The 69,696-nt window shown below is 45.1% G+C and overlaps 8 protein-coding genes across 9 annotated transcripts in view; 4 read left to right on the forward strand and 4 right to left on the reverse strand.

Moving 5' to 3' along the window:
• Positions 1-1,801: 1,801 nt before the first annotated feature.
• Positions 1,802-7,499, reverse strand: LOC111074368. The gene is given in 5 exon segments (XM_022367117.2): positions 1,802-2,924; positions 2,992-3,300; positions 4,180-4,389; positions 6,988-7,006; positions 7,008-7,499. Coding segments are annotated over 5 exon segments (1,569 nt in total). The 5' UTR covers positions 7,121-7,499; the 3' UTR covers positions 1,802-2,006.
• Positions 7,500-12,135: 4,636 nt separating this feature from the next.
• On the forward strand, positions 12,136-13,317 carry LOC111074387 (antigen 5 like allergen Cul n 1). Its single transcript, XM_022367140.2, has 3 exons — positions 12,136-12,264; positions 12,342-12,736; positions 12,806-13,317. Exons 1-3 carry the CDS (start codon positions 12,139-12,141, stop codon positions 13,041-13,043), a joined length of 759 nt encoding a protein of 252 aa, XP_022222832.2. The 5' UTR covers positions 12,136-12,138; the 3' UTR covers positions 13,044-13,317.
• Positions 13,318-14,552: 1,235 nt separating this feature from the next.
• On the reverse strand, positions 14,553-18,242 carry LOC111074381 (rho GTPase-activating protein gacZ). The gene is given in 4 exon segments (XM_022367135.2): positions 14,553-14,987; positions 14,989-16,404; positions 16,595-16,921; positions 17,805-18,242. Coding segments are annotated over 4 exon segments (1,968 nt in total). The 5' UTR covers positions 17,889-18,242; the 3' UTR covers positions 14,553-14,846.
• Positions 18,243-18,483: 241 nt separating this feature from the next.
• Positions 18,484-30,021, forward strand: LOC111074379 (autophagy protein 5). The gene is made up of 6 exons (XM_022367134.2): positions 18,484-18,731; positions 18,797-18,896; positions 18,978-19,083; positions 19,168-19,393; positions 19,526-19,631; positions 29,026-30,021. Exons 1-6 carry the CDS (start codon positions 18,579-18,581, stop codon positions 29,145-29,147), a joined length of 813 nt encoding a protein of 270 aa, XP_022222826.1. The 5' UTR covers positions 18,484-18,578; the 3' UTR covers positions 29,148-30,021.
• A 5,134-nt stretch (positions 30,022-35,155) lies between these two features.
• LOC111074365 (ataxin-2 homolog) lies at positions 35,156-38,933 on the reverse strand. The gene has a single exon (XM_022367113.2). It carries the CDS (start codon positions 38,037-38,039, stop codon positions 35,550-35,552), a length of 2,490 nt encoding a protein of 829 aa, XP_022222805.2. The 5' UTR covers positions 38,040-38,933; the 3' UTR covers positions 35,156-35,549.
• A 22,332-nt stretch (positions 38,934-61,265) lies between these two features.
• LOC111074386 (protein unc-119 homolog) lies at positions 61,266-63,441 on the forward strand. The gene is made up of 4 exons (XM_022367139.2): positions 61,266-61,417; positions 61,537-62,199; positions 62,286-62,458; positions 62,658-63,441. The coding sequence occupies exons 2-4, from the start codon at positions 61,682-61,684 to the stop codon at positions 62,774-62,776; spliced, it is 810 nt and encodes a 269-aa protein (XP_022222831.2). The 5' UTR covers positions 61,266-61,417; positions 61,537-61,681; the 3' UTR covers positions 62,777-63,441.
• Positions 63,442-64,276: 835 nt separating this feature from the next.
• On the reverse strand, positions 64,277-65,704 carry LOC111074384 (protein ABHD11). The gene is made up of 5 exons (XM_022367138.2): positions 65,295-65,704; positions 65,056-65,229; positions 64,755-64,987; positions 64,549-64,686; positions 64,277-64,483 (listed from the first exon to the last, which is right to left on the reverse strand). The coding sequence occupies exons 1-5, from the start codon at positions 65,559-65,561 to the stop codon at positions 64,336-64,338; spliced, it is 960 nt and encodes a 319-aa protein (XP_022222830.1). The 5' UTR covers positions 65,562-65,704; the 3' UTR covers positions 64,277-64,335.
• A 561-nt stretch (positions 65,705-66,265) lies between these two features.
• Positions 66,266-69,696, forward strand: part of LOC111074370 (zinc finger CCCH domain-containing protein 18) — a 5,546-nt gene continuing 2,115 nt past the window's right edge. For both annotated transcript variants that reach the window (XM_022367121.2, XM_022367122.2), the window contains exons 1-3: positions 66,266-66,494; positions 67,833-68,707; positions 68,780-69,696. The exon at positions 68,780-69,696 is cut by the window's right edge. In XM_022367121.2, the coding sequence (XP_022222813.2) occupies positions 67,883-68,707; positions 68,780-69,696 (1,742 nt within the window). In that variant the 5' untranslated portion in view covers positions 66,266-66,494; positions 67,833-67,882. The remainder of the gene's footprint in view (positions 66,495-67,832; positions 68,708-68,779) is intronic.

Raw genomic sequence — 69,696 nt, forward strand, 5'->3', positions numbered from 1 at the left:
GAGATGGAGTGGAATGGCTGGGCTCGCCTCCTTCTTGGTTAGCATCTGTTGACCAAATGTGGACTTAGGACGTGCTTTTAATTTTTTAAAACTGCTTTTAAAACGCGATAAAATACGTTGAAATGGCGAACCCAAAAAAAAATAAATAAATTTAAGCGAAGAGTGGAAAGAAGAGTTAGTAAGAGCGGATAGTGGGAGGAGGAGGAGAAGGCAGCATGTTACATATGTACTTGGCCATTTACATGTGTATGCGTGTGTGATATATATTTTATTCATAAAAAACATACGAACAAATCCCAGAGTGGTAAGAAAAAAAAGCAGCCACCGAGAAAGATGGGTGGAACACACACGGCCCCCAAAGCGGACAACCGAAGGCGAAGTGCAGCCACACTGCCAGAAAAAAAAAAAAACTCTGTGTGTGTAAAGCGTGCATTTACATAATGAAAGATGTAGCAATGTGTGTGTGTGTGTGGTAGGGTGGTCGAGGTGGATGGCAGGGCAAAAGGGATTAGCAGTGGGCGAAAAAGCTGAGAAAAAAAATTAAATTATAAAATATTGAAGCAAGTAAGAAATGCGCAAAAGTGGGGAAACGGGCACACAGAGACAGCTGGACAGTCAAGCAGTGCAGCCAGAGAGTGGACGGACAGCACCCAGCACCCAGCCCCAGCCCCAGGGCACGGACACTGCCACTGTTTGAGTGCGGTATGGCCCACACTAACACACACGCACACAGAATTAATGTCCTTTTAGATACAAATGCAATTTATAAGCAGAACTCGTGTGTGGGTGGTCGGTGGATGCGGGGATGTGGCCATCAGGATGGAGTCGCCCCAAAAAATGCTTTCACATGGCTTCACATCACCCGCTCCTTTACTCTCTATCCCCTCCCACTACTTCCAACTTTTTTCGCAACATAATTTTGAATAGCATTAAAATTATTAGCTACAAATAAATATTAAAAAAAAAAGACGAACGTAGAGTAGAGACCAGAGAAAACGAGAGAGCGGGAGTGCGAGTCGGGGGCAGAGAGACTGGGAAGCCAGATTGAAAAAAACGCGTGAGAGAAGGACTAGAAGTAGAGGAAAGAAATGGTCATCCCATTTCGAAACGAACTGGGGACGAACCACCCTCACATCTTGCATCCTCTCCCCATCTTGCAACAAATGCGCATAATGAGCTCTGGTCAGCCGGCCTAGACGTGGAACGTAGTAGGAGGTTGCCATCGTCGAGATTTACGCGCGACAACTTTTTCTTGCCCATTTTTTTGTTGGGGTTTTTTTTTTTTATGGAACTTGGGGTATTTCTGTTCCCATTCCCTGCTCATTGGGTATAGAGACTTTGACGAGAGGTTCGCCAAACGCCGCAAAAATATATACAAACAGTATGCAGACATTTAGATATGTACATACTTTATTATATATAAAGCACTGCAAATGGTCCGCATCTGTCTTATTATGCAACAGCCTATTGGACTGAACGTGCCTTTATTATGAGTATATTTAAGTCAACCATCTCTTTATCGTCGTGTCTCAAATGAACAATTGACTAGAGTATCCTTTGCTTCGGCGGCTGTTTCCCTCGATTCCTGACGCTCGCGTTTTCCACTTTTTTTCGCCCTAAACACTTTTCAGTTGATATCGCCAGAAAATCCTCTTTGCAGGCGCGTTTACATAATGATATATGTCCGCAGCGTCGTCGGCTTTGCTCTGCTTGGCGCTGCCTTTTTGTACATTTTGTGCATCTCGCAGTGACCGCAAAAGGGCGGCACAGATGAAGCGGAAGTGCAAAATTCTTTGTGTGATTACGATTACAAATTAAAATCAGTTTTATTCTTGTTACATATCATGTTTGCTGTTGGTTTTGTATATCAGTTATTAAACGTAACTCTTAACTAGCCAAAAAAAATAATAGATATCATATACGAATAGATATAGTTGGGGGGGTGGGGTGTGAGGGGAGATAGCGATAATCAGAGGGCGGACTGCAGTGGCGTTTCTTCTCACGACTCACGATGGCAGTTGCTGCTCGGCTGCCAGCATTTGCTTGGGCCGTCGCTTGCGGCGTTTGCGCGCCTTGCGGCGCACACGATCAAATTTACGTATGCGTTCGACAATAAAGTGTTTTAGGTCATCGCCTTCGTACTTGCGGCACGATACCGTGAATAGTATTAGCGAATTAAGGTAGAAAAAAAATCTTATATCATAGTCCTCCACTGAATTCTTATTTCCTGTCCCGCCATTCCGCTCCCTTTCGCGCTCCTGCTCCCTCCGCTGATGATAGTTGCTGTAGTTGTGTTTTCGCAATTTGGGACTGGGCATTGGATCCTCATCGCTCTCCGATTCCCGGCGATAGCGCTTGGCTGTGTGGTTCCACTCTTGCCGTAAATAGTCGTAAATGCTCATGTTCCTTATAATGATTGTATTGTTGTTGCTGTTGTTGTTTCGATTGTTGCTGTTTGTACGAGGCGCCACATGCTGTAGATAGGGCCAACTGCCGCATGCCACCTGCATGCGTGTTGGCAACGACTGATGGCTAATTGTCATTGTCGTTGTCTTTGTTGTTGTTGTTGATGTTGTTTGTGGCAGCATTGGCTCATTGTTGCATCGTGCATCTTGAACATGATGATGTCTCACATTTTGTTGTTGTTGTTGTTGTTTTTGTGAGTATTCTACAGCAGTGGCTGCAACACGTCAATGATTAGCAACCAGCGGTCCCCAGAACATCTTCGATATCTTTGTATCGTCCTCGGTTAGGAAGAACTGACGGCCCAAATGCACAAACTCCTTGAGCGACAATTGGCCATCGCCGTTCTTGTCTATCACAGCAAAGGAAACGGCAGCATCGTCATCGGTCAGTCCCAGACAGCGGAAGAAAAGCTTGTATTGTTCGAGATCCAGATGGCCAGTGTGATCAAAGTCCACAGCCTGTGCAAACAAATCCAAAATAAAATGTCATAAAGATAATTAAATATATGGATCAATGGGGACTTACCTTAAACAAGTAGGGCAAAAAGCGTCCAATGCGCTTTGCCATCTTTTTGTCGTTGAGACGATGATGCAAATCGGCCAAAAACTGTTCGGCAGTCACCAGATTGTATGGGGTTATCTCCCCGAACTGCTCCTCCCAGGTCTGCTTGATCACGTCATTGAATTCTGCCGCCACCTCGGGCGTCAGGTGTCCCAGATCGTTGAATCGTTTGGCCAGCAAACTGAAATCATCGTACGAGATGACGCCGTCATGGTTTACGTCCATGATACGGTGTAGGGTGCGCATTTTGCGACGCCAGAAGGCCGAATCGCCCTGCAAGATACAAAAAGAGATACACAAATTATTGAATGTGTATAAGAAACAGATTGAAAGAGTGTGCCTGTCCCCCCAACATACTGTAACTTTTATCTGGTTGGAGGCGCTATATTAAACTTTTATGCTTTCATCAGGTGCTTACAATTCCAACAGAATGATGCACTTTCATTTATCTACACTCAAAAACAGGGACTCTATCCAACATCCGAACCAAATTCAACAATTCATTGTAAGTCTGATAGATACTGCTTGAAAGCTGACAATAACTACTTAAATTCTGAAAGCGCTGCACAGCTTAAAAAAAGTAACAGTTTTCGTGAGAGAAACTGCTTGATGTTCGTTATTGAAGTTTGAAAACTGCTTGAGCTCTTCAAATGTAGCTAACGGTAAAAGGCTTGCTAGGACCAACAGCTTTGAAAGCTTGCTTGAGGGTTGTTATGGTGCCAACAGCTTTTTTTGCACTGCTTCATCACCACCTTGTAGCTCTTGCTTGCTGATTCGGAACTTTTCAAAAACCCCTGGAGCTTAAAGCATAATTTTGGTTTGTCATCAAGCTTTCAGCTTACTCAAAGCAAAGCTTTGATCGTACGAAATCCTAACCGTTGGCTGGAATGTACACCCAGCAAGCCCTGTTACAAACAGAACGCACAATGTAAGCCCAGTTACACTGTTGGCCAGCAGGTTCAAAAATCGACATTGAGCCGCTCCCCCATCCACGTGGACTGGAAAGTATCTCAAACACCAGCTTAAGAAACACGTTTCTTGCATACCCAGCGCACATCGTGGAATTTCACAGCCACGTGGACGGTGTTGCAGAGGCCTATTTGGTTTGCTTTTGTGTATTTTTGTGTGTATTTGTGTCTGCAGTTCACTCACCCTTTCGCTTCGCTTGGAGCTTGTCTTCTGGCGGCGCTGCTCGAACTCATCATCTGAGTCTGCATCGCTGTCGCTCTCCTCCTCGCGGCGCAGGCGGGCCGCTCCGGCGGATTTCTTTGAATATTTGCGTACGGCCTGGACCACGGTTGTGGGCATTTGGTGCCACAGCAGCGGGTGGGCTCCATTTCCACCAGTTACGAGCAGAAGGCGCTAAAAAAATATAGACGGGGGAAAAGAGAAATTAGTTTACAGTTCTAAAGCAATTGTTTTCAGTTGCAGTTTTAAGAGATTGTATGACAATCATGGTTTTCAGGTCAATTTCTATGCAAACCTTATCCTACAAACCCTAAACCTATCCGTTGCTTGTAATCACCCAAATACCACTGAACAGACTGTACGGATTACATAGGAAAAATCTTTATTCTTTCTTTATTCTACTTCTTTAGATCATTCATTAATTTTTGTTATTCCCAAATATCTCTGTTGACTGTTTACTGTTTCATTAGCAGTTGGCTGTTGCACAATATTTTGCTTCAGTTGTTGTTGTTTGGTTGGCCCTTCTCCCCCCCCCCCCCCCCCCCCCCCCCCCCCCCCCCCCCCCCCCCCCCCCCCCCCCCCCCTCGTGTATTGTTTCAACCTCTTGCTGAGGTTGATATTGTTTTTCGTTGTTGCTATGGTTTTTGTGGTGCCCTTCAGCGTATAAACAAACATTATTCTCTTAATTACACTGCTTGCTCTCTCTCTCTCTTCGCCTTTTCTGGTTTTTTTTTCGAGTGGAGCGTGTTGGGCTATTGTTAAGGTCAGTTCTGTTTGCATGAAAAATTATTCTGAACCAGTTTTGTTTTGATTTTTTGCTAGTGAATCGCGCCAGAGAGAGAGAGACATAGAAAATGAGGGGATCCTGTCAGTTACAGAGCGAAGGTCTTAGAGGTACTGATGGTAAAACTGTAGCCAGGTAAACCTGTACAGTTTAGGCGCCGCCAGGCCACGGAAGCCAGAAGACACTCTCTCTAGTTGTGGAAAATTTCCACGTTATTATAATGAGATATCCCAGACCGCTTTCAGAGGAAATGTTTATCCTCTATCGCTGACAGCTTCTGTCAATGCCATTAGATAAAGAGAACTCTCTTTTTTAATTACAAGCAAAAGTCTTGTAAACGTTTTGAATGTCTCTCGATAAGAATGGGCCCCCAAGACCCGCACACGACACACATACAATCCAAATACAGATGTTGGCGGCCCCCAGATGATATCATTATCACGAATGTACCAACGTCTGTGTGTGTTTGTATGTGTCCATCGGTGGAACCTCTTTTTGTGGCCCCACTGGTGGTGTGGTTCCAGTGGTTTCGCTCGGTTAAACGAACTTTGGCCAGCGAAAACAATACGTTTTTTGGTTGTAAACAAGTTTTTTTCTCATTTGAAGTCTGGCCAAAAGGCAAAAGCGATTTGTGTTTTAATAAATGCAAAAACGGGCCTCTTTTTATTTGAATATCAGTCTGATATTTAAGTCTGGGGGCTCGGACTGAAAACTGGAAAAGCACGTTTCAAAAATAACACAACATAAAAAAAGATCCAATTGATTTATGCCAAAATAACAGTGGAATAAGATATATAAAAAGCAGTAGAAGCATCAGGCAAAGTCGAGCAACAGGTCAATCTGAATCAATAGGAAAGAAGAATCGCCTCAGGACTGTATTAACCTACTTCCTTGTGGCTCTTTCTTCGCTCAAAGGAAACAGAAATAATAAATGTTATTAGATTGATTTTCCTATAAGAGCTACATTATATGATGGTCTGGCTTGGATGGATGCTGATTTGAAATATGTAAAGGGAGAATTAAGCTAGAAGCGAAAGTCAGGGGATCTATGCGGCTTTAAAACTGTTCTTAAGGAAAATCTTCTGTTTCTGTTACACAACATTTATGTTAAGCCAAAGTTCTGTTAAGAATTAGTCTGTGCCACTGTTACTTAACACTGCTCAATGAAACGAATAGAAACAATAAGCCGCGAAGAGTTCTGTGCTTAAACTACATTCCCAGCTAAAGTAGTTTGCTGTTACGTTTTAAATAATCCCAATCCCAAAATTAATGTACGAGCAGGAAGAACATTTCTCCAAATAACGAAATTTCTGTTAACACATCTGTTAACTAACACTTCTGGCACGACTATAATTATGGCTGTCAAACCGTGCTCTCCATCTCTATTTCTCCCGCTCAGCTGTTTGGTTGGGCAAAGGGGTGTGTGTATTTACGAGAGGTGGGAGAGGAAGCAAGGTAAAAGGGCAGCAAGGAAGAAAGAAGATGTATTTTTTTTTTGTTGTTGTTTTGCTATTGCGCTCTGCGCAAGTTTCTACTGCAAAATTCTGCGCAGTTTTCCATTTCCTGTTTTCGGGGAGAGGGTAACGGGGGTTCTTGGGATGATGGAAGCTTCTGGCTTTTTTTCTGGCACAACAGTTTGTTGTTGTTTTTGGAGTGAAAGAATTGCTTCTTTCAGCACCTTCTCCACGCCAGAAAGGGGTTGAAGAAGGGGCAGGGCCTACGAATGATCATCAGTCATGTCATTCATACATTAAACTGTGCTACAGCTTACGAAATTCATGTGGGAGAGGATAAACTGTCTTTTGAGTTGCAGTTTGAGAAGTGCTTCTGTTTTGTGTACGTGCGTGTAATAATCCACAGTTGCAGATTCACTGGCCTCGTTTTTTGAGAGCTGCTTCTCCTCCTCCCACTCTACCACCATTGTTGGATCTCTTTTATAATTAAATTAACATGGAAACAGAAACACACACACACACATGTGCACTTACATGGCAATCGCTGTGTGTGGGTGAGAGGCGGCAGGGAGGCGGCGGTCAGTGCACCGACCGTTGCGGCCATATTTCGTTCCAGAATTTCCCTCGAAGTGCGCAAAATGTTGCGGCTAACAATGGAAAAGGCCATTTTTTCGTATTCTCTTCTGTTGCTTCTTCTCTGTTACTGCTTCTTTTTGTTGCTGTTTTTGTACGCTGTCTCTTTGCCTGCAGTTTTACATGCACTGAATCAAGAAAATGTGCAACGTTGCTTGGTATTGTTTGTTTGTATTGTTTTACTGTGCATTTAACAACCGGTTTCGGAAGGGACAAATAACTTCACTTAAAAACTTGTAAAAAATGTTTATTGCAAGTTCGTTTTTTGCGTATTACACTTTTCTCTCTTCCACTTCAAATTTTCCCCTTGGACTTCTTTTTCTGCTTCTTCTTTCACTTCTTCTTCGACTTCAACTTCTTTTACGGAGCGAAGACAACCGTTTTGTGAGGCGTTCGAAAATGTTTTGACGCAGCCCGAAACGGTCTGAAACGAAGTCAACGTCGACGCACAGTGGCTAGTTTTCTGAAAACATGTTGCTAAAATCATAACTTTGTATATGGGCCAGATGAAACTTTCTTAACAGTTCAAACATCTTTAAAAAAATAAATTGAAATTGGCCGAGCCCTGGTACAACTTTTAACAGCGATTAAATGTACACAAATTTGTTTGTCCATATATAATTATATGTACCGTGTTTTATAGCTTGATCAATTCCTAATTGAAGAGTATCAAAAGTTGTTCATAGCTTGATCAACACCTAATTGAACAGTAACAACACATTTGATATATTCAACAACTCGAGATTGGATTTTTGCATGAGTTTTCGGAAAACAAACCACTGTGCGACGCTTGTAACGACAGAGCGAGCGAGCGCTGTTGCCTTGTGTTTGTGTAAGTGTATGTGTGTGAGCGAGAAGAAGACAAGGAGTATGTATGCCAACATAGAAGGGTGTGCGGGGAGCACAGCTGCTGCTAGTCGAAAACAGCGGCACGATGTTGCGAGAAGCATACAATACATACATTCATGAAAACACACACATAGACATCAATGGACATTGGCAGTGACATGTTGGGTCAAGGGGGAGGGGGGCCATGTAAGCCGGTTAAGGAAGCGCTACCAACAGACGTTAGCGGACTTGCCTTTTCAGTGGCTGTCAAACGGTACAGTGACAGTAGGAGAAAATGCATTATGTAAACACAAACAAACACACTCACGCACGCACAATGGGCCGAGCCGACTAATTTACCATTGATAAAGTAAACGAAAAACAAAAAATATAATAAAATTCGTATTTAGGTCGCGGCGTGTGACAAAATGTCAGCACCAGAGCTACCCTCTGTAGACGTTTCTCCCCCTCCAAGCCCAACACACGCATAGCAGCAACGCCGGCAGAGGCGACGCACTGTTTCTGTTCTACTTCATTGCCTCACGCATGTGTTTACCCACTCACACACCCACATTTTACATGCGTTACATATAGGTATGTGTCTGTCTCTGTTGTACATATAGTGGTCTTGATCAAACAAAGCCCCTTTCTGTCACCCCTCCCTCCACCCAGCACATATGCTAAGTGGACTTGGTTCCAAAAAATGTAAAAATGGGAAAATGAGAAAGAATATCAAGATCAATGCAGAGAAAATGGAGCGGCACTGCTCTAACAAAAGTGCAACGGGTTGGCCCCCACCAACAGAGCAGCGTCGACGTCGCGCCACTTTACAGTTTTGTTTTTGAATAGAGACGAGTGCACTGCACTCTGTGGAGGCTTAGGGCGCTTCAGCACGAAACATGTGTTCGGTGGAAAGTTTCCAGAAGGGTTTATGCGTCGACGTAACATGATGTTGGCTCAAATCTTCAACGGAGTGTAGAATAATTTTCTATCCTCAAAACAAATCCTGTCCGGCGAAATCGTGCACAATGGTACTTGAAAACAGCTAGTTCATGAAATTCTAACTTTTCTCAAACACTACGCTCTTAAAAACTACGTAGCACTCTCCTGGCAAATTGCACGTTCATGATGCATGTACACGCATGAACGAAAACCAGTTGTTGGGTGGACGACGTGTACAAGAACAACGGTGCACCTCGAGACTCGGGGCGACTGATAAAACGTCACGTAACAAACCAGGCGCCAGGCCTAGCAACAAACATGGTTGACTGCAACTGCAACAGTCTCCGTCTCTTTCCGTTTTAGCATGTGCATGCTATCAATACATAAATTACACTTTTTTTGAGGCTGCAACTGCTCCTGCGCCCGCAAACAGCACATTGAAACCCTCCACCCCTCGTGGACAGGAGCCACAGCAGTCAGCTGACGTTACAGCAGACATGATACACATGAAAATCAAAGGCTTGCCAAAAACGTGTAAAAAAACGACAATTAAATGCGTAATAAACGTAAAACCGTGAATGTAAAGCCATGCCTGGCTTGGGGCTGGGTTCTGGGTTTCGGAATTAATTGGGGGCTGATGTCTAGGCCTGAGAAATAGTTCGGTAGTGGGGTCTGGGGCGTGTGCCGCCGGGCTAATCAGTATGTGGATCTTGTTGTCTGCCCATACGTAAATACACATGTACATGTAATGCGTGAGTGGAGCGAATCCAAAAAGGGAGACCTTGTCCGGCTCCAGCGGCTGCTGTAGAATTCGCGTTTTCGTTTCTAGTTTCTAGTCGGCTTCTTGCTCTTCGTCGCTCTTTTCAAGGTCCAGTCCACGCACACTCGCGCAATTTTAGTGCCAGTTGAGATTTCCGCAACGCCATTTAAATTGTTTTTGTTCTGTTTTTGTTTTTGTTATTTTGTTTTGTTTCTCTTTATTTTTATTTTGGTGTACGTGGTTGCCCCCCATCTCGGCTCAGAGGCAACAGATGTACATATGTATGAACATGTGGATGCTATTTAAACGAACGATCCATTCCATCCCATCCATGATCCACTGCAGCGCCAGCAGAAGCGCAGCGTGCGCCGGCCGTATTTTTGTATGCGGATTTTGGCACGTCGTCACACCGGCGACAGAGGCTGCAGCATAGGGCGGCAGAGAACTCTTTGCTTGTCACCGTAAAAAGGCGTAGCGTGGCGTGGTTTCTATTGTGCCCTCCCCACCACCACTTACCGCTCTTTACATAAAGTGACAGAAAATTTAATTGCGTCGTTCGTGTGAGTGAGAGTGTGTGAGAGGGAGACAGAGACAGGGTGTCCGTGTGCGCTTTCCAGTTGCCTGCACCGGCAGTATAACAGCTAAGAAGAGCCTACGTGCCTGTTTGCAACGCATCCTTTTGAAACCCTGCACTAGGTGGGGCTTGTGGCTATGTTGGGTCAAATTAAGATTTTACTTTGATATTCAACTGGAGCGAGTTCGACCGTGAGAGACTGCTTGGGTCTGTCTGGTTTGGGATCCTTTCGTAGCGTATCGATTCAGTGTTTAAGCAATAGAAACATATGTACACACGTATATATTTATGCATATGTAAGTATTGGAAAATTAGGCAGTGAAATTTTCCTAATAAACTGTTCCATTGCTAGAATAACAGGGTATTCTATCGTCGTTATGTGGACTAGAGCTCTTCCACTTGTTGAGTTCTTCTTTTCGGGCAGTACCTAGAAAATACTTTCAATTTGAAATTCTAGAACCGCATAAAGGTTAACGGGGTCCCAATGTTGTAAATTGAATTACAGCTGACGGTCGCCTTATCAGCGACCTGTTTATGCCGCTCCCTGTCTGGGTCTTGATAAAACCCCTCAACCAAAACAACAACCACACACACACACACATGACTTTCTGACCATCGGAGGATTTTGTAACCGAGATAAAAGCGAATGAAAATGAGTTTCAGTTTTAAGATTAGGACCCCCACCCCCACGCACCAACAACAAAAAAGGTAAATAAGAAGTAAATGAAAAACGTAAACAGATTTGGAAACTGCTTTTCAACATTTTTCGGGTAAATAAAATGGGTAAATAACATTATTATTGATTTGCTTACGTTTGTGGCCACAGTTTGAGAGGCTCTGTGCCGGTCTGTTAGTTAACAGAGGTACATTTTTCCGTATGTAAGATCTGTTAATGGTAGGTAATGTTATAGGATTCAATTAATGTTGCAATCGACGACCTTCGACAACAAAATATCATTCTAAGGAGAAGGAGAGAAAAACCGAAAATAATCTAAACAAATCTTCTAAAACTCTTTGGGGCAAACACACACGCACACACACATGTATATATTTTGTGTGTAATCCACACCATTGTAAATGTTTCCCATACTTTAACCCTGATGCTGTCGTGCTTCTCAAGTGCTAAGTGGAAAGGCGGCACCAAACAACATATCCAGCGTAATTATACCCTAAGAAAGGGTATAGATCAATAGATATATTTTTCTATATTTGCAATGTGACAATGCTTGCTTTTGTTGTAAAGACCAAGATCAGGACCACTATATCATATTTGTACATACCACAACCTGCCATAGTAACGATCGATGTGCTAAGAGTATCAATAGCTTCGACCCCCAAAACTCTATTTATTCTTAATGTAAATTTGTGCTGTCGTGCTATTTTTAGCCGGCAAATAGATTTTGGCTTTATCTGTGGCCCATCGAAAAGGAAAAGGGTACCGAGTACTGTAACGACGACGTTGCCATCGGCACGTTACCCAAATTTTTGTGCGTAAACAAAATTGTAAAAAATATAGCCCCACAGTAGGCAACAACAACAACAACAACAACGACGACGAGCGCCATTCACATGAACAAAGTTATCATAAATCGATTTGATGGATGGCTAGGGCGCTGCGGGGCTACGTGGGAGGGCGATCCGTTTGCTATAGACATTTTATATAATCAAAATGGCAGGAAATAAAGTTGGTTCGTATGCTCAAAATTTGATTTAAATTGGCGCCAATTGCTCTGCAAATTTATCGATAATTGCTATCGTTACAGTCACTTGGCCGCTTGCCCACACTGTTTTAAGCGGGGTTTCTCAAATAGTTTGCCGTTGAATCATTAAGCTATGTATGGGGCACCAGCGCCGGGCATTCCGCCATGCTCCACTGATAACCCACCCACAAAATGGGCCCTATAAAGCGGCCACTCGGCGACAGGGCTAAGGCCAAAAACCGAAAACAATGCAACTCCGATGCATTGCCGTGGTGTGCATCGCGTTGGGTGCCTACCGCGTGGAATCCCAGGACTATTGCCGCACAGAACTCTGCCCCGTGGACACCGTGCACATTGGGTGCCGCAATCGTGGGGTACATCGTCGCACCAACAACCATATCCATATCCATGCTCCGTTAACGGTCGTTTTTGTCTTTCTCTCCCTTTGAAGAGCTTTTCCCGTTCGTGTCCCGCGGACGCCGCTCGACTGGACATCGATGAGGCGGCCCAAAATCAGTTGCTGCATGCCCACAACACACTGCGCCAGAAGTGGGCCAGCAGCGGGGGCACTGTACCGCGGTCCGCCTGCCGCATGGCCACCATTTCTTGGGACCCGGAGCTGGCCCGCCTCGCCGAACTCAATGCCAGGCAGTGCCTCTTGGAGCACGACAAGTGCCACAACACCCAGAAGTACAGGAAATCCGGTCAGAATCTCTATATGGCGGGATTCGCTGGGATCATTCCCAGCGCCGTGGATAGGATCCTCAAACGTGCCATCGACGATTGGGCAGCCGAGGGCAATGACATCACCGCAGAGCAGCTGCAAGCCTTCCACCTAGGCGGACCGTATGTCTACGATTAGTTTACCCTTTGATGAGTATTGTTTGATCCTGTGGCACATTACTTTTCCATCAGGGATATAACGCACTTTGCGGTGATGGCCAATGAGGCGAACGTGGCCGTGGGCTGTGCCGTGACGCGGTTCAAGCGACAAGGCTTCCATCATTTTCTGGTGGCCTGCAACTATGCCACGGGCAACACACTGCACAAGCCCGTGTACTCCTCCTGCTCGGTGGCCGGCAGTGGGTGCCAAACGAAGGCCAATCCCCAGTACCCCGCCCTATGCTCAAAGGAGGAGCAGATACAGCTCTAATGCTAGGCAGTATATGGGTAGGAATAGGCGCTCAAGAAGAGCGCTGAAGAGCAACAGGACAGAGCGACAAAGGGGAGCTATAGATCAAACTTTGAGGATATTTCTTACCGCGTGTGTTTATCATTCGTTTTCACAGTTTCTTTATTTGTTTGTTTGTTCGCTTCGTTTTCTAGATTTTATTTGTTCTTTATTTACACAATAATAGTTTGCAGACACAAAAAAAATAATAATTACAATAATCATAATCGTAAACGTAAAGTAAGTAAAAAAAAAATATGGTGTTTTTTTTGTTTCCAAGTAAAATGCTTTTTTGCCCCAAACTTTCATTCGGTTTTGTCTTGTGACATCTGCATAATACGATAAGAAGAAAAATAAATGTCGTTTACAACGATCCAGCTACGATGGCGCCTGGTTTGAGAACTCGAATTTTGCGAGGAGTTGCTTGGCGGGAATGAGTGTGCTGGGTGCTGGGTGGTGGGGACAGGAGTGGTGTGAAGTGCATGTGTAGGGGCAGTGTGGCAAGGATGAGAAGAGACTTCCCCTGCCTCAAGCTACGACTTTCGTCACTAGTTAGGAGGTGATATCCTGGGGGTGGTGCTGTGTGAAAATTATTTACAGTGCTTTTTTGATAAAAACAAAAAAAAGAGAAGAAAACCCTGAAGATCTCTTTGATCTTAGATCTTTCTATCTTTCTATGGCAGTTGAATAATTAAAATACGAGCCCACATATACCTGCAGACACCGAAACCTATCTGATGATGGCAGCTTTGTGTTATGTTTTAGGAATTTTTTAATACTTAAATATCCAAAGTTTTGTTTTAAATCATCTTCAAAACAAACTTGATATATGTATGACGGATTATATTTCTATGGCAGCTATATGCAGTCAGCCGATTTAAAACTAAATACCAAAATGGATTAAGGACAAATTTCGCAAAAATACCCAAAGACACGACTGATGGCTTGAATGTTCCACTTCCACTGTATTCCAGCACATTCATCGAATGACGTTTGCCGACGTTTGCTGTACAAATTTAGCATAAGCGAAAGGATACGAACAGAGACAGATTTTGTAAGGAATAAGGAATATAATGTACTGCTGCTAATGGTATAAACTTGGTATAAACATTAACTGGAATGTTTTAGGTTTTTCTTTTTGTTTTGCAGTTCACTTCAGTTCAATTGGTGTCTCTTTCCCTGTCGATCATTCACTGTAATAACGCTTCTCATGCTGCGAGTCGAGTTTGAGTTTAATTTAAAAAATGCTACGAAAAATCAGAGTCAGAGTGGCGGGCAGTGCGTTCAGAGCTGGGAGCTAATTAACAAACAAATAAATCACAGATTATAAATTAAACAAAACGGAAAACAATAAACAGATTTTGATTTTGATTCGATTTGGAGGAGATGTATTGGGTTAAGATCCAAAGAGCTTGATGTTTCCAACAGTTCAATCAGTTCAGAGGCGAAAAATGAGCCAATAATCGGAATGGCTGTACCGTTGCATTGTGTGTGTGTGTGCAAAAAATATCGGGGAAATGGATGGAAAATATCCCAGCCACACATACTTGCGCCTGTTGCAGCCCTTCCTGTCGCTTGGATTAAACCCTGGAGATAAATATGTTGAGGAAACGCGTATCTATTACGCAGAGATTCGGGGTTGTCTATCGCTCTCGGTTCGGTTCCCTGCTCTGAACACACACATTTGATGGGAGGGCAGAGTTAGGGTTAGGTTAGGGAGCTACAACAATTATTTTGTCTTGCCACACTGCAGCAGAAGCAGCCACCTAATAGCTCCACACACTTTCACACTCTTTTCGGTTTGCTGACAATCGTATAGTTCAGACCATTATAGCTGCGATGATCTAATGCAGATTCGTTGTTGCTTTTGTTCGTTGTTGCATTGTTGCTGCTAATGTTGATGTTGTTGTTGCTGGAGATTCCAATTGTTGTTGTTGTTGTTGCTATTGTTATTATTGGCATTCGTTGATTTACGTAAAACCCCATAGCCCAAATGGCTATCATCGGCCTTGCGAAAGCTCTCAGTATCGGGACTAGCAATCAATTCATATTCATTTGGCGGCGGCGGACTGCAGCGCAATCGATTAACGGGCAGCGTTACATTCACGATTGTCTTGTAGCCGCTGGATGTTTTATTGTTGGGCGACAGGAAGTCCAATCGATCGTAATTGGAGTCCGATGAGGACATCAGCACACCGACGGTGTTGTTTGGTGTCGCTGCCAGGGACGGTGACGTTACGCCCTCCCCAATATCGATGTCGATGATCTTGGGGGTGTTGCTGCCACTGGACTGGGTCGCTAGTTCCTTGCGCTTCGATACGGAACGCTGGCGGACAAAATCCGATGTGTCGCAGAGTATGGAGGGTATGCGCTCGCAGTGTCGGACATCGCCGACGCCCCGTGTGCGCCATGCCTCCGTTATGTTCTCGATGCACTCGTAATCGCGCTCCAGCAGCGGCTTGGTGCTCTCGTTGCGCAGCGGCAAGTCCGGCGGTGTGCTGGATATGCTCGAGGTGCTGCCCGAGCGCGAGGTGATGGTCTCCGGTGAGGGCGGCTTGAGGATGACCATTGAGGAGCCACTGCCGCCGCCATTCTTACCGTTGGCATCCGAGGGCGAGGATGTCGTTATGGCAACAGGTTCATATTTCACAATATTCTTGTATTTATCACAATGGTTTTGGCTGCCAGGACCGCTGACTGACACCAGGCCACCCAGCTTGCGCGGCGGCTTGTTCGGAATGTGCTTGCTGCTGTTGGGCGGCACTGAGAGGGTGACCGAGGCGACGACACCGCCAGCACCAGCCGCTGCCGCCGCCCCACCACTGCCATTGCTCGCCGCAAAGTTATTCAGCGAATCATTGGAGCTAATGAATCCCCGCAACGATATGCAGCTCTGTGTGGAGTTTATTTCGAATTCGCCAGCATGCAGATTGCTCGATGGCGATGGCGGCAACGGGCTCCGGGAGCCCGGCTCCATGCCAGCGGCGGCACTAAACTGATTCTCGCCGCACTCGATCGTGCTGAGGCTGTCGCCGCTGATCAGCTTCTTCATCGACTTCATCTTGGCGGACATGCAGCGAAATACCTCCTGTGGATTGGTATGATCCAGCGTGAAGACCCCCTCGCCGGTGGTGCATTTACGGCCCGCCTCGAAGGTGAACTTTCCATCGCGGTAGCCATACTTTCGTATGAATCGATACGGCCACATGGCAATCGTTACGTTCAGATCCTCCGATTTCAGTTGCAGCTCCGTGGGCGTCATCTGCAGCATGTACGTCTTCGGTTCAATGCAGCAGCGTATGGAGGCCTCCGAGGGTATCAGTGTAATCATGAACAGTCCATCCTGCACGAGAAACGGAAGCAAAAAAACGAATTAGAATCAGCATCAAGTTGGCGGCTTTCTGTTTGAGGAGGAGGAGGAGGAGGTGCAAGTGCCATGTGGATCAGTGGATCTAGTGTCAGTGTCGTCTGACTATGGCATGGGACGAACCATACAGACAGATAAAGCCAATTCCTATATAATAAATACGTACAAATGAGCTGCAATACAGGTCGTTATCCTCCTCGATGGCCCCGCCATGAACGGCATGACCCCCGGCTGCCGTGTCACAAAAGGCGACGGTCTGGAGGGCTGTGATCCAATCCTTAAGCTCCTCATCGCTGTTGGTGTTGACGGTGAGCGTGCCATTGTGCTTGACAATGTGGATGAGCTTGTCCGGCGGTGGGTCCTGTGTGATCTTCACACAATTCTCGAGCGTGAATATCTTGGGATTCTTATCGTCCTTGTTCTCGCACATCTCCAGGCGGGCAATCCCATGGCGACTGGCCTTGAACAGAAGGCAATATCGACTGCATGGTTTCTGCAAAAAGGATGTCAATAAGATTCTTTTCGAAATGTGTGATGGTAAGAAGAATCCAAAGTGCTACAGGCTATTGATCACTTTTATGGCTATTCAACACCTAAAGGATTCTACTTAAACCCCCCTGTAATGGGCGGCTTCTTGGCTCCGCCGCATCAAGGTCGCAGGTGCAACAGAACAGCTGTTGAAGCCAAGCTTAAAAAGCTTTATTCCGAGTTCTGTTCTAGGAGCATCTGGGATGCTCTTACATAACTCCTCAGGCGGCAACACACATAGGAAACGTCAAAATAAATATGCATATATGTGCTCCAGAGCTCTGCTCTACCAATTTATTGCGTGCTCAAGAATTTCCTGTCCACAAACATCATAAGAAACACACACACATGCAAACGAATACCACGAAACCTGGATGAATCGACGACCAGCTGTGGGGGGGCCCTGTGTGCGTGCGTGTGCGCAAATCAGCGACACTTATGTTGGCGGCAGAGAGCCATGGCATGGCATGTGTGTACGTCCCGCTCCCTCTGCCGCTGACAGGCTTCATTTGTATGCAACAAGTACGCGGTGGTATGTCCATCCCCTCCATGCACATGCACATGGATGATATACACACGGTGAAAACTCCAACACACACACACACATTCGATCGTGTGTGTGCGTGTGTGTGTGTGTGCAGTTGTGTGTCCTGTCTCTTCCTCTCTTATCGAAATGCGCATTTGGCAAAAATATTCAAATTTAAATTTGAATATTCAAAATGCAAATGCAAAAACACAAAATATATATTCAATTGGTGTGTGCATAATATATGTGATGATGGGACGGGGAATGGGAGAAAGAATTGCAGAATAGAGGAAGGAAGGAGTGCTACACACAGGTTTCATACCTTTTTTGAGATGCGATTTAGCGAAAATCCAGTTTGTGTTGGAACATTAAGATATCCAGCCAAAACAGGTATTTCAACATCCATTCTGTGTTGCGTCCGTTCCACCGCGCCGCGCCGCCTCAGCACCACACCACCGTCGTCGTCGTCGTCGCCGTCGCCGTCGCCGTTGTCGTTGTCGTCCCTCCCGTCTCTGTTGTCGTCGACCGATCTATCCACACAATGCGCCTCGGATATTCCTCAACTGGATCGGTGGGGGCCTTTGCGTTGCGTTTGTTCTCATCCAATTCGGGGAATTCGCAGTAGATTCGATATTGTGCTGGCATATGCAACGAGATTCCACTTCATATTTACATTTCACGGTAATTAAATTGAAAAAAAAAAACACAACCGCAGCTAAAATGTAAAACGAGCAGGCGATAACTTTATTTATTTATGCGCTTCACGGTTGCATGCGGCCACTGATCGACATCGATAGGTATGCGCGATCGATACGAAACATTATTCACTTAATGTCTTGCATGTGTGGCATAATAATATTAATTAACTAATTCAAATTGTTTCTAATGAGATAAAACCATTTAATTCGAATTTTAATTTTACGAATGTTACTCATAATTGCGTAGCACTAACGCGTTTGTGCGCGATATATCGGTACCGCCAGCAGTGCTATATCGATGTTCTGGTGCCATCTCTATTATCAGGTTACACTGTTCGAGGGCCAAAAAAAAAAACAATAATAACAATAATAATTAAAAGTTTAAGCAAAAGATAGCCATGGCTCACGACCGCGAGGTGTTGCGCATGATATGGGAGGGGCAGATTGGCATCTGCTTTCAGGCGGACCGCGACGAGATAGTGGGCATCAAGCCAGAGCCCTTCTACCTGATGGTCTCCCGCCTCAGCTACTTGCCGCTGGTCACCGATAAGGTAACACGCCCTGGATGCGCCCAATTGCCAATTCCAATTGCCATTAAAAACCCTTGCCCTAACAGGTGCGAAAGTACTTCACCCGCTACATTGCCGCCGAGCATCAGGATGGTGCCGTCTGGTTCGACTACAATGGCACACCGCTGCGACTGCACTATCCAACTGGTGGGCAGCAGATAAGGGCTCCTGGGCCCCAATTCCTATTGCAAAACTAATGCTCTCTTCTGTTCTGTTCTGTTCTGTAAGGTGTGCTGTACGATCTGCTGCATCCGGAGGAGGACTGCACACCCTGGGGCCTGACAATACACTTTTCCAAGTTTCCGGAGGACACGCTCGTCAAAATGAATTCAAAGTATTAAGCGAAACTGAAACTTTTTGCCACCGCCACACGTTCCACTTACCACTTATCATTTCTCTCTGTGTGTCTGTGTTGCAGGGAGCTACTGGAATCGCATTACATGTCCTGCCTGAAGGAGGCCGATGTGCTGAAACATCGCGGTCTGGTCATTTCGGCCATGCAAAAGAAGGATCACAATCAGCTCTGGCTGGGCCTGATCAATGACAAATTCGATCAGTTTTGGGCCGTCAATAGACGCCTCATGGAGCCCTACGGCGACCAGGAGTCCTTCAAAAACATTCCCGTTCGCCTCTACAACGATGATGTGAGTGAGAAGTGCAAGGGGATGGGGAGCTTCAGTTCAGTTCAATTCAATTCAATACAATTGTGTGTGTGTGTGTGTTTTCCCATCCATTTCGATTTCATGGACTGATGGATTCCGCTTGGTCATTAATAGGATTTCACGTACACGCAAAAACTGATCTCGCCCATAAGCGAAAGTGGACAAAAGAAGAGCCTCGCCGACCTGATGGCCGAATTATCAACACCTGAGCGCAAAGCGGGTGAGTTTTGCCAGTGAAGAGTCCCGAATCCAGAATCGAGTCTGCCCTACACTAGGATTTTCCGGCTATCAATTACCACAGGCACTCTAAATGCAAGAGGCGATGGAGCATCATCTCTTTCGGTCTCTCTATATCTCCTGTATGCTGTCTGCTCTGTGTATCAGTGTATCTGTGTATCATCTATTGTCAGAGCCAGACCTAGCGTCTCTTAGAAATTAAGGAAAAGGTGCCAGTCAGTCTGGCCCAGCCAAGTGCATGTCTGTCTGACTTATTTATTTTTCTATTGAATAACACAAACGAGCCATGCCGCACCGCACCGTACCGAGCCGTGCCTCTCAGTTGCCGACTGCGATCCGCCCTGCAGCACACTGGCAATCATTCTTCAATTCATCAATGTCTCAGCGAAACAAAAACGAAAAAAAAAAAAAAAGAATTGTATTCTACTCCTCTTCCTCCTCCTACTCACCTTTTTGTATATGGAACAATGCCCCCGGGGGTATATAGAATAGACACGGCAGGCTATAGCCTGCAGCAGTCCAGGCAGGTTTCCTCAAATTCCCCTTTGGGCAAAACTATTCGGCCAAGTGTTTCGTCGGTTCGGGCTGGTTTTCGGGGCGACCATTCAGCCTTTAGACAAAACGAATGAAAAATCTATTCACTACAATGAAAAGTGCGTGTGGATTTTCTAGCGTCAGCGGCAGCAGCAGCGGCAGCATAGAGCACGTTGCATTGCTGTTGGGTTCCAGCCAGCCTGCCTGCCAGCCAGCGAGGCAGCAGCCCTGGCCTGGCCTGGGCTGACCTGCGGCGCCGCGGCGACAAAAGCATGATCAAGAGCGAGATGGCATACACACATAGCGAGGGAGAGAGATGGAATGGTGCATATTCCTCCTACTCCTACTCCCACTTCTCTTCCTCCTCGTCCTCCTCCTCCTGCCAATGCTCTCTCTCTCTCTGTCACTCTTTCTGTATGGATGGCCAGTGGCTTAGGTGCAATAATAGCATTGGGAATTCCGAAAGACAGACAAAAGGCGGAACTAAATACCTGCGGCTGGGATTTAAGAATTATATATGAATTTTTGTGAAGATTTTTCAGGAACTACTTGGTCATGAAGATCTCTCTTGCTCTCGCTCTTGCCCTCTCTCTCTCTTCCTCGTCCTCGCCCTCTCCCCTCCCTCTTTCTCTCTCTATTCATTGACAATCGGCTGGATAAGATCCTTGGTTCGTTTCTAAGTCCATATGTTACGGGCAGGTTGGGTATTTCCCCAGATGTCTTCGACGACGATCCAGCAGTGTGCAGCCGAGCAGAGTGCACCTCTCAGTGCAGTGCAGTGCAGCACAGCACAGCACAGCACAGCACCCTCCTGTGTTCGTTCGGCCAAGGTGTGAAATTTTTATTTGCATGCTTATGGCCTTCTCCTCGATCCAAGGAATTTCCACATTTGAAAGGTGAGAGGGTCTGCGTCGAGAACTCTAAACAAATGGCACAGAAGGCGAGGGATAGAGCGAGAGAAGTGCATAGAGAGAAGTGCACATCGATCAACACGTATTTTCCCAAAGGTCATCCATCCATCCATCCACATGTTGCACACACTATCTATATCGCTCTCTCTCTCTCGCTCTATCTGTCTTTGCCTGTGTTCATCAAGGACACACAGGCAGCTCCTCAACACGCCTGGCTTAAGTGTGGGCCAATGCAACACCAATACGTATACCTATACGTATACCTATTCCTATGCCAATCTCAGACCCCATCAGGGGATCGGGAATCAGCATCATTTATTGCGTACATCGACAGGGATTTGGGCTAAAAAGTTAACGCCCAGGGATCAATGTTAAAGAAACTCTTTATAGAAGCATTTTGGGGGCTTACTTAGTGGCGGAAACAATCCGCCATCAAGTACTCTACAAAAAGGGACACCACACCACCTTTCTGCACAATATTTGTGCTCCAATTGTTTTTTTTTGTGTGTGTGTTTTTTTCTTTCAAATATAATAATCCTTTTATTATACAAACAAGCTCCTTAAAACGGTATTTAAGAGTTTAAATTCTGACAACAGCTGTTTTATTAAAGGAGTGTGTTGAAAAATTTCATAGGGGGACACCTGTCTTACACATCTATGAGGTATTACTGAGAGAACTCTAATGGTATCCGCTCTATTGGAACTTTTTTTGTAAATCAAAATTTAAGTTTTCACAATTGTTTCTATGCACGAAAAAGCACCCGCAAAATACATATGGAAAATGTTAAGTACTATTTGGATTATTTAGTTTTTTTTTATATAGATATTAATTATGACTTTTGAATGTTTTGTTTTAATGGGTTTCCATTATTTATTAGCAGGCGCTTGCAAGTGGATTACTCATTCTTTTGTTGATATTTATTCGGTAGTAAAAGATTTTGCAGTGGTCTTTTTTTGGGTTTTGGTTTTTTCCCCGTTCATTTGGAAACCTATAAAGAAAAATTATTCTTAAACTACAAGATATTGGAATTTTTGAGCATATTTCTAGAGCTTAATTACATATAGAAGATATGTAACCATGTTACGTATCCAATTTTAAATGCGTATGCATACACCTACATTTTTTAACCTCTAAGTCTTTTGAATGTTTCATCCATCAATTATTGTTTCAACTAAGTGAATAACTCACTCTCTATAAAGATATTTTTCACCATGGAGCACAAATTGGTACATGGCTATAAAAGATTGTATTTGTTAGATATTTTTACGTCCCAGATTTCGACTCATTCAAAATCTTTTGTTTCTTTAAAAGATTAATTCATTTGCTGTTTAAAAATATAAATATATTTCCCTAAATAGGAACTCAGCCAGCTATAGGATCAATAGCATTTCTCATTTCATCTAAGAATATTAATTAAGGTTCAAATTGTTGATATTTTTATGGTTTTATTCGTTGGGCATTTTTGATGTGCTGCTTATAAGAATATCTGGCCTGAAACATTCTGATTTACTATCCATTTACTAGATCTTTTTTATCTGTGTGATCTTATAGATATCTAACTCTTTGCGAAAATCTCCCCAATTTCTCGATTTCTAGATCTTGAAACAAATATATTAAATATTTGCAGTTAAAATTTGAGTAAATAATGAATGGAATATACCAGTATACTTGATATAGAGATGGGTCCCTACCACATCCCACCCCATCCCACCAAATCCCACCCCACCCCACACAATCACCGCTCTATCTCTATCTCCCTTCTATCAAAAATCTTTTGCATTCACGGATACACAAATCCGAACTCAAATCAAACAGAAATGCATTCAAAACATGATCAATTTGTTGCTGCCTGGGGTGCCCCGAGACCCATGGATTGTGTGTTGTGTGATGAGGAAGGAGTGGGGGGGGGTTGGGTCGGGGATTGGAGATGGTAACGATTGCACGTATTTGTAGTGCGTGCATTTTCATAGAAAATTGTATTTAAATTGAAATGAAATTCAAATATACAATGCACCCCCGGCACTGCGACTGGGACTGGGACCGGGATCGTTCGTCGTTCGTTTGTTGGTTGTTGTTCGGCGGCGTCGGCGGCGGCGGTGTTTCGGGAACGTGGAAGGTTCAAAGTAGATGCGATTCCAAGAAATCAAAAAATGAAAAAAAAGAATCAAAAAACAAAATCTACAAAAGCAACAACAACATGTTGATGATGATGATGATGACGATGATGACGATGACGCTGACGTCGAGCCCTGGCAGTGGCAGGAGGAGGTAACAGCGACTGCGGCAGAGAATCTAAGACGCGTCAAAAATAAAAGAAACGCATTTCTTTTGGCTTTTGCCTTTGCCTTCTCTCTCCTTCACTGTTCTCCATTCTACATTCTCTTCGCCCTTCCTTCCCCCCATTCCTCTTACTTCACTACATCGCTGGCTTCTACTCCTGCTGCTGCTGCTGTTGCTGCTGCTGCTGGTTCGTGCGGCTGAGGAGGCGCTTTCATGATTTGCCGCCGGCTGCGCACTGCGCTCTGCAGCGGATCTCTCCCGCTCTCTCTCTCTCTCTCACTCTCTCTCTGTGTGCGTCTCTCACTCGCTGCTATTCACCGGAAAGCAGCAACAACAGCAACACATTTTTGTTTTTTTATTGTTGCGTTTTTTTTTTTTTTTTTGGTGGCGTTGGCGTTCCGACAGCGACGCCAACTGCACGCCAAATGTGCATGCATGAGCCTGCCTGTGCATATGTGTGCAAAAGTGTATTACAAGACGAGGTGAGGCGCTCCCCAAAGAGTTCGCTCACGGGATTTTTTTGCATATGTTTTCGCATGGCAAATGCCGACGCACACAGCCTGAGAGAGGGAGAGAGAGAGAGAGAGAGAGTTGCCAAGATGAGCGGGAATACCCCACCTGCTATTTATGCTTTATGTGTGTGTGTTTGTGCGTGTGTGTGTGTGTTTGTATTTGTGTAGGGTGGCTGCTCTTTCGAATGTGTGAAAAGGAAGTTCTGAGATATCACCTCCGCTTATTTGTATTTACACCTTCGCCATCACCTCGCCTAGTCTCACCTTGTCTCACCTCCTCCCCCCAAACTCCACACCACACCTCATCTCCTACTCCTACCCCCACCTCCTGCTGCTGCTGCTGCTGCTGCTGCTGCTACCCTCCTTATCCTCATCATCCTACTTGTGTGTGCGGTGCGCGAGAACTCCAGTGAAACGGCGGCGCACGGAAATCGCACCTCAATGTTTATCACTCTCTGGCTCTGCCCCCTGCCCCTGGCCCCTGGCCCTGTCCCTGTCCCTGCCTGGGTCTCTTGCATCTCTTTATGGCAACCTCTTGGGTCTCTCCCCCCTACCCATCTACCATTCTCTTTCTCTCTCTCTCGCTCGTTTGCACTCCTCACTTATTGCATTTGCTTAGTCCCATTTCGACACATTTTCGTTTGCATTTCGTCAATCAGACAAACACAATGGCAACCTGCCTGCAAACGGAAAGGAGACAACGCACAGCGCCTTCTACGCTCTGCCCTGCCTGGGATATGCCATCTCTTTTTTGTGCATATCCATGTGTCCATGTGTCCGTGTCCGTGTGCATGTGCCTGTGTGTTGTGTGACAATTGGCCGCCATGCCACGCCTTAGTTTTTGGGTGGGCTAATATGCAGCAGCAGCAACATCAGCAGCTGTGTGTACACAGCCCCTGTAGGTGGGCATCAGGTGGGTGAGGGTGCGTCAGTGATTGAAACAATTTCAATCATACGTAGAGCGAGTCCCGAGAGAAACCCTCGATCGTGGCCAGGAAGTCACATACTTATGTATGTATGTATATTTCCAGTAGCCATATTGCACTTTGATTGATATTTACAGCGGACATAGAACTAATCAGTACAAGTCTTTTATTATATTACAATTTAGTTGTGCCATATAGTTGAATATTTATCATTTATTACCTTTGATTGAGGATAGGAAGATAAAAGGCGGGAGGGACATGGCTTTATCTACGCGAATCGGAAATGCCTTTTTCTCATCAAAAATTTCAACTCCCCTTCCCCTAGGGGTATAAAAACGATTAAGAAAACTACATTTCCAGATGCAAAGGTAATTGTTCCATATTCCCGGGTGGAATAATGATTTTCAAGATTTAAAGTTGTTGTTGGATTTCCGAGATTTTACTCGTATTTAAACGTTAAATTTGAGAATGATTCAAAGTATTTTTAGCCTTGTAGTTGACTTGACCAGAAATCGGAGATCATTATGTCTCTTACTGTCTGGAGAGCTTCCTTATGTTGCATACAACTCTGTTTTGATGCACATTCCAGCGTTTCTCTCGCTTCTCTCACTCTTCTCGGATTGCAACAATGTTTTGTTTTGTCTGGTGGATCCGGATCGTCAAGTGCTATCTATATGTACAGAGAGAGAGGGTAAAGAGGGAAGCATACATATATGTATATATATGTATGCTTCCCTCTTTACCCTCTCTCCTCTCCCCCCAGCCAACTACTGCACCGTCAGCGAGTTTTCATACTCATTACTCTCGCTGCACGGAGACCGCCGGTTGACATTGTTGCTGTATGAAAATAAACCGAAATTATAATTGAAATTAATACCAGCTAAACCCCGCACCTACTACCACTACCCGTCCCCCCAGCGAATATGGCTTGCATAAGAAATTAAAGAAGAACAAAAAAAAACAGTGTCAACACTGTAGTAAAGAGCCTCGACAATTGGATACCCACTACTCGACTATTTAATTCCATGATGTTTATTTCACAAATGTACCTTTTTACAGGGTTTTCTTCATTCCTGCTGTAGCCATCATTTGATCACAAAGATACAAAATTATTTTTGAAATTTAGAGTCTCAATTTAGAGTCTCATAAATATCTGTATGTAATAGTGCAAGTGCTTTCCTGCTGTTCGATAGCTATTTCTTTGCAATCGACGCTTACTCTCTTTTATGTGTCACATATCTTTGCCGGAGAGCAACATGCCCTATACCCTCTACCGAATACCGTGTATAAAAATTGATTAGCGGTTTTGCTCCTCTGTTGGCTCACTCGCTCACGCCCTCATTCTCTCTGTCTCCCTCTATCCATCACGCTAGCACTTTTTAATGGCGTCACTGAACCGCAAATTTCTTTTCTCAGAGAGGGGCGGCAGTGGCTGCGGGTGCCGTGGGGACCGGGAGTGGGAGTAGCGAGATTAGATGACACGCGAAACGTTTGGAATTGAAACGATCCGTGGATCGTTGGGTCGGTTGGGTCGGTAGTTTCGGTAGGGTGTTTTGCGGGGAACTTTTTACGGCTTTATGGAACACAATCTATTAAATGATTATAATGATTGGGCGTTCTCCTTATCGGAGTCATTCAGCATTCAACAGTTTTGGCTGCGTTTTTGGTTTATTTTTAGGCATGAGCTATGCGCCGCTCCGCCTCTCCCCCCAAGGCACCTCGCGCTGCCGCTCCCCACCACCCCACAGTGTTCTTCTGTTGACGATAATAAAAATGGGATCAATAAATTTTCAGACGGTTTGGCGCCACTGCGACTCTCCCTCTGTCACTCTTTTGGGGTCCGGCCCTCTCGAATTTTTTTTGGTTTTGTTGGCTGTAGCCAAGATCCAAGAAGAAAAAAATATATAGATGTACGTACATATGTATATGTGTGTCTCTATAAGTGCTCATGTCAATGGGGGTTTTGTCTCCCGTCGGTGATCTTCGGTTGAATAGTTTATATCGTTCAGGTTGGTTTCATTCGAATGATTTATGATCTCTTCTTTGATTTGATACAATACGAACGATTTGTGGTGGCTTAGGAACATATTCGTTCATTCAATGATTCAAAATTCAAATCTGTACAAAGGCACCTTCCCAAGGATTTGTCTGCTGTCTGAGGTTCTGGTTCAACTATTTCTGGGGAAAGATTTATGACTGCTTAAAGATGAGATTGGCTCGAATTGGTTTAAGATCATATACATAGATTAGGTGTCAATGAAAACCACTTACTTGTGTCTCAAACTTGTATATTGTTAAAACTAATCGATGCACTATATCATATATGTATCTACCATAGCAGTAATAGCAATGATTAAGCTTAAGATTTTCCATAAATTCCATTGAAATCTTTCGCTGTCATTCAAACTGTAAAACATTTCTGAATATCAACCATAAGTTTCGTTCATCATAATAGATAATGAATGTATATGTATACTCTGGTAATAAAATAATATAAATATATTTTCATTGCGCATAAAAATTAAATGAAGATATTTACGCATATTTTTGTAGAATACAATTTTATTTGTATATCCTGGGATCTACAACCCACCCATTCGAAATTCTTCCATTTAGTATTCAAACTACCTATACATAAATCCAACCTTGTATGGGTACATACATATGTACATATATCATATTGGATTCCCTTGATCATAACCAATACTTCACCCATCTACTGATTTCATTTGTTTCCCATATTTCCACTTGAACGCGATTTGATTCCGTTTATTTATACTCGTAATTTTTGGGGTAGCGCCATCATTCGCTTGGTCATTAAACTCGTGACTTGGACACAGCCACAGCCCCTGTCCCTGTCCCTGTCCCGGTCCCGCTACTGAATCTGAATCCGAATCAGAATCGGAATAACATAACATACATACATACAATATACATATATATATATAGTATTGTATCATATGGTATGCGTATGCGTATGCGCCCTACTTGAACTCGCCCCGTTGCACAAATCTTATCTCCGGCCAACACTCATTCGCCTCCCACTGTATGTAATCAGCCATTATCATTATCAGAGTAGGAATACTCACCACAAAACCTGCTCTCTATATAGTCGCACATACATACATATATTATATGGCCTACGACTTGGACTTACGAACAAGCATAGCTACTAACAACTACTAGAAGAAAAATAAAACTTACGTTGGATGGAGTGGGGGTGGTGGGGGAAGGGGGAAAGGAAGGAAGGGAGACGACGCACTCTGCGCAACCGGCAGGCAATTGGCAATCGGCTATCGCTTCAAATCGAGAATCGACAATCGCCGATCGGCAATCTATAATTACAGTTCATATGCTATAATTAAAAATGACGAAATTTGTCTTGAATTGTTGAACCAAACACTTGGCGACTGCTGTTAACACTTGTCGATAACGCAGCAAACTTTGATTTCCATGCGAAACCCAATTTGAAGAACTCTCCCGCAACACAGAATATAGTGTATATAGCCTCTCTGTGCGCTAATCTTTATGGATTACCGTTTACCGTTCATCGATCGGATGTACTGCTTAAGGGAGTGGAGTCGAGAGACAAGAGTGGGCTGTGGCTGAGGCTAAGGGTGAGGATGGGGATGGGGGATAACCCAGCCCATCAGTCTGATCTCATTCATTATAATATATGTGCATGTAATAGGCGCTGCATTTATTAAGACTACGATCGGCGCTGTCTCTCTCATTAATGAAAACACTGATTGCGAATCATTTATATAATTAAATGCCCATGCCTAGGGGGTACTACGCTTTTGTCTAGAGTCATGATACAGCCCTGTCCGTCTGTGGGGGGGAACTGCCATACAACTCCCTTAATGGGAACACTATTTTGTTTTTATAGATCAAATATAAATCGGGTTTAGATCAGTTCACTGGTCTGATTAGTGCTGGATCCAATTCTAGTGCGAGGAAAGCTTTTTTGTGTGTTCTAGAAATTTCTAGAGGAGAAGTACAGGTGCCTCGACATGCCCCGAATTCCGATTCCGAAAGAGACAGCTAGCAGTGTAAAGACTGATCAGAATATATCCACCATAATATTGTTATTTTCATTTTAAAGAGTATCCAAAGTGAGCCCTTGCTTACTCATATTTTCCCATAAAATATTTCCTGTTCTTGATACATAGTACATATATTCATCTATATTATTGTTTGTGTGTGTTTTCAGTTGGATTTCGCACCCATGGAATCGATCTGCACGAGGAGACGCAGGTTCAATGGATGTCCGAGCACCTAAGCTATCCAGACAATTTTCTGCATTTATCTGTGGACTACAAGGACTCTGTCTAGCCATAACTTTACTCCCTTTTGTGTGTGTGTGTGTGTGTGTATATATATGCTCGTGCTCGTATTGTCCCAGTCCATATTTGCATATGTACATATGTGTATGTGCATGGTATTTTCCCCCATATTTGATTCCAGCGTTCCCAGGGCGATCCAATGCGATCGATTTATATTAGTAATTTGTACACATATATACGAGACCTTTATATATGTATAGTTTTCTAAGCAAACAAAAAAAAAAAAGAACGTGTGTAATATTTATGACCCTAGCATTTAATGAAAGCCACAAACAATAAGCAACCAAAAAAACCAAACCACGATTACTGCAACTACATATAGTCACGGATGGATAGATGGATGGATCGATGGATCGGGCCAGTGGAGAAGATCTACCTACCATTCATCGTTCATCGATCATTTTCAATTAGATATCTATAAGCCGCCGGAAACTGGTCAAGCCATTGCACTAACAAGCCAACAAACAGAACGTTTTCGGCTATCAATTTCGATTTATCCGTTTGTCAAGATAGTGACTGACGGAACGGGACGGAATTGTGTCTGGAACGGCTCCTACTCGAACTCGGCATCGGTCTGTGCTTTCGGGCAGACCTTCCACAATATATTTTAGCCAAGTCCCAAAATCGATGATCTTGTTTTGTCGCCACTTCACGAACCAACCGAGAACTTATTTGAAGAGCATCGATTTGACACTGTCAGAAGAGTGGTGGAAACGTACGCCCGATCTATAATTAGTTAACGCTTTTGCCCCACTCGAGAATGATTTATTTGATTGTTATTTGTATCGTTTTGTCTGGGCCCCAAAAGTGGCCCAAAAACTGAATCCAAAAATAAACTGCAAATCTGATAAAAAGCAAAGCCAAATTTAAAGTCAATTTTCATATGAATTATTAGTTGAAATCGGTTGGCGGAGGAGGAATGGTTGGGGTAGGGACACTGTTGCTGGGGAGTTACCCTTTGCCGATGGAACTGATGGATCAGCTAGACCGTAACCAGAACATTGATGGATCCGATCCCTTGGGCGATAGCTCTGTCAGAGAACGTTTGGAGTATCGTTGGGAATCTGATTGATCTTTACACTGATCTTGGTGGTGTTTTAGTTGATAAAGATATGAGGATCACTTGGAGCATTTCTACTTACAATGTAGGCAGATATGGGCAGATTGTTTGCCCTATAGTAGCACACCTTTAGCAACACTCGTATTTCACAATCTCTTTTAGAAGAATCTGCGCGAAATGTAGGAATTCATATAACAGATTATGTCACGATCGTCTGTGAAATCGCTCGACAATGGTTCGCCTGGTTACAACATCACATCACATCGCATCACATCAAAGAACCAGAACCTGCTTGATCAATAACAAACAATATTCAACAAATAGGTATCAAACGTATACATATACATAGATATGTACATATGTATGTATATAGAAATAGACGATCGCCATCTGCAATGCACTCGAGACTGGGGGGACTCAGGTGTCACGTCCCACGTACCATTATCCCACGTCCCCTCTCTGCGTTACTTTGTAAACTTTGGCTGCATGCCCCTGTTGTGGATGCTGATGCTGTGATGCTGATGCGGCGGTTGACGTTGATGTAAGTCAAAATATATATTTCTGTGGGGTACCATACGAGCAATCGAAAATTGTCACGTGGCTTGGATCTACAGCAACAACAACAACAACAACAGGTACAGTAGCCGTACAGCAAAACGAAAAAGGCGAGAAAAAGTTGACACGGCAACGCGGAACGAAGCGCGCAGCACCAAAACGAAAATAAATCGAAATTTTGCAATTTTCTATGGTTGTTGTTGGTTGTTCTATCACCCCCACCCCCACACTCACCCGCAAACCGTTCACCGTTTACCATTCCTTTAATTTGTTCCACTCCCCCCATTCCCCTGAAACGGTTTCACTCTCTCTATTCCTCGGTTTTCACGTGTGGGCTTTTTATACCCGTACTCAAAAAGGGTTAAGGGGTATATTAGATTAGTGGTAAAAGTGGATGTGTGCAACGCAGAGAAGGAATCGTTACAATTTTCAGTTGTTTCCCCAACGTCCTCCAGCACGAGATCACGCTACTCATTCTCTTTCTCGCTCGCACACACTCAGCCCTTTGCGGAGAAGATGTATACATTGTAAATCTACATTGTAGATGTATATGTATATAACCGATGTAGCAAAAAAAAATTTTAAATTTAATAAAAATCTACATAAATCATAAGCTCAAAAATGTATATACTGACTAAGTACGGGTATAAATGTAGAGTCGCGTCCACAGAAGCGACTCACACGTTCCTTCTCGTTTTATCTGTCTCTGTTACATTTCACAGTGGTTCTTTAATTTGTTTCGTTCTTTTACATTCCAAGTCTTCCAACCCTTGTACCTTCTCTCTGTTTCTGTAAGTCCCTTGCCTTTCCTTCTCCCCTTTGTTTCCATGTCTCCGCTGTTTTGATTTCAATTGAAAATTCCAATTGTTCGTCATTGATCATATTTTTTAATTCTTTACATAATCTGGCATCCTTTTCCATGTGTGTTCCACTTCCATATATTTCACCTCTTTCAGTTCATCTTCTCCCTGTTGCACATCATTTAGGGGAGCATCTTCACGCTTCTCTACTCCTCAATTATTTTCTTTACAGTTAATCTACTTACTTACCATTTTGTACCTTTCCCATTCAACCTTGCGTTCCACCTTTCTATATTCCCCTTCACCATTTTGTTTCTCCGCCAAAGGTGTTCCTCCTCATCTCAATGTTTCTCTTTCCCACCCGTTCTAAGATCATTGACTACGTGGGAACGATCACCTGAACGAGGAAATCACATGCAGATCCGATACGATACAATCCGAATCTCGATATCCCCCTCCCCTTTGCTATACCCTTTCTCTAGGCAGGGGTATCCCTCCCGTACGTTTGTCCCTCCGCCCGTCCGGTCGCAAAATGTCGCAAAAATTCTTTGGCAACGATCGCTGTGACTGTGGATACTCTATGCTCGGGGATCTAGTTGGGTTTTGGGGTTTTTTTTTTTTTTTGCCTTCCCTACCAAGAAATTGTACAATGCAAAAAGGGAAAAACATCGCGTAAAAAACAATGAGTATGCCTCTCGTTCGCTTGCGGCGGTGTCGGCAGCGACGGTACGCTGTGTGATGGTGGTTCGTTCTCGTGGTGCCGATCGTGGTGCTGATGCTGATGCTGATTCTGTTGATGCTGCTTGTGGTGGTGTGGTGGTGTGGTGGCTCGGGGCTCGTGATTGGCGCACACATTGGCAAACGAGAGCACTTTATTTTTAAACGTTTTAAAAATACGATCATTATAGAATTTGCGGCTTAGTCATACCCCGCTGCGGCAGCATAGCCAAAATGTGCCAAGCGATTTGACCAGAACCAAGTCGTGGCGGGACGGAACCGAACGGAACGCAACGGTGGGTGGGATGGGAGGGGGGGCGGGTGACCGGGTGACCGGGACCTGTGGGTGGATAGGGGTGTATGGTGAAAGTCTCCCAAAAGCCTTAAAGCTCTGGCCTATGGGCATGAGTTGTCACAATGTGATAGTAAGTATGTACATTTATTTGAAATTGAAAACATTGTGTGCCGTGAAAGATCAAACAGCGTTTGGGTTCTACATTTAAATGCGCGCCTAACCTCACTTAATCATCATACAAATGATGATCCAAATAATCCAGACACTTGACATTAAGACATCCATCACGTACGTGTCCTGTCCATTGGATTTGATTAGTAATTTTCTTTAGAGTTTTCTATGTTCGAGTACAACCAGAAATGTTCACGGCCTGAAGATGGTTTTGTGGCAGATACAGATAGTTTCCCAATCACTTACACCACGCGTGCTCAGATACGAGTAGAGCCGCACACCTTTCTACAAAATGCAATTTTAAAACTATTTATTTGCTTAGAGCTAGAAGGGTTAATATAGAAGAAATGGAAATCGAATCTTTTGCTTAATTGTGATGATCCCCAAGAAGTTGTTCTGGTTTGCCGAAGATCTATAGTGCCCCTATAGGACTGCCCGTCCTGCGCCTATTTCCAATGGTAAGTGAGTCTTTTATTAAGCTTTTCAACTATAACTTTTCATTTTCCGTTACCTTTTTTCATCATTTGGGGGACAATTTCAGATTTCATTCTACATAGAAATTGGCCCTGCGAACATGCCCGTTTCGTGGTCATGTTTTACGACTACTTTTAGGGAACCCTTGGACCTATCCCTAACATTAGAGTAAAATTAAAAAGGAAAAACTTGTACCTTTCAGCATCAGCTGGAAGAGGGCTTAAAATTAACAATCGAGGATCATGCTTTTAAGCATTGCTTTTATCCTTTCCTTGATTCAGTAATGAGAGAACTCTTCTCAGACATCTGCCTGAACTTCTCCTCCTTCCATTAGTATAATAAGGAATAATCTTTGTGGTACACATAAACCCGAAAAACTTATTATTTAAACTGTGGTTTCAATTGCGATTACAGGGACTCTTTGGACCCAACATATTGACTTTTTTTATAGACCCTGTGTACTGATTTAAATAAATTTAGGATCTGTCAGTGCAGTGAACGGCTGTAATATTTTAGTTTCCCAAAACTAATCATGAAAACAGAGTTTTATATCGATCCTTTGCATTGTTTGAACTAAAAAGAAAATATTTTTCATACAAAAATCCGCATTTAATCATAAGAAAAGTCCATACGATTTCTATGAAACAGGAATTCACTTTTAAAATGTATTAATACTGATCGTTGGGAGCTTGGGCATCTGAAAATTCGACCAATTGAAGATCTCTTTGGAACTCGAATTCCTCTTTAGTGACTTTTAGGCCAACAACTGCAACGTCAGTTGTGATTTCTGCATTTTAGTAAGGACTTTGGTTGAATATTTCCACTAAGCCACTCCCATAGATACCCCCCGTAGATATCGCCCAGCCGCGACTATCCAATGAGAAAACAAGTTTAATTTTTTTGTAAGTTTTTTTTTTCATTTTTCCTTGTTAATTTTTAATCAATTCATTTTTCATTGTTTTGTTGGTAGTTTTTCTGGTTCATTGCTCTGTTTGTTGTTGCTGCTGCTTATGGTCACAAATTGTTACAATTATTATTATTGTTATTGTTGTTGTTGCTCTCTTGTCAAATTTTATATATAAAAATACTGATTTTTATATATATATATAGATTGTATGTTAATATATGTATATCTAGGCATTTAAATAGGTTTCCTTAAAAAGATATCCCATTGTTGCACTCACAAAAAAAAAAAACATTTCCTTATTAATTTTTTTCCTCTGTCGTTGTATATAAATATATTGTATATAAGTATGCATGTATATTGTATATAATTATTATGAATTTTAATTGTAATTCCGTAACTATTTATATATATATAATATAATATATATATATATATATATCTAATGTTCTGGCTCTCATTTGTTGTTGTGGTTGGGTGTAAATATATATATTTGTATATCTATATGTAATTCATTAAGCTTCAGTTTTCAACAGTTTCGTTTTATTTATGTTTTTATTAAATTTTGTATTTTTGTTTTGTATATCACAAGAATTTTCAATTTCTTATTTTCCAAAAGAAAAAAAAAAAACAAAACCCTTACACATAAGAGCTCTGTACGCGTGCGTTGTGTGTGTGTGTGTGTGTTTGTTTGGTGTGTAAAAGTGTGTGTGTGTGTTGTTTTTAAAGCTTTACTATTAACAATTTTATTCTTTCAGTTTTTCCAGTTGCAGTTTCACAATTTTCGCTCTCGTTTCCTTCCGCCTACCCTCTTATTTTTGTTTTTGAAATTCTTGGGGCGACAAAATTAATATGTTCCGGCGCGCCTTCTTCGCCGTCTGCTACCCGATTTTGTACACAATATAATTAATTATTTACACTTTCCGACGCTTACATAAAAAGGGTTTTAAATTTAACATTAAATTAAATTTCTAAAATTATTAAAAAAAAAAAAAAATATATATATATATATATATTTTATAGACCATTGTTCAAGGTTTAATGACAAAAAAAAAAAAAATATCCATTTTTGCTTAAACTAAATTTGTTCTTAAACTTAGAGCAAAAAAAAATTATCTATATGCTATATCCTTAGAGATTAGGTGGGGGGTTCTGATATGCTTGGAAGATATATGATATATATTTTATGGGTTGGGTTGGGGCAATAGGATGTCTATGTGGATGTCCCCTGGGTCCTCTTTCTTGAAAACCTTATCAAATAACTGAAGAACGAAGTTCGCTTAAACTCATAAAGAAAATGTGTATTATGTGGTAATTGTTTAACGCTAGGAAGGCCAGGCCCAGTGACTGCCATAACTTCTTGGTGGGATCTCAGCTCCGCACACCCGCTGCTCCTCAACTCCGTCTGTTGCTGCTTATGCCACCAATGTCAGATTTGTCGCCGTTGAGGCTGCCGTGTTGGATGTTGGCCTTGTCCCGGGCATTGCCTGCAGCACCTGCACCGCCGGATGATGGCTGCTGGCGGCCATGGCAGCGGCCAAAGCATCCTGATCCAGCCAGCGTTGAAGGTGCGCCTGCTGCTGCTGATGCTGCTGCGGCTGGATGTACATCAGGTTGTCGTTGTAGACGGCGGCATGGAGCTGCAGATTGAGGCTGAAATTGCTGGCACTGCCTGTGGTGGCGCCGCAAGTCCTGCTGCTGCTGCTGGCACTGTCGCTGTAGGTGGAGGAGCTGCTCTCGTAGCCGGACACGGGGGAGCCCTTGGGACAGCAGAAGCCGGTGGGGGAGAGGGCCGGTGCCGAGAACGGGCTGAGGACGCTCTGGATGGGCGTGGATGTCTTGCTGCCGCTGCCACTGCCGCTTCTGCTCTGAAACTGGTGCTGAGGACTCCCGACGAGGGAGCTGCCGGGAAATGTCTGCAGCTGGCAGGACACTGGAGAGCCGCTACCGCTGCCATTCGACGCTGCCTGCAGGTGCATGACCAGCGGCGACTGAAAGCTGCTGCCGGAGAGCGAGCTCCGGGCGTGGGGGGAGGGCGAGAGGCAGGCCGGATACGGATGATTGCTCCAGATAATGGGATCCCGCTGTTCGCCCACCTTCTTGTTTTTCTTGAGGCGACGCTGCTGCTTCTTGCCATTCAGATCCTCGTGCTGATCCTCATCGGCATCGCCCTCGACCGCCTCGTCATCGTCGTCCCCGACAATGCGATCATCCTCCTCCTCGTGGGCATCCACCTCATCAGCCTCCTCCGAATCCCCAGCGCCGGCGGCGGCATCATCGTCATCGTCCAGCAGATACGGCTTAAAGAGTTTCACCTGCTTGGAGGGGAGCTTGCGCTCGTGCTCCGCCTCAGCCTCGACCTCCACATCGACATCGACATCCTCGCTCTCCTGCTCCGGCTGCTGCTCTGGCTCTGGCTCCGGCTCGCTCTTGATCGTCTCCAGCTTGCTGATCTTGTCCGGCTGCACGGGCGTGCAGTTCACCTTGCGCTTCCTAAAGGTCAGATCCACCCCGGCAGCAGTGCGCGGCCGATGGTGCTCCAGCTCCAGCTCCATTTCCATCTCGAGCTTTTGCTGGCGGCGCGCGGAGCTGCCCAGCGACAGATCCATGGGCGCCGGAGTGGGGGCTGCCTCCAGGCGACTCTGCACCAGATGTTGGTCCGCTGGCGATGGCTGTGCCTGGGATCCCTGGAGCTGGGCAGCCAGGGCATGGTGGTGGTGCGGCAGGTAGGTGTGGTAAGCGGCATAGGGATGGACATGCGGATGGGCATGCGGATGTGGATGTGGGTGTGGAATGTGGCTGGCAACCGGGGAGACCGCGATTGGCACTTGCGTTGGCACTTGGACATTGGCAGCGCTAGGACTGTGGCTGCTGCTACTGCTGCTCTGGGTATATGGCAATGGGTTGGCACTGATGGCTGATGGCGTTGACGTTGGTGTCGATATGGAGGCACTGCCGCTGCCGCTGCCGGTGCCGGTGCCGCTGCTGCTGCTGCTGCTGCTGCTGTTGGCCATGGCGACGGCGGCTACAACGGCCACGATTTTGGCCGCCGACAGGACACCACCGGATGTAGTGGAGCCTTGGCTGCTGCTGCCATTGCTTGTGGCACTGCCATTGCTCAGGCTGCTGCTGCTGTTGGCGACTGCTGGAAGCTGCTGCTGCTGCGGCTGCGGCTGCGACTGCTGCTGTTGCTGTTGCTGGTGGGGATGCACTGCTGGCACTGGCACGGCCACGGGCACCGCCACAGGCACATGCAGATGCGGATGAGCAGCCAGCGGATGCGCATGCGCATGTGGATGCGGATGTTGGTGCTGGTGCGGATGGTGGGCGGCAGCGAATCCATTTGCCAGCAGATGATGGGCATGGTGTGCCGCTGCAGCCGCTGCTGCTGCTGCAGCCGCTGCGGCATGATGATGCAGATGATGATGATGGTGCATCTGATGGACCAGCGGATGGTCCAAATTGTGGAACTGATGCGCCTTCACCTGTCCAGGTGTGGGGGACACCGACTGCTGTTGATGGTGCTGCTGCTGTTGCTGGTGCTGCTGCTGTTGCTGCTGCTGCTGCTGATGCTGGTGCTGGTGCTGATTGTTTGCCACCGAGGAGCGAAGATTGGGTTCACATTGCAGCCACTTTTGGATCTGGCGGCGATGGATGTTGTACTTGCGGGCGGTGGCCCGCTGGTTGCCCTTGCAGTCATTGTCATTGCGATACGATTCCAGAACCTGCAGCTTAAAGTGGGGCGTAAAGATGCGTCGAGAGCCCATTTTGGGGCTGCCCGAGGAGCTGTTGTTGTTCGGCTCGGACTGATCCTTCTGCTGGGACTGCGACTGCGACTGTCGCTTCTGCACTCCTCCTACTCCCGATGATCCATTGATGATCGAACTTTGTTCGCTGGTATCCATTTTGGTTTGATGTTGGGTGCTCGGTTTCGTGTAAAACTGTTTCTATCAAAAATATAGATATATCTCTTTCTCCCTCTCTCTCTCTCTTTCCAGTTACTTTGTATATGGGTTTGATTGTATCAGAAGGCTTTGTTGGTATTGGTGTTGGTATTGGAGCTGTTGCTTTTGTTGCTCTTGTTGCTGTTGTTGCTGTTGTTGCTGTAGCCAATGCTGCTACATGCGTGCGACGCCTGCGCTTTCATAACTCGCGATCCGGCAGCCCTGGTCTCTGGTCTGGCCTGGCCCCTAAGGCGCCCACGGCGACTGAGACTGCGACAACGACAACGATTGACGATGACGACGACGACGAACGACGTTCACATTGACAGCGACGTCCGTCCGCTCTCTCGCACACACAGGTTAACCCCACAGAGTGTGTAAGCCAACAACTTACACGCGGGAAAAAGTTCCGTAAAAAAACACACAGTAAAAAAAAAATAATAATAGTTATATTGATTTCACACAAAAAACTATATACGTTTTTAGCCTTTGGTTCAGCAGTTTAGCAGTTTTGTTAGACAGTGTTTAGTGTTGGTTTCTTTTTGTTTTTTTTGTTGTTGTTGTTGTATAGTTATTTTATAATTTATTTTTTGCTTTTTGCTGCTGCGTGCTGCTCGAACGACGATGGCGCTGTTTCTGAGTTTGGATTTCAGTTTTGAGCTGTTTCGCTGCTGTTCTTTTTGAATGCTGCTCGAGTGCTGCTGCTGCTATATGGCTATGGCTATGGGCTGTTACTGCTACTGCCACTCTACTACTGCTGCTGCGCTTTCATAACTCGCGATCCGCACGGCAAGGAATCCAAAACACAATTGTTCTGCCCTCAGCGTTCTACTTCAAAGATACGTTCTAGACTGGCTCGGCTCGACGGCAGTTCGCTGCTGTGTATGTCGGCGGATGCCTCTGCCGGCGTTGCGCTGCTGCTGCCGCTGCCGCTGCTGCTACGCTGGCTCTTGCTGGTTCACTCACACTCGCGCACACAGGCGGCCGGGCACACCAGAATGAAACCAAATGAAAACGGGCGAACGATGCGATACGAGACGACACGGACACGGACACTACACGAAACGAAACTCACGACGCTCAGTCTGGGTCTGCTGCCTGCCTTTTGCCTCACCGGGTGGGTGTGTGTGTGTGTGTGTGTGTGTCTGTGTTTTTGAGTGTCGTTGTATCTGCGTTCTAATAGCTCATCAACAGCACCTGTGTGTGCATGTGTGTGTGAGTGAGAACGAGTCGTCGTCGTGAGTGAGAACGAGTGTCAGCAGACACTTGGCGGCGGCGGCGGTCGCCTCTCTAACGGCGGAGGAGCCAGAGCCCAGAGCCAGTTCCAATATGCTGCAGCAACAACAATGCAAGACCACGGCGCTGAGCGTTGCAGACAAACTGACGACAATCGTCGGCGAGGTGTCTGCGCCACTGTATGAGTGTGTATGTGTGTACTCGTGTGCATTTGTATGAGAGAGACGAGACCCGTACCAATACCCGTTCTTGTCGGAGCGGCAGCGCGGCGCTTTTGTGAGCGCGCTGCTGGTTGCGCCCCGGTCGGAATGGACAGAAGGGGACGGACGGAACCAGCTCTACCCCGTCCCCAAGCCCGATGCGCCCCCCGCCACCGACAACCGTGCCTAGCCCCCCTGGCGACGCAGTCGTCGCCTCACTGACTAACCCGACAAGCGCACCGTGGAGCAAATGACATGCGCAGAGGAGTTAGACAAGGGCATTGTCGTGGCAGAAACACAGGAACAAGAATACCTGCTTCTAGATCGTGTAATTTATAAAGAACACTAATACATACATATATCAAATATATTGTTTATTTAATACATACATTTATTTGTATTGCTAATAATGCCAATAATTTCTTTAATTTATTTTAAAATATCCCTCCCCAAGTGTTGTTTCTTTCAAAATACCATTTTCATTCGGCATTGCCCCACTGTGCTGCGACGACAGCACACCACGTTTGCGGGACTGCGGTTGCTGGTGCTGCTGCTGCTGCTAACTCTGCCAGCCACATCCAAATACATACATAAGTACATATGTATGTGTGTGCATGTACGACTGCCTAAGTGTGTGCCAGAGTCGTGGCTGCCAGACATTCTGGCACTGGCACTGGCATTAGGGCCCTGCCGAGTGTGCCGCTCTGTGCCGTCCCGCCTACCCCGGCGCAACCCCCTCCACAATTCGATTAACAACAACACGGCGACAACGACTGACGAGGCGACAGAGCGACGCAACAGATCGTCAAATGAACTTGTTGAGCATTACCGGTCCAAAGGGGGGTGGGGGTGCGCATGTCTCTCTCTGTCTCTCGTTCGTGCACGCGCTCTTACTCAGACTAGCGCGCTCTCTCGCCCTCACTGAGAATCAACTGTTGAATGCAGCAAACAGCGTTGCATTTTTTATATGTACAGCAGTTTTTGTTGGCGGCCGTGGGTGCATACATACATATACACATACATATTAACATACATACATACATATGTACATATACAGCGATAGCTTATTTCTGTCGACGTTGCCGCCGCCGCCACCCTGTCTAAGCTCAAAGACAAAAAAAGGGCATAGCCACGCAGCAGCCATGCAATAAATGCAGCAGCAACCAAAACGATGAGAAGTCCCGCACTTGTTGCAAATGACAAACGAAAAAGGTCTCCTCGGCCTCTGCTACTTCTTCTCCTTCTCCTTCTTTCACTGAAATCTGCGCGTCGCTGCTGCCGTCGTCGTCGTCAACTGGAATTCATGAATGAAACACATATGCAGAGATCTCTCTTCCTCTCCTTCTCAGTGTGTTTGTGTGTGTGGTGTTGTGTGTGTGTGTTTGGTGTGCGGAGGCTGCCACTGAAGCTGCCTGACAGTGGGCCGATTTTAGTTGCGTGTGTATGCAAATTCATAGAACCAGCTAAAATTATGATATAAAAAAAGTGTTTTCAACATCATTTTGCGCGTGCGATAACCCAAAGGGGGAGCGAGCGAGATGAATGGATGCCAATGATAGCATTGACTCACCTCATCCCTCGTCTGACCGATGGCTGCGATCGGACCGATGATAGATCTCTGGCTCATGCCCCATCACTCACGAAGAGCAGAGCTTTACACTGTTCAACATGGTTTGCACTGTTCACATCGCTATAACGAGATTTTTTCTGCAGCCCAACCCATACCCCACTGTGCATGAGCTCCCACTCTGCATTCCCCATTCCATTGCTTTTGCACTCACAATCCCATTGCTCGTGGACTTCTCACCCCACTGTTCCTGCGCCACCCATCGCATCGCACTGTACATCAACCCCCTGCAGCCCACTGTGCCTTAACACCACATCTTCACCAACGGCAGGGCCACGAAGACGACGCATTGTCTGGAATGAAATGGAATGGCGGTTCTGGTGCGCAGAAAGGGATAGTGGAGTGGGATAGAATGGTGTGGAATTGGAGCCTGTGACAGTGGAGCGCCTGGAAAAAGGGAATACTTTTGAAATGCATTTCCCAGTAAAACAAAAAACAACAACAAAAAATCAACCGAAAATATGCCGAAAACAAAATTAAAGATACAACAAAAAAACTTCAAAAGCAACAACAACAGTAGGTGTACACGTGTGCATGTGTGTGTGTGTGTGAGTTGAAAATGAAAATCAAAAGAATTCCTCTTTTTTTTAGACCCCGTCGGCTTCTAAATCGATTTATCAAAAACAAAACAAAAAAAAAAACTAAGGCGAAGAAGAAGAAGATTAAGAAGAAGCAGAAGTGGAGGTAAAAAAAAAACGGAAAAGACGAAGGCAAAGAGATAAAAATTGAATATAAAAAAAAGGTAACGTCCAAATCGAAGACCCATACACACAATAGATGCACACACACACACCGACACCCACGGGGCACACACATGGATGTGTGGAGACAGACAGACCGACAGACGGACAGACAAACGGACGGACCGACAGGCCCATGAATTGATTAAAAAGTTGAAAACAAAAATAACAAAAACAGAGATAGACTTATGCCAATGATCGAAGCTCTAGATACCCTTCCTACTGCAGCCCTTTAATATGTTACATATAATGTATCCGATGTTGTTCTGTACGGTTACCACTGTTTTCCCGTGCACTAAATCAAAGTTTATACCTTCCTTGCACGACAAATATTTAATCAAAATGATAGTACCCCTTTGCAATAGGGTATGCAACAACTAAAGTGGGAAACGGGTAAGTTGGAAAAGGGGAGAAAGGGGAAAAAAAAGGTGGAGAGGGCGCGCCAGTCAGCAACGAAGACGAAGGCACAGCCAAACGACGTGCTGGGGCACTTATGATCTCTGATCGGGCGAGACTATAGGGCTCCGACGGAGTAGTTCTGGACGAGAGGAGAGGTGTCGGAGAGGTGGAGGGTAGCTCTGAAGCGAAGGAGGGCCTCTGGTTGGGGCCTGACCAACGCTGCCGCCGTGCTGTCTGCGTTTGAATAAGCCCACACAAACACACAGACAGACACACACGCGCGCAGGCAATGACAGAGGGAGAGAGAGTGAGGGATCAGATGAGTCTGATGAGAGTGGTGTGGTTTGGATCGGGAGGAGCAGAGAGTGGGTGATCAGGAGTGGAGCCCGTGCAAGGGAACAGCCACAAAATGATGAAACAGGAGAGCGGGCAGGCAAAGCGGTTGCCAGCACAAAATTAGGTATACTCCAGCGGTTGGATCTCCAGCGTTAAGGATACTCCATGGGACTGCATCAGCGCTTTCGAAACGAAATTAAATTGTCAACAGGAAATTCTTTAGCTATGATCACGCACGCCCTCTCCACCCTCATTCAACCCATGACTAAGCGGAGAGCACACTATAAAAAAACTAGAAAAAAATACCAGGCTTCGTTGACCGAAGCTTCACATACCCTTTCAGTTTATCTTATGATAAAATTCTCATAAAGAAATGCTTATTGCTTATCGATTCAATCACATTTGCCTTGGTTATGATCGATTTGGGGACAACTACAGACATACTATATAATGATCCGATCTTGTGGGTTCTTATTAAGAAAGGAACACAAATAAGTGTATCTGGTCAGAGAGGCTATGTCGGCCTTCTATGATCCAGAAGATAGATAAAAACGTTATATTCTTTATAAAGTTGAGAATTCTGCCCTATCTGTGCACCATAATTATACTATGCATAGGTACGAGTATACCATCAGTCAGGGTATAGGAATACGTTTTTCCCGCTTCCAGTAGTGCGATGCGATCCGGGGTCTTATCAGGCGATAACATCAAACAAAGGCAATTCAAGTGCTGAATTCTATTTGTTGGCGGCCCAATAAAAATCGATTTTGTAAACAGTTTTCTCGCTCGCCTCTTATATGCATGTGCATATGTACATACATACATATGTACATATGTATGCATCTTTGTTTTTTCCTGCTTTTAATTTTTCAAGAATTACAAAGTGCAACAAACGTGGAAGATAGATGAATAAGCACCAGCGGAATCCACTCCCCACAATCGTACGAGTTGCGAGTATCTGTGCCTCATATCTGGCACTATCTGTCAGGGCCTTTGTTCTGGGGGGTGGAACCGAACCGAACATGTAGTGCCGCCACCCCCGTTTATCGGTGGCATACATTTCAAGCTCCAATCTGTAGCGCTACTGCTAGACTCTCCCATTGACTGGATAATGATATCTATGTATAATTGACCCCTTTTTCCGGCAGATACAACACGTTTCGGATGCGATTCATTTTTTGTTTTTTTTTGGTCTTTCGATTATGTAAAAACAGCTATCGGTTGGTTGGCTCGTCCGATGTTCGATTCTTGTCACCGATAAAAAGCGCTTAATTTTTTTTGGTTGGGTATTTTTCAAGGTTCCGGTTGGGGCTTACTGGGAATGTGGTGCGCTCTGGCCATATCCATTTTCAGTTCTCATTCTCACTGTTTGTGGCCTGTTCTGGTGCTTCGTTCCCCACAATCATAACGATTCACAATGCCAGCATTAAGGATCGGTCGCTGCACGACGACGCTCCCTGGTCCCCCATCCAATTCCAGGTAACTACGATTCCGCAGTGGACTCAAGGCGCCTAATGGATAGTTCTTCTTGGAAAAGAAAGCGGCCTGCCAAAGCTCAAAGCCAGCCACAAAAAGCCAACGTCATGGGTACGGGCAACGTTGTCGTTGCCGTTGCCGTTGTCGTTCCAGGCACCTTAGTCGATGCTCCTCTCCTCTCCTCTCGCTTACCCCCACCCCCACACCTCTTGACAGCCTGTTGCCTGTTGCCTGCCCCTGCATCTGCCCGTTGTCTTAGTAGCCTGTTGCCTGCCCCTATGGGCCAGACATTGGGCCGCCGTTGTCGTCGTCGTCGTTGTTCCTGCACTGAAACAAAAAAAAAACTCACAAAGATAGTTTCGTATCTACAGGTCGAATTGCGATCATCTTAGGATCGAAAAAAATATTTTTTACAGCCAGAAGCTTCTTTTAATTTTTATTTAAAAATAAATCTCTGATTAAATAATCGCGTACTATGTACACATATTTACATAAATATATTTAAAAGCTAGTCAAAACTCTTGGGAAGTTCTGATCCACTTTTTCCCATATATGTATGTATGTATATATCTTATGTAATCAATGGAACCTAGTTGTAGAATTTGGGTGGATCTTGGGGGGTTTTTCTCAGAAGGTTTTGAAGATTGTATGGATTTAATCCATAAAATGATGAAAGTTGCCCAAAAGATAATTGCATTTTTTTGCAGTGTATCGGAAGGCGCATAAAAATGCGCGCTGACCAAAAGGAGCGCATACATATGTATGTGTGTGTGTGTGTATGTGTGAGTTTAGGAGCAGAAGGAGATGCTGGTGGCGATGGAGGTGGGGAAGGAGGTGCTTCGTGGCAGTGGCTGGGACTGGTGCTGGTGCTGGAGCTGGAGCTAGGGGCCCAGGGCTGCGGCCGTACTCATACACATGCGAAAGGCGATGCGCGAAGGCAAAACTTTTATTAACTTTTCCAAGAAATGGAATTTCTTGGATCCTTGTTGTGTGCCCTCCTCTGCCTGTTGCCTGTTTTCGCTTCGCTTGGCCTGACTTTTAATGCTGCTGCGCCTCGGCCTCTGCCCTTCCTCTGCCACGGCAAAGCTTCACACACACTGCCATGAGCTTCAGGTGTTCTCTCCTGTTTCTTTTGTGACTTTGCCTTTGCTTTTGCCTTTGCCTTTGCCTTGGACCAGCGCTAGTTAGCCGCAGACGTTTTCGTTGTTGCTGTTGCCGTTGCCGTTGCCATTGCCATTGCTGTCGACGTCTCTGCTGTGGCTGTGGTTGCGGTTGCAGTTTCGCGGCATTCTTTCGCTGGTCAAAGGGTGGAGCTGTGTGTGTGTGTGTGTGTGGGGGGGGTGCAGTGGTGGGGTCGAGAGGAGGGTCCGTCGTCAATTTGAGTCAATTTCTGTTTTGCAGTCGAACGTGAACGAAGCGCATAAATAACGTAAAACAAAACAACAAGAAGATGTAGAAGAAGCCGAATAAGAGGAAGAATCAGAAAGGCAGAAGCAGAAGCAGAAGACGAGGTACAAGAAGAAGAACAACCAGAAGAAACAGGAATGAAATTCTATCTTGGGCTGACGAAGTTTATGATACCCTAGCAAGATCGATATTCCCTTTGGGCCCTAAATTATTTGATCTGCCTCCATTCGATAGAACAATCTTTCACATTAAACCTGTTGCTTGGCCGATGCTCCAGTATTCCAAATTTACAAACAATAATCTCATTTATCTTTAGAATTGAAGGGACATTGATATTGCGAAATTCTGCTGGTCTAGTTTTTTTACAAAGACAAATTTCATTCGGACTTAACGGCATTTTTCAATGCAGATATGGTATCTGTAAGTGGAAGATCCAATAAATTAAATGAGGTTAGTAATGAAGAGAATGCCGGAGGATAAAAATATTCCAAGCATATACACTACGCTTCGCGTATATATTCATGTACATATATTTAGAAATTATTGTCATTGTCAATATTTATTTTTTAACAATTATCTGATAATTATGGAATACGATAGTAAAAGAACTAAGGATAAATACAGATAGGAAGGGGAACAAAACCAAAAAAAAATAAATCTTATAAATTTGTTAAATCCAAATGATGGTAGAGATATTAAGTGCTATGTTTTTAAGGGACATTTCGGGGAATATGGTATGGTAGAAGGAATTATAATTATGGCATAACACTCGGAACGGTAGGATAGGAAAATCAAATAAAAATCTATTAAAACTAGAGACATTGGAGGATGATTCAAGCATTTGATCAAAATTATCATGTCCACTGCAATAGGTATTAGAAGAATCGTCAGTAGCAGAAGAAGAAGGCGCTGCCTGGTCTGCCTGGGGCCTGCGCTTTTCTTCATATTGGGAGCCCTCCAACGCCAACACACTCGCAGGCGCACACGTACACACGAATGCATATGCACATGCACATGAACATGAGACAGAACCACAGAAAACGCAGCGCACATAAAAGACAGAGACAGACCAGCGGACGCCTACGTGCTTTGGCAGCAGCAACAAAAACGATGCAGCTGTGCACAGCAGGAGCAGGGAAAGGGGAGCGACGCGACGCGACGCGACGCGACTGTAGCAGCGGGGCAATCGAAGACGCTGGCGCACTCTGGCAGACATACTGGCAGGCGGCTCTTCCTCTTCTCCCTCCCCTTTCCCGTTCCCGTTCATCATACAACCCACAAAAGCAGCATAAAGCGAGCGCCACACTGTACACTGCACATGTGTGTTTGTGTGTGTGTGTGTGAGTGAGTGAGCGCGCGCGTGAGTGTCAATGTGTGGGAGAGAGAGAGAGAGATAGAGTGAGAGTGAGAGAGGAGCCAGTGCTCAGTGTCTCTCTTCCTCTTCGGCTCACGCTGCCACTGCTACTGCTGTTTCCCTTCCCCCTCCACAGACACTGCTGATACTCCTGCTGCTGGTGTGTGTATCTGTGTGAGGCATTTGTATTTTTAGTACAAGATTGTTGTTTAAACAAACAGGTTTTTCTTACACCGCAGCACATACATAACTCGTCTGTCGAGCTGACCGAACCGAGCCGCCGCACCGCTTCTCCCTGTCATGCCCCCACCCCATCCCACCCTTTCCACCATCTATCGAGCAGCGCCACATTGTATGCCGGCTTTGGCTGCCGACGCCTCCGCTTGCAGTACGCTGCGCTGTGCTGCGCTGTGCTGCGCTGTTGTCGATTTTCAATTGGAAAGATGTCGAACGTCGGCAGACAGAGCGGCAGGGCAGGCAGTCCGTTCCGTCGGGTATGATAGGTAGAAGGGTGATCGGTGAAAGGGAGACTGGAGCGGAGAACAGAGCGGAGCTTAGCTAATTTTCCATGGCCCAGCCCTGGCGCCAGCCGCCAGCACAATCGGGTCTACATTGGTTAGAGTGCAGCCCTGGCAATCCGACGCTCTGCTTGGATCTGCTCTGCCATGCTCTGCTTTTGCTTTGCTCTTCTTTGCTTCTCTTCGGTTCTTCGGCTCGATTCGGACCAACAGGTTGAGGTTGGGCCACAGGAAACAGCTGCCGGCCGCCACCCGGCTTCCCCCCGTGATCGAGGCACGCCGCCAAAAAAAACATCATCGCTCATCTCTGCTATGAGAAAATGGGGGAAAGGGACAAGGGAATTGTGATAGGCTTTGGTTCGGGCGGGGAAGGGAATTTCGATGCGCAAAGGTGTGGGCGCGGGCGGGTGGTGGCGGACCATCCGGGGCGATGATGCTATGCGCATTTCTCGTTAAGAAAAAACGCGCACCTTTTGGTGTGAAATTCCACTGTAAATAACTGAGTGATCGTTTGTGGGGTGGGGGTGGCGGAGAGATTGCCTTTTGGGGGGTTGGGGTAGGAATGCAGCAGCCATATTGAAGTTGAGTGCAGAGCTTTTTCTCAGAGAGCTTTCAATGGCTTCCAGGATTTGATTTGATTTGATTTGATTGAGAAGAGAAAGCTTTCTTTCGTGTTGATTGAGCTTTTGCCACGTTCACACTCTACTGTCGGCAATATGAATGACGCATGAAAGCTGCGCGAGATGCTGATGCTGTGTCCGGCGCCTCAACGTCTGCGTTGGCGGCATCATCGGGCAGCAGCGCTCTGCTCTTTAGGCATCAGCTCCCACTGTACCGCACAGTGGCGGCACATCGGCAAGGTGTACCTCTGAAGCTAATGTTATTTAATTTATTTTCGTATTCACACATTATTGTTGTTGCTGTAACTGTGACAGCGACAGCGACAAGTGACGAATGGTTCGCCCAAGAGCGAGTGAGATGGCTATGGGGCCGACGTGGGGCAGCAAGCGCCAAAAAGCAGTTTCCGCAGCGTGCATGTTTGTGTGCGAGTGTGTGAGAGAGAGAGATTCATTCTCTCTGATGGCGAATGAATGCTAGAACTCGTTCGCTTTTCTGCCTGGCACGTTGGTTGTTGCTTTCGTTGGAGGGGGAGTCGGGGGTAGCGTTCATCCAGCTTGAAGTTCATTCTCAGTCGTCGCTCTGTCTGCCGCTCGCTCGCTCGTTCGTTCGTTCGTTCTTTCGTTCGTTTCTGTCTCTGCGAGAGTGAGTGAGTGTATGTATGTCCCACAGAGAGAGAGACGGAGATAAAGAGAGCACGCCATAGACAGGTACGTACCCCACCAACATAGTGTGAGAGCGGGCACTGAAGTTCGGCAACGCTGCACTGTGATCGCTACCAGACAGAATGTCGCCAGTTCATGCTACGCTGCCAGACATACTGTCGTCGTTGTTGTTGCTGCCGCTGCCGTTGCTGCTGCTGCTGCCGCCGTCGTTGTTGTTGCTGCCGCTGTTGCTGTCGTCTTTTCACACGCTTCGCCCCGCCAACACCAACGCCAACGCCGACCCGACCCCGACCATTGCCCATTGCGATCGCTCTTCCTTCCCTATCCCTCACCCTACCGCTGCCAACCCTTTCATTGCAGTGGTGCTCCCTCCGCCCCTTTTTGCTGTGATTTCTTTTCGTTGCTTTTGTTTTTGCAAGCCTGTGCACCCCTCCCCCACTCGCCCCCTCGTGCGTTGCATAGGCACTCACACAAACACAAAGGCATGTGCAGTACGGGTGTGCGTGTGTGTGTATATGGGTGCCTGTCCATGTGGAGAGCGCGACCTCGACTTTGGCAACTGATCGATCGGCTGCCCCACGCAACCGGCCAACAACAAAAAACCTAACTAACGCTCTGGTCACCCCCACCCCCTGCTCCACCACTGGCCCCCTATTCGCTGCCCCTTGCCCCCTGCTCGATGGGGCGGCAATCGGCCTGCCTCTTGTGGAATGCGACTCGGTAATTTTCCATAGGCGGTATGCTACGGCTATAGCCTATAGAACGACGGTGTGTAAACGGTGTGTGTTGTGTGTGACTGTATTATATGGATATGGGATGCAATATATCTAAGAATCTAAGAATATAGCCAGAAATGTACGGCTAAGAAGATAGGTATTTGGTTCACACCACAACTTCGGCTATATCAAGGTATTCTAAGGAGTATTGATACATCTAAATCTACTATGATCTACGGATCATTTTTGTGTACTTTAATGATCTATGGATGCATATGAATGTATATGATACATATGATATATGATTGCTGGATAGTTTACAGATTTCTAGTTTCTTAAGAGAGGTGTACTGGGGTCCAAAAATCTCAATCTCTTTATTTCACTTGTCTGTACCTGTACGTGTACTTAGTATGTGCATATGTATGTACAGTGGATCTAATTAATGATCGAATGGTAAATCATTTCTTACATCCGGAAAGAGAGCTCTGATTGAAAATTTAGAATTCTAGTACGATTCGTTCATCCAAGAATCTATGAGAGAAGGTTGAAAGATCCCTAATTTAATATCTACATCTATGTACATATGTACATATATTTAATATTCGTACCTTCATCAAATTGTATTCCAGCTGACAAATTCAACCCTTTCTCAAAAGTCTGGTCACATGATATTTATTTTCGCATCTACGATAATAGATTCTGGAGGTTACGGACTAACTAAGCAACTAAACTAACCTCGTCTCGAAATCAAGAACTCGTGCGTGTAGGGGCAGCACCATATTATAAATAGGGTTTTCCGGAATAAATAAAAACTTTCATTACCGGAACAGGATTATGTTACATGCAACATGGGCGAACTTTCTTGCAGAAGGGGATCTTTTTTGGAGAAAGATCTTCCATGGGCTGAGATCTTCATTGAAAAGAGATATTCCACGGAGGGAGATGTTCTCTGTTAAATAGATATATATGTGTATGTATGTACATATGTATCTATTGAATCATTAAATATTAAATAATTTATGAAAGAAGGAGATCTCCTTACAACTCCGCCTATGAAATATTTCCCATTAATTTCTCTATATTTTATATCGATTAGAACTGAATGGACCTATTTTGTGTTCTTAAAAGAATGATTCTTTTGGGATTCCGAATTTCTAGTAACTTTTTGCAGAAATTTGATGCTATGTAGGCTTTGCCTTCAGTACTCGCTTATATAAAGCTTCGTGGCCATATAAGGCCATATTGCTATTCAATTCTTTCGAGGGCCCCTCCTCACATACACATGTACATAGGCTCGTACATACAGAATACACACATTGGATGCATTTTGTGTGCTGGTGTGTGTGTGTATGGTTTTGGCCACATTTGCAACGCGATTCTGTCCAGTCAACAAAAATTAAGAGCCCAAATGCTCGAAATGTTTGGCTGTGCATGAGCATGTGCGCCCTCAACAGTTCTTTCACTTTCATTTGCTTTTCCATTTCCCCATTCACTCCAATTTCCAAACCCCCCACCTCTCACCATCCCCATCCGCTTTCAAATTCTACTTCGATAAGCAATAATTTCTGCCAGTTTCAGCGCATTTGCTGGATTTTTATTTTATTTTTTTTTTCGTGGAGACGCGCGTGTGGGTGGATGGCCAACGTTGGATCGTTGGGCAAGAGTTCTCTGATCTATTCTACTTAAGACTTGAGCTGTTGTTTAATTTTCGGGTGTTTTCTTTTTTGTGCAAACCTTTTTGATTTTGTCGGACACCCTATAAAAAATAGGCATTTGGAATCGGTTCTAAAGTTTGTCATGTCTGTGGTGAGATAGAACCCATAATGATATTTCGGATCACCATTTCTATGCGTAGAGTTAATTGTAGAAAGATTCGAGTGTATCTTCAATGATATTTCAATCGATAGAAGTCTGAAGAAAAATCCTGCAAAGATTCTTGGATATTCCTCACAAATTTGATTAAGAGTTCAGCAGTTCCAAGATCAATATTATGTACAATATTTTGGTAAACCAGGAAACCAGAGTCTAAATTGAATCAATTATGATGGAATTATCCTGAAGCTATTATTGGATGTATAAAAAATACGAATGAAAGGGTTCATATTACAAAATCAAAATACATTTTCATGTCGGTGTTTGTGATATCAAAGTTGGTCAGAGCCAAGCCCTGATCTGCAATGGGAGAGTATTTAAAACTACTTCTTAATCATCAAAGCCATCGTAGGGGCACCGCGTGATCTGGCTTTATGGAGGTAAATTAACATAATTGCGAAACTTGTTTTCACTCAGCCATTATTCATTATTTAGAGCGTCAATCGAAATATTCAAAAGTCGCTAAGCATAAACCAAGGCTCATTGAGACTGTAATACTCATATGATCAATGGATTATTCCGGAAGATCATTCCATATATTAGTAATCTAAGCAACTATTTGTACCATGAATATCTGAATGATTTATATCTTTATCAGTGGGATATTTTGAAAATTACCTTGAAAATTTAAGGGAGAAGTTTATGCACTTTCTTGGTTCTGGTTTTAATTTTCTTACAGATGTGATCTATATCTATTTTTATATATTTATTAGCTTCACAGATCATTCAAATATCGGCAGAAATTTAATAAATTGTAGATATTAAAATGCAAAAACCATCTTAGAATTATTTTAGCTACTTTGGTTTTATGGCGATCCTTTCTGGCCTGAAAAACTCAATAATAAATCGATCAGCATTTGTTTTATTTCCCTTTGATGGAGGAAATCTAATCTGCAATCGCAGCATAGGGAAGAACGATATCAGAATATCATCTGAGCATTTGATTAGCAATCTCTGATCCTGCGAAATCTCTAAGAATCCCTAGCTCACAGATCAGCCGCAACGCCACTTGATTATTGTGCGTTGGAGTTTTCCCAACAAGTGGCTCCTCTCCAACGACCTGGCAGGTCGTCCTCTGGACTCTCGTAAAGGTTCCCTTGTTCTTTTCGGCTTCCAGGGAATGGAAATGGAAATGGAAATGGAATGTGAACCTGTCCGGGATGAGGGTCGCCGTGCGCACCATGTGTTGCCGTTTTGGCCCAGCTTTAAAATGGGGCTTTCCCGCCAGTCGCAAACACACATGTGGTGTGCCTCTAACTTTGGCTTAGGTCTGCGCCTTGCCTTGCCGTGCCTCGACCTGAGGATCGCCTAGAGGATCGCCTCTGCTCGCCTCACGATCGGATAGGATCGTATAGGATCGGTGTGCGAGAGTCAGTTCAATAACTTGACACGCCACATCACACGGGTGCAGGCCGTCGCATTTGTTTTGGATTTCCCGTCGGATTAAGCAACTTAGTGCACAATCCACAGCGCTGGCCTGCCTCGTCCGTCCACAGTTTCCTTCAGTTCCGAGTGACAGTGGACGTTCAGCGTGTGAGGGTCAGGCCAGGTCAGGTCTGTCCCGTTGTCCGGCTAATTGTAATCGTGGGAAAAACCAATCAGACGCAATATTCTTGGCCTGAGAGCCAGGCCAGGGCCATGCTTCCATGGGACACTTTATTAGGGGGCAATATTAGCGTAATCCACATTTAGGGTTTGTGTTAAAGGCCGTAAAGAACTTGGCTTGCATTTACGGCCGCACCATAAAACCTTCATCCTTCATCCACCGAGGATCCTTCTTCTCGCCTCCGATCGACGACGTTCGTACCTGTTCTCGCACTTTATCGGCATTTTGAATTTGGAATTAATGCGATCTTAACTTTGATTCGATCGCCGCAGGAACGGCGCATCCTTGCATACCAAATCGAAATATCTTCGGTATTTTTGGGACATTTATCATAGCCGCCTAATGGGGATACGGGATTTTGGGATCAAAATGATGAATGGATCCATATCCGGTAGCTGTTGAATCGTCGAATTTGTGTATGTGTATATGTGTATTTTCACTGATATTTTGGTGATTCAGTTGGAGGAGCCAAGAGCCATTGTCACTGTCACCGCCACCGCCACCGCAGGTGGCCATAATTTAGTCATCGGCCAGGAATATCTTTCGTTTAAAAAGTTAAATGAGTTGTAGACCTCATTAGATACGCACCCTTCGTACCCGTGGACCCCACCCGATACAATCTATGCATCTATCTATGAGCATTCTCTATATATCTGGAGGGCGGGGGATTGAGTACGCGTCCGGCATGAGCAATCATCCGTCGGATGGTTATGCGGCTGCACAGTAGCCGGAGACATCGCCAACACCTGTCCATAAATCGTTCAGCTATTGTTGGTCCCATACCCCCACCCCCATTGGCATAGTACTAGAAGGTGTCTATCACGGTGTGTGTGGGGGGGGGGGGAACAACGTACACAAAATACTAATTATGAAATCTATGCGACCCAAACGCCGTTTGGCCGTAAATCAAATTCCGAATCCGAATCGAATCCGAATCCGAATGGAAGCCGGTCTCGGGTTCGGGTTCCGTTTTTCGAAGGCGTTACATCGATACCATTTTGGTTCGAGTATGGCCAAAAGAACTCCCATAGCGGGAGCGAGAGAGAGATTAGTGATAAGCATCTGACATGTGGCGCGATCGGTTGCATACCAAAGCAACCCGCCGACCAGACGACACTTCGGTATGATTTGTGTCCCACACAGTCCCCTGTCAGCGGGTTTACGTATTGGACAGGACATGTCTCTGACACAAGAGGCCTGGCCTCCCCTGATCTGTCGACAGATCAATGGCATAAGATCGGTGATAAGATTGATTCGATTTGCTTTGGGTATATATCTGTGTGGCGAGTATAAGCCATCACTTATCACTTTTTTTGGAAAAGAAAAATGGAAAGTAAAAAATCTGTTAACAGAGGAAGAAAGTCTGTGGAGAAGATCCATGTGCTTAGCAAGTTGATAAAAAGTTTAAAGGATCTGTGAACATGTGAATATACGCTAGATGTAACGATATTTATTCTTTAGTTTTAATTTTCTTTGAAAGTTAGTTTGTTCGTTACCCTTTCCTGCAGGTATGCTATCGGTTTAGATAGTCAAACATGAAAACTAAATTTAAAATCTACTTTCTCTTCTCGTTCTTCTGGATTCAGAACCTGCTGAAGATCCAAATTAATGCCATATTGGTACGTGAAGGGGGTTTCTTTTTATACCCGTAACCGTAGCAATTTTCAGTTGCTACCCCAGCGCCTGATACTACTACTGATTGTTGTGTATATAGATGAGAGATGCAGCAAACAAAATGTAAGCAGATAAAATATTTAAAAACTCCACATAAATCATAAGCTCCAATGTATAACCATACTGACTGAGTACGGGTACAAAAGTAGAGTCGCAGCAACAGAAGCGACTCAACGTTTCCGTGTACTCTGTTTTATCATAATTTTCTTAGCTTTTTTCTTAGATAGAAAATTGAAGACGATTTTTCTAAGATCCTTTAATCATATGGAGATAATATCATATATCTGGAGATATTTATGTATCAAGAGATATATATGTATACCTGCACTAACCCTTTTTCGTTAATACGAGTTATATAGATGGTAAGCACTGCTCATACACATCTCCTTGGAACAGTATTATATGGAAAGATCAGAACAGTTTTCTAAACATTTGTATGACTGTTTTTTTTTGCTCGCTTTTTTCTTCCCCTAAACGAATTTAGATTTGAAGGCGATTCTAAAATAAAACTGAACAACAGTTTCCCAGGCATATGCTCCCGATCCCCGATACCCATACTGTTTCCACCGAATAGAGTGCTTACCCATCCCCTTCTAAGTAGTACCCCACACCTATCAATACTATATCAGACTTTCCCAATGCCTACTGTACGTGAGGCACCCCCCCACTGGGCGCTGTTTTGGGTACTGGTTCGGGGGTTCGGGTAAACTGTCTATGTAAATCCAATATTTGGAGTCAGATAACGAAAAAATTACAATTTACATATGAGTATGGGGAGCATAGTCATAATCTGGAACTGGGACTGGAGCTGCGGTCTGTTCTGCTCTGTCCAGGGGTTTGAGGTGGAAATGTTCCTTAGTGCGAGAGTTGTCGTTGTACTTTATACATATGTTGTGGGGCTGGTGAAGGGAAGGGAGGGAAGTGCATGTGGGGCGTATGTTCGGAAGGGGTGTGCTACGTGCTACGTCCTACGTCCCACAATCTGTGTGTGTGTTCCTTCCTGTGCTGCGAGCATATTTTGGCTTCGTTTTGAATGCAGTTGCAGCTTTGGGCATTTCATTGAAAGTAAATATTTATGTAAATGCATGCGTGAATCTACATACATACATACATATGTATGTACATATGTATGTGCCATATACAAATACGAATGCGACTGCGATTGTGTTTGTATGCCAAGTCTTCCAAGTCTTCCAAGTCTTGGAAGTCGTCTCTGGTGCTTTTGCTGTCCCTATCGGTTTGCCCTGTTTTGTTTATGCCCACTTCGTATGTTGCTGATGTACAGGGAAGCTTCTGTGAAGAATATACATATGTACATACTTAGCATATAATTTCGTTTTGCAGAAAGATACTTTTCCAGATATTCCAGGTATTACTCGTACTTTCAGCGCATTGAAGGGTTTATTTCAGATCTTGTAAAGTATGACCTGTGATCGATCGATGAAACTAGCAGGGAACATATTTTTGATGATTTGATTTTCTGTGGAGAAGATCCTTAACCCTGGAAGATCAGTCATGTAACATGAAGAAGTTCGATGAAGTTTCATAAAACGATTAATCCCAGGAATTAGTTCGTATTTTGATGCACATATTTACATGTACCTATGTACATATGTATGTACATATATACATTTGATGTATGTATGTACGTTTAATTACAAATGATTAGATTCAAGGAGCTGTAGGAGGCTTGTGGGCGTGGAGTGATGATTTTCGTGCACTGACAGTGATCCCTGTAGTACCAGTGGCAGTGATCACTGTAGCACGAGTACGAGTGTGTGCATGTGGCGTCGCTTTGGGATACCTACAATGCACGCGCACACACTGGCACACAAAAATCTATGTACAGCATTGAGAATCCATATCAGCACCACTGCCATGTACATACATACATACATACATACATACGTATTTATGTATGTACATTGCTATGTATGAATGCATGCATGCAGCAGGAGGAACAATAACAAAATACAGCAGCAGCAAAAGTTCATGCAAACATACATATGTACATACATACATACATGCATATGTGCATACAAACATACATACATACATACAGTCACCATATAAAGGCAAACAAACGTGTGATGGGCGAGGGGCGGTGCGGTGCGGTTCGGTGCGGTGCGCCTGACGCAGACCACTTGGCAGCGACAGCGACAGCGGCAGAGTCAGGCCAGACAGTCTGTCGCCAGAAAAATCCAAACTCACACAAACACAGGCACACACACACGCACACAGAGAGTGAGCGAGTGAGTGAGTGAGTGAGTGAGAGAGAGAGAGAGCACAGCGGTCGAAACGAGGGCATCAGCGGGAGGCATGGAGTGTGGCGTGGTGCCGTGGAGTGGGCTGACCAGCGCAGCAGCAGCAGAAAACATCTACGTTGGCTGGCGTCGTCGGCGTCGCGCTGAGCTCTCTGTGGGCCCCAGGGGTTATGGGGCCTATGGGGCCTGTGGGGCCGTGGGCCGGGGGCGGGGGCCTGGTATCTTAGGTTGAGAAATCGTTCGAAAAAAAAAAGCGAAGCGCAAAGCAAAAGCAAAATTCCATTTAGATTATATGCTGCTGCTGCTGCTGCTGCCACTGCGCTGCTTCTTCTTTCGTTTTGGTGGTGTTGGCGCTTTTGACGAACGACGAAGGCGTCGGGCGGTGCGACGGTTGGGAGGTGTTACAATACAGACACACAAGTACCACGTGTGCATGTGTGAGTGCATCGCCGCCACCGCTGACGACGACAGACCGTCCGGCGCGCCACAGCCGACACATAACGTCATCGCCACTTGGGATAGTGGCAGAGGCGTAGTAGAGACAAACAAATGCAGTTCAACGGGGGGGCCCCGCGAATCGCCTGTTGATTCTCATCAAGTATACATACGTACATATGTCCATTCACTTAAACCCCTCGAATAGACAAACCCCCCTTCGGCTAGAGCAACTAGTACGTAACCCCGCCAGTGACAATGACTTCGATTCGAGTACGAATTTAATCGCCCACGATTTCGGCTGTTGTTATTCTACTGTTTGTTTTCGATACCCTGTCATGCACTCACACACACACACACACACACACATTCGCACATGCACAAGAGGTACTACTAGAGTTCTATGAATGCATCTCTCCTCTTGCTGCCCCCGGGACGTAAACGAAAAAATGTCGCTATACCCATTTGGTAATACGTATTCCCATAGTTGGTACATTTTTGGGAATACATAGACCCCTACTCCTACTCCCACTCCTACTCCCACTCCTGTAATGCCAACAATCAAATCAATATTTGTATTCTATCCCCAGAGTCCTGGCCTGGGGCACATAATTATAATTATGCAGCTTTGTGGGAATTCATATTTTTGTCAATTGGTTTTTCCGGAATTGCTTTTATTTTTTGAAACTATTGAAAGTTGTATCTTGGAATTGGGTTGAGATCTATCTGTAAAGATTCGTAGACAAACTTTAATTGTCAAAATGATTTGAACTCAAAAAGAAATCCATTAAAAATGGCGCGTCGTAATGAGCTTTTGTCGTTGCCCTAGCTAAAAATGTCTGATTGTGTTCAATTTTTGTACTGCAGAGGTCCCCAAAAAACCAATCTAAATGTTGATCAGATTTGAAACAGGGAACAGGGAATCCTATTGGAAGGCTGAGTGAGTTTTTGAATTGGGGCTGCAACCTGATCCTTACCAAAACTAAGCTCTGTACCCTGTCCTTATACCTGCCACATTCCTTGCCCACTGCCCGAGCAAGAAGGATTATCAATCAAATTCCTAAGCCCTTCCTCTCTCTCTCTCTCTCTTTATCTCGCTCCTCCTCTGTCTTCTCCTCTCTCTGTACCTTCCAAGATGTGTCAAATTCCATCATTTTCAGGAGCGGATATGTCCAGACTGTGGGTTGGAGCTTGAGTTTGGGGATAAATCAAGTCTTTGGGTTGGTTATGGGCATCGGATTCCTCTCGTCAGTGTGCGGCTGCAGCAGTCAAACTGTACTAAAGATAGAAGTGAACACGTTCTCACTGCCACACACACACACACATAGAGGCAGACACAAACTCACACACACACACACACACACACGCAAGAAGAGACACAGACAGAGAGGAACAGAGGCAAAAACCATACAGGAAACGCGGACGCCAACGGACAGTGGAACCAAAGGCACACACGGACAAACGGATGGACGAACGGACGGACGGACGGACGGACGGACAGATGGCGGGCGGACATGGCATGCGGCCTCTGAAACTTAACACTCTTCTGGGTCTGGCTGTGAATATTAAAATACCAACTTAAGGCGCAACAACAGCCACATGAACAGAAACAGCAACAGCAACAGCCATAGCAAGAAGAAGTAACTAGAATTATACTAAGTAGTCGTCTGGTCTACCCTACCCACACACACACACACACACATACACACATACGTACATACAGATACACATAAGTATGTATGTAAGTGCATATGCAGACCAAATCGAAATGATCAGACTTTGGCGCCCTTAAGTCTGGGTTGGAAATGGGATAGGGCTCTTGAACCCAGTATAAGCAAGACCAGATCCTATAGCTACAACCACTGGACTGGCGCTCACCCGAGACACTTGAGAGGCCCGAAGGGGAAGAAAGGGAGGGCCCCCTGTGCTGGAACTCGGGTAATCTTCATGGACATTAACTAATTGCCAGCCACAATTGGGATGGGCCTCGTTTCAAGTGCATCCGGCTGCTGCAGCAGTGAATATTGCGGGGGAAATCTGTGCATACTGAACAAACATACATACATACATACATATGTGTGCATGCAAGTGTATATAAGAAAATGGCTATTTCAATGCACAAAATGAATATTTCAATGCAAATATATTCAAATGATTGTCATGCTAATATTAGGGATCCATATTGAATGCGTTTGAATTTAGTTTGAATTTTTTTTAGGAGCTTTTTAACAGTGTGGCCATTCCTCAGGCATTTGAAACCTCAAAAGTTCGTTCGGGCTTTAGAAAGGATAAGAGGCTATGGTTTAACTAAGCTATAAACAGGGAGCACAATTATTTGTACTCAAAGGACATGTGGCAAGTTAGTTCAAATTCAAGTAGCAGCGCGCCAAGAGTGTTACCACTCCATTGTCATACGCAGAGCTGCATTCAACTATCGGCTACTGGCAATTTGGTGTGGTGTGGTGTGAAAACCAAATTCGCCGCATAAAAATACCGATTATTTTTGTGTGTGCGTCGAAAATTGTATCACCATATCTCAAAATCAATGTATTCGTAATATTATGATATTTTTCCCAACGAAGCTTTAACGCATAGTATCATGCTAAAAAAATTATTAATTATTGATTTTTTTTTTGTTATTTACTGGTTACTGGTTCTCGGTTTCTGAGGTTTTTGAGGTCACTCGAAAAAACAAAAAAAGTGAAATATTTATTTTTCCAAATATTAAGACACATTTCAAATTGACCGCCAAACTCAATTTAGCGCACCAAAAATACTGACATTTGGGCCTCAGTGGGGAGGACTCTTTTAGTGGAGAATAGAGTGTTTTTGTGGAGACTTTCCCGCACGGGTGTGGCAGCAATGCTGAAATTCTTGGGAAAATTGAAATGTATGGACGGGAAGGTATTGAATTTGTTCATGTTCCGTCTCCAATTATGTATCTATCGAGACTAAAATTATCTGTTTTCGGCTAGAGGGTACTATTAAACGAAACTTGGCAAAATTGACGAGTTTCAACACAAAATATCAGGTATGGCAGACCCGGGAATACGAATGTATTGGCAGGCCACAAAACGACGACAAATTCGTTATGCTTGTTAGACTTAATATGTAAATAATGCCAATACAAGGACTTCTGAAAACTCATAAAAAAAATTTCACTGTATCTATGGATACAAATTATTGTTTGGGGCTGACAGGGCCCATTAGTAATATTAAAGAATATCAAAGTTGACAAATTTCATACTCACAAAATATACTTGGTATGGCAGCCCCAGCAACTACTGACTTGAACGAGTCTGGCAGCGCCACAAACGCGACATTAATTCGTTTTATGCTGGCCGTTTTTGTTTTAACCTTAATATGTAAATAATCCAATGAAAAAGGAGTTCTAAAAACTAGCCAATCCTGTAGGAAATGTATGTATCTATCGGATAAAATTATTTGTTTGGGGCTGAGAGTTCCAGCTAGCTAGTAATGTAAAACGGAATATCAAAATCGAAGAATATCAACGTTGAATGTTTTGAAAAAACAATCGATACTATCGTGATAGCTCTAATAATTATTAAAAAATCATTGAAACCTTTTAGGAACTTGTCCATTGTAAAAATTAGATGCCACCTGTCGATTTGTTTACAAATGTGTCCTCGTATTTTATAGCAGCCAATCCAAACATATCAAAAGCGCAACGACTGTAGCTCGATAATATCATGATAGTCGCAACACCGTCGATAGTAGAGACTAGCAGTAAAATATCGATACTATCGATAGTGCCCTCGATGGTTTGACACCTCTAGTTTGGTTTTTATTAAATAGGAGAAAATGATTAGAATTTAAATAAAACTAGATAGCTAAATGTGATAATATGCAATGCATATGTTTATCCACAATAGTTAAAACATAAGAAGCAGCCACGGGGCAGGCAGCCGAAGTAGCAGCAGCAGTAGAAGCAACTCAAAGGCAACAGCAGCAACACCACAAAGAAAGGAAAACATACACACACATAGCCACCGACCCTTGCATGTGCACACATACACAACACACCACACACACACACACACCCACACAGTGCGGAAGAGCAAAGGAAAAACAAACACAAGCACATAGAACGGAGCTTTTCCAGAAATTGGGTCGCGTTTTTGTGTTGTTGTTTTTGGCGAATGTTATGGCAACTCTCGATGCGTGTATATGTTCTGGTGAGTATTCGCTCACCCTTGCGTGCAGCCAGGGGTTAATTATCCACTAATTAATGCAGTTTTCCCCCCAACCCAAACCAACCCCTGCCCCCTTCTAATCCACACTGTTCTTGCTGCAGTTTGAGCGCTGCCCCGCCGGAGCAAAGAGCGTACAGTAGGAGTGACCCCAGAAGCAGAGACACCAGCCATCCACCCAAAAGGAGACAATCCAACAGACGACCTTAGCCACAGCCACAGTCGATATCCATCCAGCCGCGTCCAGTCATGAGTGTCGTGGGCAAGCAATTGAATCCCGTGCAATCTTCCTCCTCCAGCACCGCCTCTGCTTCTGCCGCTGCCAGTGCCGCTGCGGCGGCCGCTTCTGTCTCTGTCCCGGGCAACGGTGACGGCAACGTCAGCGGCGGCGGGTCAATGGGAGCTGGAGCTGCTGCTGCTGGCGGAGCCGGGGCCGAGGGCAAGCGCAAGGAGGAGTCTAAGGTCAGTCCCGAGGAGGTGCTGCACCTCACCAAGATCACGGACGACTACCTCTGCTCGGCCAATGCCAATGTGTTCGAAATAGACTTTACACGCTTCAAGATACGTGACCTGGAGAGCGGTGCTGTGCTCTTCGAGATCGCCAAGCCACCCAGCGAGCAATTCCCGGACGGCCTGTCCGTGGAGGAGACAATGCTGGCCGCCGCCGAGGAGCTATCGCTTGACGACACTGCCGATCCCAATGCCGGACGCTATGTGCGCTATCAGTTCACTCCGGCATTTCTCAACCTAAAAACTGTGGGCGCCACGTAAGTGTCTTCCCCTATACATATACACATGTACATATATGCATATATCAGCTATTATGGATGTTAACTTTGGTTCTTTTCCCCAGGGTGGAGTTCACTGTGGGCAGTCAGCCAGTGAATAATTTTCGGATGATAGAGCGCCACTTCTTCCGTGATCGCCTGCTGAAAACCTTTGACTTTGAGTTTGGCTACTGCATTCCGTACTCGAAGAACACTTGCGAGCACATCTACGAGTTTCCTAATCTTCCACCCGACCTAGGTAGGCAGTGGGGCGCCAATTTACATAAGTGCAGGCGCAGTCAGAGGCTGCTGCCAAAAAAAAAAAACGACAAAGACGAAAAATATCTCCCTTCTCTGTGGGTTTGTGGGTCAAGGCTACAGCATAGAGGCGGGCCACAGGGCGTAGAATTGGATTGCTGAGTTTTCTTATCTCTTTTTCTGTTTTTCTGTGATTGCAGTTGCTGAAATGATATCGAGCCCCTTTGAAACGCGCTCGGACAGCTTTTACTTTGTGGAGAATCGTCTTGTCATGCACAACAAGGCAGACTACGCCTACGATGGCGGAATTATCGTCTAACCAAACTACAAACCAAAAAAAAAAAACAAGAATCACACAAAAAAGGCACAAAATACAAAAAAAAAAAAAAAAACAAAAGAACAAAAAGAGAGAGAACTAGAGCAAAACTAATAACTAAAGAAAGAACTACAAAAAAATCTGTGAGACAAAATCAATGACTTCTCACACCCACACAAACACACACACACACACATCAAATCGAAAAACATTATCAAAACCATTTTAGCCTTAGCACAAATGTTTATACCCACCATTCCTGTTTGATGTTTGATGTATTGTATCACAAGAACACAAAACGCACCCACAGCCACACACCCACACACCCACAGCCACACCATCGCACGCAGAACTGTGTTCATTTATGGATAATTTTTTTTTAACCTCTTGACTATATTATTTTTAAGTGCAATGTGATTTCCCCCTAATTTACATGTATTTATTCTTAGTTTGTAAGTGAAACCACATACAAAAAACATATACACACGTATACACGTATATTATATACTTACACAAACACGGATAAAACCCAACAACAACAACAACAAATTCGAACACTTGCTGTCAATTTTTTTTGTATGCAGCATACGGATTGTATCAAGCTTCTTCATGGCATTCGTTTCGTGTCTGTGTAATGTATATTTTTTAACAAGAGAACAAAACAAAAACAAAAACATAAAAACGAACTACACTTATGGAGAAAACGGAAAATCTGATCTGAAAATCATACGCCGAACAAGAATGAGAAATTAAATTACATTTTAAATGTAACAAAAATAACCAAGAAATTGTTTTAAATTCTTTGGATAATTGAGGGAATCCTCTGGATTTGTATAGCTATAGCTTTATAAGATCCATCATATTTGACACACCCAGCTGATATAATTTGAAAAAAAGTCCTTAGGCCAGCGGCCTATGGCTAGTCCATTGCACCACTCTTCAGAGCATTAAGCTCAGGCCGACAGCACAAAGGAGGGATTTGTTCATTGGCTGAGATTTCTTTAGGTAGTAAAGGCTTCCTTCCGAGGGAAGGAACAAAAATATTACACTTCGTCTAAATATGCACTGAAAATTCCCCCATCATCGTCTCAAAATCGTCAAATTCTACCCCAATTCACTGAGTTATGAGCCATAAAGCTGATGTAAATATGGTTGGATTACAGGCTAAAACGTATGAAAATAGACAGAGGGAAATGGGCGAACACCTTAGTAGAGATATAATCAGGAAAACTACTGTATGCCGTTCTCTGTTTCTCTATCATGCTAAAAGTGTTGCCTATAAGAATAATTGTATTCGACAGGAAAATGTATCGTATCCAATGTTGGGAACATCCCTGTAGGCTTAATAAGTGCATTGCTCATGCGTGTGCCCCAACTTTATGGTGCACCATGTTGCCATGTACTGCCATCTCGTTCTATTTGGTGTTGCTGTACGAAAGCGAAGTCCTGTCAAACGATCGCAGCTGGCGACTGTGACCGAGGGGAGAGTAAACATCATTGTGTGTGCTTTGGTTTCTCTTTTTCTTATAAGATGCTTTGTACAATTTGAATATCTAAAAACCTTATGAGGCACTCAATGGTCTATTGAGGAATTCGGTGACAATTGAGATGAACTGTTGCGGCTGGTCAAAGTGCACCAGATGGTGGGCATCCAGCCAATGGATTTCGGCATTGGGAAACATTTCCAGAATCTGTGGCCAATCCTCGCGTCTGTAATGGTAGAATGGGAGATGGGAGTGGGTTTGCCATGGCTAGAACCTCAACCTCATGCTTACTTCATGTATGGCGACTGAGTGCCGCAAATGAAGGCGGTTGGTCCCTTATACGGTGGCAGGGACGCAAAGTGCGACCGATAGTCCTGAAAGCGTGGTAGAAAATCGCGCAGCAGCTGGGCATTGCAGGCCCACGAGAACCTGAAGATGGGATTCAACAAACAATTGTGATTGTAAATCAGCAGTGCAACAGCAGACGCATTACTTACGCTCCTGTTTGGGGATCCTTTCTCAGATTTAGCATGATAAACTCGACAGTTTCATTCGAATCGGTGGCCTGCAGCAGCTGCTGCTTGGCCTGCTTTCGTCCCTCGGACATGGACAGATCCGGCGAGAGGCTGAGATTAACCATGGCATCGAATATGCGCTGCATTTCGCCAGTGGAGCGCGGCACCCTAATGGGCGAGATGTCGACGACAATCAGACGTTCCGTCATTTCCGGCTGCATTTGGCGTACGAAAGAGACTTGTTAGCGGTTTCATCTGGCGCGCACGCCGCAAACATACATACATACTTGTGGGCGAAGTGCATCATTGTGCGACCGCCCATACTGTGGCCCATCAGACAGGCCTTTGGATGGGATCGTATCTCCAGGAAGCGGCGCACATCGCTCGACATAGCCGGCGAGTTGTGGATGGTCGTGTGAGGACTTTCGCCATGATTTCGGGCATCCACTGTGTAGATCTGTGCATGGAGGATACGCATTTTGATTTTTGGTACAACCAGTATTGGGTGCCTGCTGCACTCACCTTCCTGTTGGTCCGCTGGGACAGGGCTTTGCTGATGCCGCGCCAATTCTGCTTGGAGCCGAACAGGCCGTGCATTGTGATGAGCGGTGCCCCGCTGGAGTCGCTCGTTTTGCCCTCAAACAGCTCGAAGTTCATATCGATGGGGCTGGATGCGTAGAGCCGCTGTGTGGCACCCCAGAGTGGCGTGGTCCGGATTGTTGGTGGGCATTTTGCGTTTTGTCTGCATATTTGCAGAAAACGTAACGTTTTGGTTGGCAACAGCACCATTGGTGGAGGAGGGGGAACCAGTGTTTGCAGGCAATAGAGAAGTGGAAATACAAGAGGCTTAGATAAATTTATGATTACATAATCCAACCATCATTGAAAAATCCAAAATAAATATATATATTCAATTTACAGTGAATTTCTGTCTATGAAGATCTTGTTTTAGCAAATTAATTGTTTTTTTGCTAAATGCAATTCCAAGGAAAAAGTGTGCTGTTAGGCGCAAAAACATCGATAGAGGACAATACTATCGAAAAATTTAAGGGCTGCAAATAAATTCAAAATTTAACAGATAAAAAATAAAATTGTTCATTCATGTAATGTTTATATAGCTAAAAAATATTGCGAGTCCATAACTTCTTCTTAGCTACACCTATGCATAAATGTACTGTATGAAATATGTATAAAATTTCAATGTTGCATATTCCGCGCGATAGTATCGATGGTCGGCTTAATATCGATAGCGCCAACGATATATTTTACCCAGCCCTAGAAGCGGCCATATTTTCGGTAGTAGCGGCGGCATTGGATTGTGACGAAAAAATTAAATGTGGATTAAGTTATTCTCGGCTGCCCTTAAGACCACCAATACAGCGTGCTAACAAATTCAGGTAAAAGTGATAATCAAGCTGCAGCAATATCTTCAAATTGCGCAAGGACAGTGGGTGGAAGACCCATTGCCAATCGCCTCCGACACACTGCATAGCCATAGGCCAAGAGCAGCAGCAGCAGCGCACACATTGAAGGCGAAAGCGACGCGCGACAGGCAGACGGCAGTCTGACAGTCGGGACAGACAGATAGAAGAAATCGACGAAAACGATTGATTCCCGGTGGCGGTGCTGAAAGAGGCGCCGATCTGTGGTGGCACTCTCGCGTGTCCGTGCCTGTGTCCGTGCCCGCGACCGCACATCTCGACCCATTCGTCCCATCCATAGGTAAGCAGCAACAACAATATTGTACATATTGCAACAAAAGGCAACCAACAAATTCATTTCTTTTCAAGTATTCTATTTTTCCCACCCAAAAAAAAAAAAAGATCAAATAAAACTCAAATCAAGTAAAGTCAACTGCGTATGTGAAAAGTGGTTTATGCAAAAATAGCAAAATAAAAAGAGTATATTTGAGAAAAAAAAAAGAATATTAAGTGCAAAGTAAACACTTAATTGGACCCCTTTCTTTTGAGCAGACTCTTCTCCGTCTGTTCGTCGGTCGCGAAAAGTGCGAAAAAAGTCCGGCAGTAAAGTTAAACTCTCTATCTCTCTCACACCTTAGCTTTCTGTGTTAACAGTAACAGTGTCTGTGTTTGTGTGTAGGTCTCGTAGTGTCTCTCCCACATACCATAATGTATACGTATGTGAGAGTGTGTGAGTTCGAGTGTCGAGTCGAGTGTATGTGTGTGTGTACTTTCATTGGAGCGGGAAGAGAGCAAAAGGCTGTATTTTTCTGACTTTTTTTAAAGTAAAGTATTCCGTTACCCGTTGTTTGCCCCCCCGTAGCCGTACGGGTCGCTGCTTTGCCCTTGCTCTCTCCCTCACTCGCAAATCTCTCAATGTTCCGTATCTCACGTTCGCGAAAAGTCTCGAGAAAAACGAAGAACAAACGAAAGAAGCGGCACACAGCACACACATACACATCAAGAAATTAATATCAAAATGAAAATGAAAGAAAATATAAACATAAACCAAATTAAAAGCGAAATGAAGGTAAGAATTCAACAAAAACGTAAAACCAAAAACAAAAATATTACGAAAAACTCTTAAGCCCCTTTGTATACCCCAAAAAACACCCACCACAACCACCGCCACCAAGCACATTGTTGGGGGGATCGATATTCATTGAGTAATCGACAGCGCATCGATATTTGTTGGGTGCATTATTTGCTGCCGGTGGGTGGCCCTGACCCTGACCTTGGCCCAGTCATTGGCTCTGTTTTCGTCGCCCCATATCATTGTCGTTTCCGTTGGAATGGTGCATATCTGTCGCAAGAATAATAAATTGATATCGCATCTCCAGGGGGATTGATTATTGTCTGTTCATCCCAGCCTTAAAACCTTGGACGGCTGTTCCGCTCCCATCTGCTCCAACAAATCATCGATTCCGAAAGCTCGCAGACCATACCCTTCCATCATGCTCCATTATGCGCGTCGGCCACATATCCGACGATTGATTAAGATTATCGATCATATATATATATATATACATAGATAAATTATGTGGACGAAAGTTTTCCCAATTGACTTCCAGTAACCCCTCTCTCATCTCTGCACCTGCAGGAACATAGCGAACGGAGTTGCTGCTGCCCCACAAGGGACAAGGCTAGTCCATGCTCACCATGGAGTCGGATGACTCACGCGCCAGCACGAACCCATCCAACTCAAGCGAGTCACGCTCGAACTCACCCATAAAGGAAACGGGTGGTGGTGCGGACGAGGACGCGTCTAGCCATGCGGCGGATGTGACATCCAGCGCCGCTGCATCGGCCGCCGCCGCTGCTGCAATGAACAGATCCCGAAGGGCGGACTCCACGAGCAGCTCCTCATCGAACTCAAGCTCCAGCTCGAACCGCAGCCAAAGGTCAAAGTTGCAGAACAAGAGCTCGAGCAGCAGCTCGGGCAGCGTCAGTGATAGCAGCAGTAGCAGCAGTTCCGGCAGCGAGGACGAAGCGGACCCAGAACCAGATCGTGCGGTGAACGAGCGGCCGCGTGACCGAGAGGAGACCACCACCGACTCGAGACCCGACTCGAGGCCCGACTCAGTGCCACCGACGGCTGGGGGCAGTGTTGGCTCACCGAATGCCGGCACCAAATCACCGCAAAACTCGCTCCTCTCCTCCGTGAGAAGTCACAGCAATAGCCCGCAGTTGTACAATCAGGCGGCTGTGGATCTCAACATTAGCCACGAGGATCTGAGTGATGTGAGTGAAATTGACACAGACGAGAAGCGGGCGTCGTCGAAAAACTCACTCCATCCCGATGTAGATGATGATGACGGGGCCATTTCCAATGATACACTGCCAGGTCTGCGCGATGATAATGAGGATGCTGACGCTGACGCTGATGCCGCTGCCGCTAACGACGGGAAGCTGAACGGCAAGGCTCCACGGATAAACAGTCCGCTGGAGAGAGGAGCATCACCCACTGAATCAAATGTAAGTTGGATTTACCCCATCTCTACGCCATATTTTTCGTGGTCTAATCTTTTGTAATCTTCTTTTGTACAGACTGAGGACAGCACTAATGGCAGGGAAGCGCCGCCGTCGACGGGTCTGCAGGAGGAGGATCTTGTCAAGACACACGACGACGATGCCCTCGACTTTGAGGCGGAGGAGGGCGAGTGTCCGGACATAGCCAGAGACAGGGACGAGGATCGTGAACGGGATCGGGATCGGGCCAATGCCGATGGCAAAGCCAATCAAACAAACACCACATCCAAGGGCAACTCATCGTCACCCACATCCACGTCCAATCGACACTCGGACGATGACGATGGCGAAGTGGAGGGTGGCGACAAGGAGATCGAAGATGGCCGCGTTGTTGGCGATGACGATAAAAATGGCACACTGGAGGTGGACAGCGCCACAGAAATTGCCGCCGCTGCCAAAAAGAAAAAGGACGAGGAGGAGCTGGAGGAGGGCGAGGTGTCCGATGAGGATGAGAAACGGCCCGAGGAAACAGAACCGAAGCCCATCTGTAGGTTTTACACGCGTGGCCAGTGCACCTGGGGCATGAGTTGTCGCTTCCTGCATCCCGGTGTCACCGACAAGGGCAACTACACAATGTTCGAGGGTCTCGTGCGATCTGTGCCCATGCAGGGCAGTAGCGGTGGTGGTGGCAGCGGTGGCGGCGGCGGAGGTGGTGGCGGTCCTGGTGGTGGCGGTGGCGGCAGCAGCGGTATTTCTGCCCCGCGACCCGTCAGTGCATATGCCCCACATGCCGCATCGCCGGCCGACTATCACGATTATCGGAACGAGAGGCCGCCGCTGCATCATCGACCGCCGACGGTGCATCATGCGCCGAGCATGTATGCGAACCATCATGAGGCGAGGCCTGTTCTCCTGCCAGATGGGCCCGTGGTGGTGGAGAATGCCTGGGAGCGGGGACTGCGAACGGCCAAGGAAATGATGCGGAAGGCGAACAA

The sequence above is a fragment of the Drosophila obscura genome, unplaced genomic scaffold, assembly GCF_018151105.1.
Source record: "Drosophila obscura isolate BZ-5 IFL unplaced genomic scaffold, ASM1815110v1 contig_97, whole genome shotgun sequence".
NCBI classification, from domain to species: domain Eukaryota; kingdom Metazoa; phylum Arthropoda; class Insecta; order Diptera; family Drosophilidae; genus Drosophila; species Drosophila obscura.

What these genes read in the sequence shown, in the direction of transcription:
- LOC111074387 (XM_022367140.2), top strand. Translation starts at nt 12,139, where the DNA reads ATGCAACTCCGATGCATTGCCGTGGTGTGCATCGCGTTGGGTGCCTAC. An exon ending in TTGGGTGCCGCAATCGTGGG is followed by an intron (nt 12,265 to 12,341) that starts GTACATCGTCGC and finishes CTCCCTTTGAAG; the next exon opens with AGCTTTTCCCGTTCGTGTCC. An exon ending in GCCTTCCACCTAGGCGGACC is followed by an intron (nt 12,737 to 12,805) that starts GTATGTCTACGA and finishes CTTTTCCATCAG; the next exon opens with GGATATAACGCACTTTGCGG.
- LOC111074379 (XM_022367134.2), top strand. Translation starts at nt 18,579, where the DNA reads ATGGCTCACGACCGCGAGGTGTTGCGCATGATATGGGAGGGGCAGATT. An exon ending in TGCCGCTGGTCACCGATAAG is followed by an intron (nt 18,732 to 18,796) that starts GTAACACGCCCT and finishes TTGCCCTAACAG; the next exon opens with GTGCGAAAGTACTTCACCCG. An exon ending in AACACCTGAGCGCAAAGCGG is followed by an intron (nt 19,632 to 29,025) that starts GTGAGTTTTGCC and finishes GTGTGTTTTCAG; the next exon opens with TTGGATTTCGCACCCATGGA.
- LOC111074365 (XM_022367113.2), bottom strand. Translation starts at nt 38,039, where the DNA reads ATGGATACCAGCGAACAAAGTTCGATCATCAATGGATCATCGGGAGTA.
- LOC111074386 (XM_022367139.2), top strand. Translation starts at nt 61,682, where the DNA reads ATGAGTGTCGTGGGCAAGCAATTGAATCCCGTGCAATCTTCCTCCTCC. An exon ending in CTAAAAACTGTGGGCGCCAC is followed by an intron (nt 62,200 to 62,285) that starts GTAAGTGTCTTC and finishes TCTTTTCCCCAG; the next exon opens with GGTGGAGTTCACTGTGGGCA. An exon ending in TAATCTTCCACCCGACCTAG is followed by an intron (nt 62,459 to 62,657) that starts GTAGGCAGTGGG and finishes CTGTGATTGCAG; the next exon opens with TTGCTGAAATGATATCGAGC.
- LOC111074384 (XM_022367138.2), bottom strand. Translation starts at nt 65,561, where the DNA reads ATGGTGCTGTTGCCAACCAAAACGTTACGTTTTCTGCAAATATGCAGA. An exon ending in TGCACTTCGCCCACAAGTAT is followed by an intron (nt 64,988 to 65,055) that starts GTATGTATGTTT and finishes CGCCAAATGCAG; the next exon opens with CCGGAAATGACGGAACGTCT. An exon ending in ACTCAGTCGCCATACATGAA is followed by an intron (nt 64,484 to 64,548) that starts GTAAGCATGAGG and finishes CTACCATTACAG; the next exon opens with ACGCGAGGATTGGCCACAGA.